General features: G+C 39.3%; 1 protein-coding gene across 1 annotated transcript; it reads right to left on the reverse strand.

Moving 5' to 3' along the window:
- Positions 1-3,035: 3,035 nt before the first annotated feature.
- FAM199X (family with sequence similarity 199, X-linked) lies at positions 3,036-48,300 on the reverse strand. Its single transcript, XM_045817704.1, has 6 exons — positions 47,726-48,300; positions 24,707-24,926; positions 6,885-7,034; positions 6,476-6,637; positions 4,901-5,167; positions 3,036-3,264 (listed from the first exon to the last, which is right to left on the reverse strand). The coding sequence occupies exons 1-6, from the start codon at positions 47,974-47,976 to the stop codon at positions 3,094-3,096; spliced, it is 1,221 nt and encodes a 406-aa protein (XP_045673660.1). The 5' UTR covers positions 47,977-48,300; the 3' UTR covers positions 3,036-3,093.
- Between the last annotated feature and the right edge of the window lie 23,789 nt (positions 48,301-72,089).

Consider the following 72,089-nt stretch of genomic DNA (forward strand, 5'->3'; position numbering starts at 1 on the left):
AGGACCTTATCATACTCTCCATTAACAAAGCTTATTTTAAAGCAGGAAAATTGACATTGGAGTAAATAAATCTCACATTTTTACTAATTGGTTAGATAGGGCTTATATTTAGAAAGAAAAAAAACAACTCAGTTGTGTTTGTTTTAAATTGAACTCAAAGATATACCAGGATGAATAAGTTATTATTTACTCCAAAAAAGAAATAATTCAAATTTGAATTATCTACATGACAAAGACAAGAGAACTTTTTGTCTTTTTCTAATAGGTTTTTTTTTTAGGGGGATGGTACAGAAAAACTTTGTGATCTCCCTTTTCAATCATAAGCAATCCCACCCTGGCTGGCGTACCTCAGTGGATTGAGCACGGGCTCCAAACCAAAGTGTCGCAGGTTCAATTCCCAGTCAGGGTACATGCCTGGGTTGCAGGCCATGACCCCCAGCAACCGCACATTGATGTTTCTCTCTCTCTCTCTCTCTCTCTCTTTCCTTTCCCTCTCTAAAAATAAATAAAATCTTTTTTAAAAAAAGCAATCCCAAATTGTTTTACTTTTCTTCTTCTAATCAAAGGAAGCATTGCAATCTCTTCCAAACCAACTTTATGGGCTATTTCTAGTTTATAGAACCATAAAGACAGTTCATCCAGATTTACATAAAATATCGTGTCATACTTTACTATGAACTCTCAAAACTTCATGTACTTTTAAAATTGGCTTTGTGGTACTTTGGTAAACTTATTTAATAGTGACTTAAGTTAAATCTAAGGTAATACGACTATGTGATTGTTGGCAGAGAAGAATTAGTCTTATTACAAGACAACCCTGTTTAGGATTTCCTCTTACTGGTCACTGTCAAGTAAACCGTTTCCAACTATTAACAGATAAATTCTGCTCTATGGTCTCCAAAAGGGGACTGTTTTCCTTGAAGAGTAAGTAAAGAGAACAATCATTCACAGAAATTTTGCTTTTGACAAGAGCAGACAGAGAATTCAGCTATATTTGCTCTTCTTTCCATTTACTCTCCCTATACTTGAAAGGAAAAACACAATGAGGATGAGCCTCCCCCTCTCCCTCAAGAGTATTCTAGGGTCTATCCCCAAGATCTCTTTGGGGCCTCTAAGCTGGTTAGGAGCACCAAAGAGACAGTACAGGGAAAGTCAGAAGGACTACTCCAACTAATAACCACATACACATATAACCTTTTATTTTAGTAAAATTTAAGTATGAATTTAATGGTCTTCAATATGTTACAGACCTCAGCAAAGCTACAACACAGCAATTTTTATCCTCGGTTTCAATTCTTTAACCTTCAAGGATCCACAATGAAACCAAATTTTCAAAACACATGATGGTAAGCAAATGTTATACCTTTATATTTAGATAAAGAATTTTAAATTAAGAATTTAAGTCATTACTCTTTATCTTTACAAATTCCTTGATATGAATAAAAAGTTTTTTAAAAAGTAGACATTCCCATCAACCTGACTCTAGTTTTAAAAGTACTAACTACAACTCCTATAGTATCATTATTACCTTCCAAGTTATCTACAATAAAATGAAAATTATGAAAGTCAGAAAGTGGCTTGATTGTCACTAGTATCAGTTTCCTTCTTCTTTTAGCCCATGTGTATGATTAAATATGTGTGGTAGAAGAAAAGGAATCACACTACTTTTGAATGTTCATAATAAATTCTCCTTGAGAGCACTTAAAGAAACTCCATGATTTCACATTTAAAATTAGTTCTACTTTAACAGCTAACAAGCGAAGGTTTTTTTTTTCTATTATCTCACTGCTCTATGTACTTCTAATGATTTATACAGAAGCTTAGGAGAACTGTAAGGGTTTTCTTTAGTTAATTTTGAACATTAACCTGTTCATATGCCAGAAACTATTATACCAAATATTTAAAAATAAAGATGTGCTGAAAAAAATGACCTACAAAAAGAACTTAAGATATTTTTTTTGCCTTAAAGACATTTTCACAGCCTAAAACTTCAGAAAGCAGTGAAAAAGTACAATGGGTTGTCTTGTTTAATTGCTTTCACATTTGAATATTAATCAACATAGCATCAAGTCTAAAATTCAATTAGTAACATTATTTCCTCAGTAGTCATTACTTACAGAAAGGATTCTAAATGTACATAAAGTGAAAAGCAAAAACAAACCTAAGAAGAAAGATAGTAGGGCCTGTTTTTATATCTTTGAGTTAATAATAATGAATGAAAACAGATAGTACTAAACATAATGAAGGCACTACTGTAAACAGCAATCCATACTCCATCTTCACAACCTCAAAAAAAGATCTCCACTAGGAAATGAAAATTATACTATGTCCCTTTACAAAAAGTAAACTAAAAAAATCACAACATTAAGGAAACTGAATTATGATCTCTACACATGTAAATATATATATACTAACATAATAAACTATTTGTCAGCAATACCTTGAAATCTTAACTGTAAAAGTACTAGTATTTTAAAAAGCCCATTTAACCACATTAAAGTTTAAACAGTCAAAACATTTACTTAATTGGTGGTTCTTAAAACTAGTGTGCACAGTCCTAACAGGTGTGTCTCAGTTGGTTAGAGCTTCATCCTGTGGACCAAAAGGCTGTGAGTCGATTCCTGGTCAGGGCACATACCCAGGTTGTGAGTTTGATCCCCAACTGGGGTATTTCAAGAGGCAATCAGTCCATGTTTCTATCTCACATCAATGTATCAATGTTGCTCGCTTGCTCTCTCTTTCTCACTCTCTCTCTCTGTCTCTCTGCCATGAAATGTCCTTGGGTGAAGATTAAAAAAAAAAAAAAAAGCAGAAATTGGTGCTTGTTAAAACATAATGCTGCGTCTTCCCCTACACCACCCGCCGAGGTTTCTGATTCACTCACTACATATGAAGTGGGGGCCTATTGTATGCATTTCTAACAAATTCTCAAGTGATGAAGATGCTGGTCCAGGGACCACCTGCTGAGAACCACTGGCCTAAATTATTAATATATCAGTATAGCCCTAACCAAAAGTTTAGTCAAGAGGCACATAAACAAGTAAGAATAGAATGCTTTAATGCTTAGGAAGAATGCTGATAACACCACCCTTATTACATCAAAACATCTACATCTGCTTCATGGTCTTCCTCAGTCACTTTCAAGGACAGCACTTCTTCGTTAAGGAAGAGCCCACTGAGCCGCTCCTTCCGAGCCTGCCTCTGCTCTTTCAGCTGCCTCTTGCGTAAGGCCTTCTGCTGCAACTTCCGCTGCTTGGATCGCTTCTGTCAAAATAAAAATTTCTAAATCAGTAAGGGTAAGTTCTAGCATGTCCACCCCTAAGTATTTTATGGAACAAATTCTATATTTTCAGAATTTTTAGAGATGTTCAAATTCCTCTGTAGTATGAGCCTGATTCCAGTAGGTGAGCCACTGGCTTAGACTAGAAAATTATTCTTCAAAATTCTATTTTTATGGTACTTGACCAATCTCCTGATAAGGGTTAAAACTTGATCATTTTACTAGTTATGGATAACCAATCGTTTCAAAGATTTAAATATCAAATTAAGGTACATTGGTATCTGCAGAGTGAACACATACTGAATAATACTGAATACGAATGTAGAGAATATTTCCAAAATCTCTAATGCTTATGCTTTTAAGATGCCTTTTATCCAAAAGCATGAGTACTTTTACTCTGACTGGAAAAGAATCACATATTTTCCATATTAGGCAAATACTATCTTAAAAGACTATTAGAAACCCAGTGGGCAGTCTATTCCTTGTCACTATTGAACTGATACCAAAAAGGAATGACCACATATCCAGAGGAATCCCATGGCAACCAACAAAGCTGGCTATGTTCTGTTATTTTGGTAAAAGCCAGAAAAGGAAACACTGTGTATCTTTTAGCCACCACTGGTTTCCAAAGAGTTATAAAGATACCCTTATCATCCTTAAGTTGGCTCCACACTGTTACCACTGCAAGAATTGAACTCCCCTGCTAGGCATCACAAAATCATACATGTACTTATATTAGTATCTCCCATTTTATATGCCCAATAATATTATACAGAACTTTTTCAACTGTGAAAACAGTAGACAGAAATTAGAAAGTGCATTATTACATTTTTAAAAGGGTTAAGAAGAAACATTTAAGACTACAACATTAAGAAAACATTCAGCACACACAAAAGACAGAGCATTCTTAGGAACTAATGGAGAACATCAGCAATATAGTTAGATCTGCTCAGTAGTAAGTTGCAGTCAGTATCACATTCCTGAGACAAATTCATTGTTTCCATCAATTATCTTACTTAAAAGAGACACAAAAATAAGATAAAGCTGAATGCTATGGCTGCAGGTCACAGCAGCATTTCAAAGTACTCAGCCTAGAGGGCTTTGTTCAATTGCCATGAAGTTCATTGTCAGAGAAGTTCCTCACAATAAAATAAAAGAGCTATGCCATATACACAATTTGCTGTTCATATTGTGGCTCTAATACAAGCAAAATACACAATTTAATTGTTCTGAATCCTGTGGTTTCTTTCAGCCCATTTTTATCACCTTAACCCAGTTTATTATGATGAACTGTGTGTATGGCCTCAAAACTGAAATCAGTAACAAAGTGTCAAGTTTTGCTAGTCCATGAAGTGCACAAAGATCTATTTTACCTGAATCTATTTTGGGGAATATTACCAATAGAATGTCTTGGCCTGATTATTTGATATAACCAAATATTATACATAAAACAGATCTGCATATGTATAATAAATAGAAGAATGGAAGACAAAAAAAATTAAAATCAAAACCCATAGGCATCTAGATAGCAGGGTACGGTCAACTCTTCAAAAAAGTTATATGAGGAAGTACTAATGTTAATATTGAAAGGTAAAGTTTTTTATCGATTAGACATTTTACTTTTGAATCTCGAATCCGCTCTGCTGCACTTGTAGATAAGTTGCTGTCACTGTGTGCTCGACTCATGTTGGCACTGGAGTTTGAAGCAGAGTTTCCAACACTGGACCCACTGCTGCTTGCAGAACTGACCATGCTGGCACTGCTGCTGCTGGCACTGGCACTGGCACCACTCACTCCACTGGTGCTTGCACAACTAAAGCTGCTTCTCTTCCAGGCCTCTCTTACAGGCCGCTGGCGAGGGCTATGCTCCTTGATATAGTTTCTCACCTTGGAACATGCAGACAAAAACCGGTTAGTGTTGTTAGTTGACATTTTACCCTCAAAACACTGGAGAAGAAAAGATGTTGTACTTGAAATACTATCAAAAGTATTACAGATATACATAGGAAGAAATAAGGACAAAAATCTCTTGACAGTATTTAAAATTCTAGAATACATGTTATGGAGACACATTTTAAAAGCACATAAAATATAATCAGTAAATGGAAGGCTACTGACCTCCAGAATTTAGGAATATAGGATAACAACACTCAGAGAGAATGACTAACAATAAAATAAAATAGATGAGACACTTAAAAAGGTCTCCACTAAAGACAATTTAAGTAAATTGCTAATTATAACTAAAATTAGGGCATTCCATAAATCTTAGCTAGAGGCCCATTGTACCTGCCTTCAAATGCAAGTCATCAATTTACCATACTAATGAAAATTGGGCTGGAATATGGAAAATTATAGTATGTCTCAAGAGAAATACTGAAATGAGAAAAATGTTTTGTAAATGATGATAAATGCAAAACATTTTTAAAAAGTAGAACCTATGCCCTGGCTGGCATAGCTCAGTGGATTGAGCGCGGGCTGGGAACCAAAGTGTCACAGGTTCGATTCCCAGAAAGGGCACATGCCTGGGTTGCAGGCCATGACCCCCAGCAACCGCACATTGATGTTTCTCTCTCTGTTTCTCTCTGTTTCTCTCTCTCTCTCTCCCTCCCTCCCTCCCTCCCTCCCTCCCTAAAAATAAAATAAATAAAATCTTAAAAAAAAAAAAAGTAGAACCTAAGTACCAGCAAAAAAACACTGCAGCAAAGAAAGACTGTATTTAGAATATACTGGAAATGTCTATTTCAGAATAGCAGAAGGAAATGAATTACATTTTATCCTAGCCAAGCTCAGTTATTCCATAAGACCACTCAAATACTGATTCACTTCAGATGGTCAAGTATATCTCTCAATAATCGGCATTTTCATTCTGTCAATCAGTCTTTTGTAAGCTGAGTTAGAATAAATCTATACTTTAGTGTAACCATCCCTAATGTGGTGAACTTAAGTTTTAAAGCACATACAATTAAAAAGCAAGTTCTAGACCCACATAATCCCAAAAAGGTCCTACCAGGCGAGATGTACATAAAACCTCTTAAAACCATGTATTTTTAAATATTACCACAGTTTTTCTAATTTAACATTTCACAGTATTGATTTTGACTTTGATTATATATGTACTTACATACGATTATTTAAGTATACATGTTATAAAACAATGTTATTTTCACTAGCTGAACAATCTGTATGTTCTCGTACCTGCTTCAGTTTTTCATCTGTGAGACAGTTAAGTTCAATAATAAACTCACTGTCTGTAGGAGAGATTTGAGCAGAAGGATCAATTATTTTAATAATATCTAGTTGCTCCCGAAGACCCATCTCAGTACTGACTTTACGACTCAGATACTCAATATATTCCACCTGTGTGATGAAAAATTATAATAAACAAGATCAATGCCAAAACCTCTGATTGTTTAGTGTCTCATTTATAATGTTTTAAACATCAAAGCACTTAATATTATATTTGATCCCCATAAAACAATTAGTTATAGCTCAAATTCAGATTTACTAAGCAATCCACATTAACCCTGTGACTTTAAAACAGGCAAATTGAGCTTCACATATTCTCCACATATATGTTTTTAATTAAGAATGCTGAGATCTCTACCTGCTCATCATTTGTCATTGCACTCCAAGGAAGTTCATCTAAATTCCGGTGCTTGTTTTTCTTTTTAGGAAGCAGGCAAGGTGAACTTGTAATGCTGGGTATGACATCAGAAAGCACATCACTCCCACTGGCAATGTCACTGCCTGGTAACTTTATAAAAATAAGGAGAAAGGTGTAGGGAAAGCAAAATTTTTAAAAAATGCATTTTAAATACCACAACATATATATATTTTTATTTTTATTTTAATCATTGTTCATACATATTTTATATTTATTAAAAATTTCTGTATTTCAATAAAAGACTAATGACAAATACAGAATCAGAAGACATTAATTCTGATTCAGTCCCATTTTAGACAGTGCAGCAGCATCAATATATTCTTTGTATAAAGTCACTTATTCAATGATAGTTTCCAAAAGCTTAAAATCATAATCAAGACCTGTTAAAGTGCTAACTTGAGAGTAAATCGTCATTAAAATTTTTAATTCATAATGCAACTGTAAGCTAGGACTCACACAGTATAATGAAAAAGGAGCACTGGTCTCCATCTCAGGAGACCTGAGTGATCTGCCATTACCTGGTTCTTTACCAGACACTGTGCTAGACATACTGCAAATAAAAGGACAAATAAATCATGGTCCTGGTCCTCCAGTCCTTAGTATTAACAACCTCAAGACAATTAAAATAATTTAAAATATGCCCTTAATATAAAGCAAAAGCACTTTAAAGTCCAGAAGTATTATAAAAGATAAATTAGGAAAAAAGGTAAGAGACAATGTGTAGGCAAAGGAGAAATACAAGAAAATCAAATCGGTTTAAAGTGAGATGAACAGCAAAAGTATGTGCTATAATTTTGTATTACCTATTAAAAGCCAGTGAGAATGAATTTTTAAGTTTTACTGATTTATAACCAATATACCAAGAACTATAACATATTTAATATATACAACTCAATGAGTTTGGACACATGCATACACCTTGAAACCATCACCACAATCAAGGTAACAGACACATGTCCATCACCTTCAAAACTCAGAATGGATTTTAAATAAATGTGTTTAAATCATTCATCAAAAAAAGAAAACATTTTCTTATACAAGAAGTACCTAACAGTTTTCAAAGATAATGCTTTTGCTTTTACAAGATAAAAAACAAAACCTTGTAGTTGTTGTTATTTGGTCCTATAGACTTTTCAATTATAACAACTCTGGATGAATATGAGGGCTTTTGAAGTTACCAAAAGAAAAAAGCTATTTTTGCCAAGAAGATTATCATAATCACATGTATTTGGGTTCCTATTGTACTCACAGCACTATAATGGGTACAGGAGAGTCAAAGGAGTGTAAGTCATGATCCTCACACAAAAAAAACTTTATATTTGGGAACATAATACAATGACATAAACATATAATTATACAATATAGCAAGCTATGACTGTTAGGATTGAGATGACAGGTCACCAGTGGAAAAATGTAGCAGCGAGTTGAAGGTGCAGGATTAAAGCTTAGGAGAGCTACAACAGGGCAGACATTGGGGAGTCAATCACATTCAAAACAGGAATGAAACCAGAAAAATAGGGTTGATCACTATGCACAGTGACCATGGTGTTCAGAAGGAAACTGTTCAAGTTAGCTACTACTCTTCAAAACTACATTTTCACTTTGATAGTCATTGATGAATCCAAGTGCATAAGTAACTTCCAACAATTTGTATGACTTCCTTTAAAATCTCATTATCAAAACTGCTTGAATTCTCACCCTTAGCCCTTATGTTATCTAGTCACTGTCATGAAAGGATGATTACTGAACAAACACACATGAGAATGTCATCTCTTTTTCAGCTTTTAATGTCAAGAAAGAAAATGCTTTACTAGTTTCTCTTCGAAAAACTTTAAATCACATTACTCTATTAAAGATCTCCCTAGGGTTCCTAAAAGAAAATGAGACATTCATCAGATGAAAGGCCTCCTCTACTTCAAGCCCTTTTGATAAATTAGGTAGAGAAAGGAACTCTCAAAATATCTATACTCCCCAAATTTAAGAAAAAATTCCATCTAAATCTTCAGCAAATATATGTTATGTGCCAGATTATGTTAAACACTTAAATCTCTGTCTTTAATTAAGTTTAGGTGTTTGCTGCAGGGGAGGGGGTGTAACGAAGACAATGATTCTTTGTCCACTTTGTTAGGGAGAAGCAAAAAGATCCCAAATGGAGTTCAAACCCCAGCTCCACTGCCTACTAGCTGTTTGATCTTGTGGAGGTTAATTCATTTCTCTGAGCCTCAAAATCTTCACTGTGTGTTATGGTTAATGCCATTCACCTCAAAGGATTGTTGAAAGGTTTAAATTAGATCACATGTCTGGCACATAGGTGACACTCAATAAACAGGCATATTTTGCCTTTTATATCTCTTGCCGTGGTGTTACAGGGTGCAGCCAAGAGGGGGGACCCCAAATAGGCATTTGAAATGGGGTCCAGAACTCAAGGTGTCCAGGAGATTTTAAGGTGTCTTCACCCCTTCCCCCACAGGTGTGAGTTGGGGGAAGGGGCACACAGAGCAAGAACATGCAGGGCAGCTTTGCAGCTAATCCATGGCATGGTCATTTAGCATACCTATAGCCTTTGGCTGGTCACTTAGATATGTTAAATAGCTATGGCCATGCTCAAGGCCAGGGGGATGGAAAGGGATCTCCCCCCAAGATGGGACTGGGGGGCAGGTCCCCTGAGTTACAGTGCCTGCATGGGAGCTGGGAGAAGATTGGCTCCATGACATGGGGTGACACCTGCCCAGACCCACGATGGCGACCAGAAAAGCTGGAGAAGACAGCAGATTGAGGGCAAGTGTGCCCAAGTGGAGGAGGAGTCGGAAATGGGGCTGCAGAAGAAGATTGGCGTGGGGGATTTAAACCCAGACACGGCAGCCATTGAGGGGGAACCACACGGCTTTGGACAGAGTGGGGACTCTCCCTTCCCGCAGCCCTGAGGAGGGAGAACCACGTGGCTTTGGCAGAGTGGAGACTCCCGTGGCCCTGGGAGAGAGGACCACGTGCCTGGACAGAGCAGGGACCCCCACAGCTTTAGAAGGGGGAACCACCACCTGGTTTTAGCAGAGATCCTGGCGACTCAGCCAAGGGTGCCAGGAACCCAGGGAGGTCTCCCAGTCGAGATGGAGGACTAACTAAGAACCAGAGGACTGCCTGAGCCATGGACTTCTATTTCCTTTCCTGAGATACGGTACTCTGGACTGGGCAAAGGGAGAAGGAAGGAAAGACTGTGTGTTTGTGGGTGTTTTTAGGGACTTTAGGATTTTTGATAAAGACATTAGGTCACTACTTTAAGTTAGTATAGCATTAAATAAACATTTCCTTTCCTTTTCACGAATATCTGGCATTGAGAGACGTCTTTCCTCTGGCGGCGGACATAATGGACCCGGGGCCTTCTTTCAATAATAGTATATCGTCCCAGGCACCCCCCTTGTTGTGTTCTGTAACAATGGTTTTGGATCCTTAAAAAAGTAGCACAAACCCTCAAGAGAATGTCATGTTACTAAAGTGGCTGGGTTAAATTTCACAAGGTAGTATCTCAGAATGGCAGAAGGGGGAAAGGAAAAGGCACACAGGTAAGGAGAATAATTTAGTAAGACGGATGGGAAAACATAGAATTAAGTTAAAGAAAACAATATGATTAAAACAGAAAATCATGCTATGGATTTGAAAGCTAACAGAAGAAAGAAAAACTTACATGACATGTGGAAGTAAGCCAAGTACACTTCCTAAGCTAGAAGTAACTTGAGGGAAGATGAGTTAAAAAGCAGTATGAGGTCACAATAGAGTGAGGAAAGAGTGAAAATAGAGTTCTAGTTTGATCTAGGCCTGGACTAAGGTAAGCAAAAATGGAAAGACAAATGAGAACAGAGAAAATTTTGAATAAAAACTATTTACAAGGCTGTTTATAACTGAATGGATAAGGGTAATACATGACCAACGTGAGACCAGAAGAAAGCTGGCAACATTACAGTCACACCACCCATCTAGGGTAATGCACTTAAACAAATCAGTTTTTAGATAAAAAAACCTGAAGCAATGTTATAGATCTTCCCATCTAACACACCCATTTTAAAAATAAGGAAAAGTGATACCCAGAGAGGGTCACACAGTTACTGGAAATATCCAAAGTAGGACACAAGTCTGGTGCTTTCAACTATGCAAGGATATCTTGCCTTGCAAGTTTTTGGAAGGAGAGAATAATACAATTTGAGATATGGAGAGTTCCCAGTAATAATGAAAGGGGCAAGTACAAGTGTCCTTTGAAATTATAATACTCATTTTGCACTACACTCTAATATATGTCACAAAGCAGAGTCTATTTTTTTCCCATAGAAACACTACTGGAAGTTTCATTACAGATCAACACTCAACATCAAATTATAGGTTAGCATTAAACAATAAGGTCATTCAAGTGGAAATGTCAAGTAGTTAATTGGAGATATGGGATGAGAGCAGCAGATGTACATGACAATTAATTGTATGGGCTCCTATATATTTATTAGACAAAGCAATTTTCCATTTTATAACTAGTACTATATTGAGTATTTCAGGATAAAATGCTTAATAATTCTGATCCCATATTTTCCACAGGCAACAGTATCCAGTATATTTATATTATAATCAGTAATTGTGACAGAATTAAATCAAACTGAGGCAGGAGATAGTCAGGAAGGAAGCTCCAGAGGCCCCGCAGGGCTGAGGTAGAAAGCATCTATACATGACAAAGACCCCCTAAGACGGGTTGTTCCTGTTTTCTGGGATAACTCTGAATCATAGAATGTGCCTGCGCGCTACCCCTGATTCATTATAATATCATTATAATGAAATAACATTGTGGGACTCCCTTCTCCAGTAGCCAATCAAGAAAGTCATGGGAAACCACACATGCGCAGTGGCTTTGAAATCCAACTTCTTGTACCTGCGCAGGAAAAGCCCGCCAAAGACTAGCAAGGGGGCTTCTGCCCCTGTAAGAATAGAATCCCCCAGCCCACGTGTCCTTTTTTTTTTCCTCTGCTCAGAGCTGGCCCACTCCCGTGTCCTGTGGTGTGTACTATCACTTAATAAACCTCCCCTCTTTCTTTATGCTATAAACTTTGTGTGTTCGGTTCAATTCTTTGTCCTCGATCACTAAGAACCTGGTTACCTGTGTACACCTGTGCACACCTGTGACAAAACCTCTTCTGTATTTTCTGCAGCATGCAGCAAAATTTTATGAGTAAGTTCATTTCTGTGACAGCTGATACGTAATTTCAAATTGCATCTCTAGGTTTCAAATATGACAGCTGAATTACTCGCTCTTTAAATTTTCTATGCTTTCCTGCTCAACAATAAAATAATTTCTCAAGTTCTAAGGCTACTACATATATCAAAGAAAACGATCAACAAAGCAAAATGCTTTGAAGCTATTTCTAATACTAAGATGATACTTCATTCTAAGGTTAAAATCCTGCCTTATTAAGTAGTTAATATTACCTTCCCAGAATCTACAAATCATTTATATTTACTTTAGTAGTAACTGAAATATCTGCTTAAAAGAAAGATTTAAACAAATGCATTTTTTAATCACAACAGCAGTAACACGAATTTTTAAACTACAGTCAACAATTTTTAGTCTATATTAATACTAATGTAACAGGGTGTAGCCAAGAGGGGGGCCCTAAATAGGGATTTGGAATGGGGTCCAGAATTCAAGGTGTCCAGGAGATTTCAGGATGTCCTCGCCCCCACCCCCCAGGTGTGGGTTGGGGGAAGGGACAAATGGAGCAGGGCCATTGAGAGCTGTTTTGCATAGCAACAGCTTTGCAGCTAACCTCTGGTGTGGTCATTTAACATATCTAAAACCTTTGACTGGTTACATAGATATGTTAAATAGCTGTGGCCAAGCTCTGAGCCAGGGGAATGGAAGTAACTTCCCCACCAAGACATGACTGGGGGGCAGGTCCCCCAAGTTCCAGCGCCTGCGTGGGAACTCAGAGAAGATTGGCTCCATAACATGGGGCCACACCTGTCCAGACCCATGATGGCGACCAGAAAAGCTGGAAAGGACAGCAGATTGAGGTCAAGTGTGGCCGAGTATGGGAGGAGTTGGAAATGGGGCTGCAGAGGAAGACTGGCGTGGAGATTTAAACCCAGACATGGCAGCCATTGGGAGAGAGAACCACGTGGCTTTGGCAGAGTGGAGACTCCTGCAGCCCTGTGAGAGAGGATCAACATGTGGCTTTAGCAGAGAATCGCCACTTGGCTTTGGAAGGGTGGAGACCCCCCTCCCCGCAGCTTTGTGGAGGGAAGCATGCGGTTTTGGCTGAGTGGGGACTCCCGTGGCCCTGGGAGAGAGGACCACGCGGCTAGAAGGTGGAGAGAGGACCACATGCCTTTGCCAGAGTGGGGACCCCCGCAGCTTTAGAAGAGGGAACCACCACCAGGCTTTAGCAGAGATCCCGGCGACACAGCTGAGGGTGCCAGGAACCCAGGGAGGCCTACCAGCCTAGCACAGAGTACTGGGAAGAACCAGGAACTGCCTGAGCCATGGACTTCTATTTCTTTTCCTAAGACATGGTACCCCAGACTGGGCAAAGGGGGAAGGAAGGACTGTGTCTGTCTGTGGGTGTTTTAAGGGATTTTAGGATTTTGATGAAGACATTAGGTCACTACTTTAAGTCTATATAGCATTAAATAAACATTTCCTTTCCTTTTCATGAATCTCTGGCATTGAGAGACATCTTTCCTATAGACGGCGGACGTAACGGACCTGGGGGTTTCTTTCGGTAATAGTATATCGTCCCAGGCCCCCTCCCCTTGTGCTCTGTAACACTAACACATAATTTGTAATTAACTTCTTGGATAATTTACTGCTCATCATTAGGAGGTACTACAAAATCAGGAGAGCATTTTAAACCTTTCATCATCTTTAACTAGCAAATATTCATGGCAACAGAGTACCCGTCCTCCAATTTTGTAAGTGGAAAAACACATTACCAAGGCAGGCCTGATTTTTGTTCCAATGTTCTAGTCAGTCATGCACATTGACAGTGAATTACTGAGGTCAGTTCCCCACTATAACTCCTCATGAAATGACTGAAAATGTCAGCAATTAAAAAATATTTGTCACTTTGCAACATTATAAGAACTCTAAATAAATCACATGAAATAAGCAGGAAAATGTTTCTCTGAATTACCCCAATTACATTTTGTAGGAAACTGTTCTGCGTGGTGTAGGCCCAGCTCCCACTTGGAGATGCACAGGACCCACACCCACTGATAGGTTCTCCCATGGGGAATCAGGCCTGCAATGTGCCTAGGCCGCTATGAGTCTTGCTTTTTGCTAAAACTCCCTCACCCTGGATTGAGGGCATTTACTGCAAAGTAAATTCCTAAAATCATGCTAAACCTTCCAAGAACAAGTGTAACCGGTACAACTACTTTTGCCTTTTCATTTGCAAATATCCCTCTTATGTGATGTGATTAGCATTGGCTCCTTGTTTTCTGTAAAGGTAACCACCTAAATGGAACCTGCACATAGTAAACGAGGACCATCGTGTAATGTGCCCAGAAACCCAATAAAGGCCAGTCATAGCAAGGGCCAAGGCTTTTGCTCCCCTTGAGAGAAAAGCCATGCCGTCTTTTTTCCTCCACCGGACTCAGTAGTCTGTGTGAATGTCTCATATCATCCATAATGATGCGGACACTGCAGGCCGGTGTCTGCATCAACATTTTATTAAGAATCCTTGTAGTCTGATTGTAAAGTACAAGTGTGAGCTTAAAAAATGAGGCACTGGGCTTCCAGGAAAGATAGCAATGTAGGCATACATGGCTCGTCTCTTCGCACAACCACCACAAAATTACAACGAAAATATAGAACAACTATCACTCAGAAACATCAGAAATCAGGTTGAATAGATCTGACAATTACGGAATTTAAAAAAATATATCCATTTACACTGGTAGGAGGGATGCAGATGTGGAAGAGGCTGGCCACGTGGATAAAATTCAAGAGGGATATCTCAGGACGGAGAAGTCCATGATCCACACCAGGCCCCCAGCCAGCAATTCCAGAGCCAGGAAGGTAAGTCCCCACAACTTCTGGCTGTGAAAACCAGTGGGGATTGAGTCAGTGGAAGAGGCTGCTGGAACCGAAAACAGTTCCTCTTGGGGAACCCACATATGGACTCACCTACTCAGAGTGTCACTCCCTCTGAGCTCCAGCACTAGGGATGGCAGCTTGAAGGGTACAAGTAATATACGGGAGAAACTGAAGTGTCTGGCACCAGGGCGAGCACAGGTCGTTGTCCCTTTGCTGAACCCTACACTCACAGAGCTGGTAGGCTGGTGTCATATCCAAGACTCCATCAACATGGCTAACACTGTGTGCCCCATCTTGGAGATCCCCAGGGAGTCCACCCCACCCAACTTATGGGCCCACCCATGCTGTTTTTCCATATAAATGACTCCTCTTGGCTCATAAATCCTATCAAACAAGCAACAGATGGCTTCAGTGAGCCCTAACAGCAGTTAGGTAACACTCACAATTGGCTTTGCTTGGGAATCTCTAAGCCCAGCACAAGTAGCAGCCCTCCCTGACTGCTTTACAGCTCAAGCAGGGTGGCCCAGGGAAAACACAGGTGTGGGCTAACCTTGGCCTGCACCACCAGGGAAACTCCAGGACCAGCACACCCAGTGGACAGCTACAGACTACACTGGAGCCCCACCACCCTGTCCCTGCACAGCTGATCCTCTATGGAGGGCAGAGGTGGGTGGTCAGTGATCACAGCCAATCCTGGCAGCTGACTGGTCTGGATAAATCTCTCCCACTGATCTGACAACAGCAACCAAGGCTCAACTATAAGAGGAGAGTGTACTCAGCCCACACAAAAGGCACATCTTGAGTACCCACCTTGGGTGATAGGGGAGGCTGTGCCACTGGACCCTACAGGACACTTACTACATTAGGCCACACCACAAAGACACGGCATCAAAACAGCTCTACCAAATACATAGAAACAAACATAGGTAGGCTGCCAAAATGAGGGGACAAAGAAACATAGCCCAAATGAAAGAACAGATCAAAACTCCAAAAAAGAACTAAATGAAAGGGAGATAAGCAATCTCTCAGATGCAGAGTCAAAACACTGGTGATCAGGATGCTCAAGAAACTTAGTGAAGACCTCAGCAGCATAAATTGGAAAGGAAAAACCAAAGCTGTCATTGTTTGCAGATGACATGATACTGTTCATAGAAAATACTATGGACTCCACTAGAAAACTACTCGACCTAATAAATGAATTTGGCAAAACAGCAGGATACAAAGTCAATATTCAGAAACCAAAGGCATTTTTATATACCAACAATGAAATATAAGAAACAAATCAGGAAAAAAATCCCATCTGATATAACAACAAACAAATAAAGTACCTAGGAATAAACCTAACCAAGGAGGTAAAAGACCTGTACTCAGAAAACTACAGAACGCTGAAAAAAGAAATTAAGGAAGACACAAACAAATGGAAGCATGTACCATGCTCATGGATTGGAAGAATTAACATTATTACAATGTCTATATTATCCAAAACAATTTATAGATTTGACACAATCCCTATTAAAATACCAGTGACATATTTCACAGATATTGAACAAACATTTCAAAAATTTATATGGTATCACAAATGGCCCTGAATAGCTGCAGCAATTTTGAGAAAAAAGAACAAAGTGAGAGGGATCACAACATCTGATATCAAACTGTATTACAAGGCCATTGTAATCAAAACAGCCTGGAACTGGCATAAAAACAGACACAAAGACAAATGAGACAGAATGGAGAGCCAAGAAATAAACCCAAGTCTCTATAGTAAATTAATATTGGACAAAGGGGGCAGAAGCATAAAATGGAGTAAAAATAGCCTCTTCAACAAATGGTGTTGGGACATTTGGACAGCTACATGCAAAAAAAAAAAAATGAAACTTGAGCACCAACTTACACCACACACAAAAAAAATTCAAAGTGGATAAAAGACTTAAATATAAGCCGTAACACCATAAATGTCCTAGAGGAAAGCATGGGCAAGAAAATCTCAGACATTCCATGCAGCAATATTTTCACCAATACGTCGCCTAGAGCAAGGGACATAAAGTAAAGAATTAAAAAATGGGACCTTATCAAAATAAAAAGCTTCTGCATGGCTAAAGAAAACAGCATTACAATGAAGAGAGAACCATCTATATGGGAAAACATATTTGCCAATAATACCTCAAACAATAGTCTGATCTCCGAAATATATAAAGAACACACAACTCTACTTCAGGAAGACAAAAAACCCAATTAAAAAGTAGGCATAGGACCTGAACAGACACTTCTCCAAGGAGGACATAAAGAGGGTCCAAAGACATATGAAAAGATGCTCAGCATCACTATCCATCAGAGAGATGCAAATTAAAACCACAATGAAATACCACTTCACACCGGTCAGAAAGGCCATCATAAACAAATTAACAAACAAGTGTTAGAGAGGATGTGGAGAAAAGGGGACCCTAATGCACTGTTGGTGGGAATGCAGACTGGTGCACCCACTGTGGAAAACAGTATGGAATTTCCTCAGAAAACTAAAAATGGAACTGCCTTTTGACCCAGCAATTCCACTGCTGGAATTATATCCTAAGAACCCTGAAACACCAATCCAAAAGAACCTATGCACACCAATGTTCACAGCAACACAATTTACAGTAGGCAAGTGCTGGAAGCATCTAGGTGCCCATCAGTAAATGAATGGATCAAAAAATGATGGTACACTTACACAATGGAATACCATGCAAAAGAAAGAAAGAAGGAGCTCCTACCCTTTGAGTCAGCACAAATGGAACTGGGGAGCATTACGTTAAATGAAATAAGCCAGGCAGTGAGTGACAAATACCATATGATCTCACCTTTAAGTGGAACCTAACCAACAAAACAAACAGGGAAATAAAATATAACCAGAGTCATTGAAATTAAGAACAATCTGACAGTAATCAGAGGGGAGGTGGGAGGGAAGAAAGGGGAGGCAGGAGGGAAGGGTTTTCAGGAACAACTATAAAGAACACATGGACAAAACCAAGAGAGGGTGGAAGCAAGGGAGGGAAGTGGGGATGGCTGGGGAAGTGGGGAATGATGGGGCTTAAATGCAGACAACTGTACTTGTACAACAATAAAATAATATTTTAAGAAAAGACGCAGTCAGAAACGAAGGATACACTAATTGAAATAAAGAACAATTGCCCTGGCTGGTGTGGCTCAGTAGATTGAAAACCAGCCTGCGAACCAAAGGATTGCCAGTTAGATTCCCAGTCAGGGCACATGCCTTGGTTGCAGGCAAGATTCCCAGCTGGAGGCATGCAAGAGGCAATCACACTTTGATGTCTCTCTCCCTTTCTTTCTCCCTCCCTTCCCCTTTCTCTAAAAATAAAGAAATAAAAACTTAAAAAAAAAGAACAAACTGTGACTTGCAGGGAAACCACAGTAGAATGGATAAAGCCAAGAGTCAAATCAATGATTCGTAACATAAGAAAGCAAAAAACAATCATGCAGAAGAAGAAAAAAAAAGGGTCCAAAAATTGAGGATAGTATAAACAGCCTCTTGGACAACTTTAAGAGGTCCAATATTTGCCTCATAGGGGTGCCAGAAGGAGAAGAGAAAGAGCAAGTAATTGGAAATTTATCTGAAAAAACAGTGAAAGAAAACTTCCCTAATTTGGTGAAGGAAATAGACATCCAAGTCCAGGGAGCACAGTGTCCCAATTATAATGGATGCAAAGAGGCCTACTCCAAGAGAAATCATTATTAAAAGGCCAAAGGTTAAAGATAAAAAAAGGACTCTTAAAAGCAAGAGAAAAGTAGTTAGTTACCAGAAGGTTGCCAGATGGGAGGGGGGAGGAGGTGAATGGGTGAAGAGGAGAAGGGATTAAGAAGGACGAATAGGTAGTTACAGAATAGGCATGGGGATATAAAGTGAAGGATAGGAAATGGAGTAGCCAGAGAACTTATACACATAACCCATGGACATGGACAGTGGTGAGGAGATAGAGGGAGCAGGGAAAGCTGGGTGGAGGGGGGCAAAGAGGGGAAAAATCAGATCAGGACATCTATAATAGCATAATCAATAAAATGTAATTTTTAAAAATGAGGCACTGAAGAATAAAAAGCTACCCACATGTAGATGCTCACTTCTGTGTTAACTTTAATAGAAAAATAATTAAACACATGTACAGAGGAGAATGGTTTCACAAGTTCTGGCACATGTAGTACCAGGAATATTATGTAGTTATTAAAAGAGCCATTATGAAGATCATGGAAAAATGTATATGTTAAATGAGAAAATCTTATTAGGGACACTTCATAACTCATTTTATGAGGCTAAAGCCATACAGTCACAAGAAAACTTCAGTGGAAGTTTTCTTGTGATTGTATGTGGCTCAGTGGACTGGACTGGCTGGTGTGGCTCAGTGGACTGAGCACTGGACTGTGAAACCAAAAGGTCACTGGTTCAACTCCCAATCAGGGCACATGCCTGGGTTGTAGGCCAGGTCCCCAGCTAGGGGGCATGTGAGAGTCAACGGATCAATGTATCTCTCACACATTGGTGTTTCCCTCCCTCTCTTTCTCCCTTCCTTCCCCTCTAATAATAAATAAATAAAATCTTTTAAAAAAGAAGAAAACTACAGACCAATATCCCTTATGAATACAGATGTAAAAATCCTCAATGAAATATTCTAAAAACAACACCCAGAAGCATATTAAAGGTTTATATACCATGATCAATTAGGATTAATTCCAGGAATGCAAGGTGAGTCATATAAAAATCACTCAATATTATACATTATATTAACAAAACGAAAGAGATAAACTACATAATCATCTCTATAGATGCAAAATACCATTAGAAAAAATCTAATAACCTTTCAGACAAAAACAATGAACTAGGAACAAAAGGGAAATCTCCCAATATGTTAAAGGGCATTTATGAAAAATCTACAGCTAACACTGTACTCAATGGTGAAAAAAATGACTGAAAGCTTTTCCCCTAAGACTAGAGAACAAAAAGGATACCTGCTCCTGGTTGGTGTAGCTCAGTGGATTGAGCTCAGGCTGCGAACCAAAGTGTCGCAGGTTCGTTTCCCAGTCAGGGCACATGCCTGGGTTGAAGGCCACGACCCCCAGCAACCGCACATTTTCTCTCTCTCTCTTTCTCCCTCCCTTCCCTTTCTCAAAAATAAATAAATAAAATCTTTTAAAAAAAAAAAAGGATACCTGCTTTTGCCACTTGCATTCAACAATGTACTGGAGATCTAGCCAGGGCAATCAAGCAAGAAAAAAAAACAACTATCCAGATTTGAAAGAAAGAAGAAAAACTATCTCTATCCACAGATGACATGATGTTAAATACAGAAAATCCTAAAGAATCCACAGAGAAAAAAATAAACTATTAAAGCTAACAAGTAAATTCAGCAAAGTTGCAGTATTTACAACTGCAGTAAACTAATGAAATATTTAGGAATAAACTGAGCCAAGGAAGTACAAGACTTGGACACTGAAAACTAACATCAACGAAGGAGAGAAACTAAAGAGGACCTAAATAAATAAATAAGCCCCATCCCATGTCCACAGAATAGAATACTTAACACTGTTAAGATGGAAATACTCCCCAAATCAATCTATAGATTCAATGCAATTCCTATCAAAATTCAGACTGCCTTTTTTTGCAGAAATGGACAATTTAATCCTAATATTCATAAGAAGTTGCAAAAAAGACCCCAAGTAGTTAAAACAATCTTGCTGAAGAACAACAAAGTGGGGAAACTCACACTTCCTGATTTCAAACCTTACTACAAAGCCAGGGAAATTAAAAACAGTGTAGTACTGGCATCAGGATATATAGAAGTATATCTCAACTGAATAGAACTGAGAGTCCAGAACTAAACCTATACATCTATGACCAATTCATTTTCCACAAAGGTACCAAAACAATTTGACAAGGAAAGAATATACCCTTTTCAACAAATGGTGCTGGGACAACTGGATATCTACATGCAAAAGAATGAATTTGGACCCCTATGTTACACCATATACAAAAAGTAACTAAAAATGGATCCGAGACCTAAATATAAGAACTAAAACTCTGAGAAAAAGATAGGTGAAAATTGGCATAGCCATTTTTCCCTAATTTTACAATATAAGCACAGCATACAAAGAAAAAATAGATAAACTAGACTTCATTAAAATTAAAAACTTTTGGGAGTGGAGGGTAGAAGAGGGCAAAGGGGAGACTAAATAGTGGCAGAAACTTTACTTTGAGTGGTGAACACAGAACACAGTATGCAAATGATGTGTTATTGAGTTGTACACTTGGAATCTGCATGGTTTTATTAATCAATGTCACCCCAATAAATTCAATAAAAAAGTTTAAAACTTTTTTGTGTGTCAAGGGACACTTACCCAGTGAACAGACACTATCAGGTGAAAAGACAACACACAGAATGGGAAACATTTTTGCAAATCCTATATACAATAAGGGTCTAGTAGCCGTAAGATATAAATAACTCTTACAATTCAACAATAAAAAATTAATAATACAACTTAAAAATAGGCAAATGGTTGAACAGATATTTTTTCCAAATATGTACAAATGGCCAATAAACATATAAAAGGATGCTCAACATCATTAGTCATTAAGGAAATGCAAATCAAAGGCTCAATGAGATACCACTTTACAAACAGTAGGATGGCTATACCAAAAGAGACAGTACCAAGTGGTGTCTCCAAGGATGTGGAGAAATTGTAACTTTCATACAGTCATGCACTGCATTACTTTCAGTCAATAACAGATCACATATATGAAGGTGGTCCCATGAGATTCCAATGGAATTCAAAAATTCCTTTTGCCTAGTGATGTCTTAGCAGTTATAACATCAAAGCACAACACATTATTCATGTGTTTATTGTGATGCTAATGGCAACAAACCTATTGCACTTCTACTGATATAAAAGTATAACATGTAGAATTATGTATGGTATATAATACTTGATAATAAATGACTATGTTACTGTTTTATGTACTTACTATACCGTACTTTTATTACTTTATCATTATTGTATGGTGTACTTTATGCTCATTAAAAAAAAAGTTTGCTGTAGCCTTGGCCAGGTGGGTCAGTTGATTAGAGCATTATCTCATACACCAAAACGATGCATGTTTGATTCCCCATCAGGGCACATACCTAGGTGGTAGGTTCAATCCTTTGGGGAGTATACAGGAGGCAACCAATCAGTGTTTCTCCCCCTCCACTCTACCACTCTAAAATCAATAAACCTATCCTCATGTGAGGATTTAAAAAAAAGTTTTCTGTAAAAGAGTGTGTCATGTTACTCTGCCAGCAGCCTCATACATCTTGTTTATCACACCTTTTGATTATATCATGTTCTCTGTACTGGATTTAATCTGTGTTTTTATAAAGTAACACACTGTACAGGCTTGTAGCCTAGGAGGAAAGTGCCATACCATACAGCCTGGGTATATGGTAGGCTATACCATCTAGGTTTATGTAAGTGCACTCCATGATGTCCACACAACAAATCACCTAAAAATGCATTTCTCAAAACTTATCCCTGTCAAGTGGGGTATGACTGTATCACTTGCGGATATGTAAAATTGTATACAGCTACTTTGGAAAACATTTTGTCAGTTCCTCAAAAAGTTAAACATATAATTATCACATGACCCAGCAATTCCACTCCTCAGTGTATATCTAAGAGAATTAAAAATATACAACCAGATAATAAATTATATCTGAATGTTCATAGCAGCCTCAAAGTGGAAACAACTCAAATGTCCATCAGTTGACAAATGAATAAACAAAATGTGGTGTATCCATACAATCAATGGAATATTCAGCCTTGGAAGAAAATTGCTATTGACTGAGTGTGTGCCTCCCCCTCAAAAACTGTATCTTGAAGCCGTAGACCCCAATGTGATGATATTTGAAGGTGGGGTTTGGAAGGTAACTAGGTTTATATAATTCTTGAGGGTAGAGCCCCATGATGGGACTGGTGGCTTTATAAGGGGATAAAGAAACCACAGGTCTCCCCACAACCCCCACTATGAAGATACAGCAAAAGACAGCCATCTGCAAACCAGAAGAGGGCCCTCACTAAAACCTGACCATGCTGGCATTCTCATCTCAGACTTCTAGCCTCCAGTACTATAGAAATGAATGTTTGTTGTTTAAGCCACCCAGACTATGGTATTTGTTATAGTAACTTGAGCTAAGACAGGAATGCAGTACTGTTACCTGCTACAACAGGGACGAACCTTGAAAACACACAGTAAAATAATTAAAAAACAAAAGGCTACGTATGAGTCCATTTACATGAAATTTCCAGAAAGGCAAATCCACAGAGAAAATAGATCAGTGATTGCTAGACAATGGGGTGTGGGGGATATTGGGACTGTCTCTTAACAGGTATGAATTTCTTTTTGGGGTGATAAAAATGTCCTGGAATTAGTAGTTATAGATGCATAGTAGCATTGTGAATATATTAAAAAGTGCTGAATAACACACTATAAAATTATTTAAATGTTGAATTTTATCTCAATGTTTTAAAGTTTAAAAAATATAATTTTATCCAAATATTTACACAAAAAGGGAAACCTTTGAATGTATAACATAAAAACATAGATAATAAACTCTTCATATATGTTTAACATAAAATGGATTATTTCTTTCCTCTTTAAAACCTCTTAAATTTCAGTGTAGCATTGTTTACAATAAGAAAAAAACTGAAACCAATCTAAATAACTATTATTAGAGAACTTATGATGTGGCTATCAGAACAAACGAGATATATTAGTTGAAAGAAACACAGGGCCAAACAGTGGCTGAAGTATGACTGAATGCTATGCAAACATACTTATATCTGCAAGAGTGCTAACCACAGCAGAGTGGGGCTTGGAAACTTAGTTTTCATTCTGTGTCATCCTAGATTATTTTAACTAAAAATTGTTTGAAATAAGGTAATATTTAGTTCCTCTTTGGAATATAACTAAGTATTTTGATGGCTCTCAAAAACATCAAGCATTCACGTATCTGTTGAATATAATGTTTGCTAAATATAGGAAAGCTTCTTTAAATGTTACTTTTACAATCAGAAAATGGATTTGCAATAACACGATCTATGTTTTCTGATAGACTGCATTCATTATCAGGCAGCATTTCCACACAATTTGCCACAAAGCCATTTTATATGATATACATGTCACAAGAAAAAAAAACACTATCAGCAGAAAAACATATCTACACACAAAGAGAATACAAAATGAGAAATTATATTTCGGATCTCAAGACTCAAAATTATGTATTTATAGTAGTGGGTTGTGATGTTAAACATATAAAATGACCCTGACATAAGGACACTGTGTCTATAAGGACATGAAAGCTATTTATCATAATGTAGAAAGAGTAAATTTCCTTAGATTCACACATAGGAAGGTACTGATGATACATAATAATTAGAACATTTTACAAGCATTAGGTTACTTGAAAATCTACAAAAGAATATTAGTAGCATCAGAAGCCTAAAAGATACATTAGCAGAAATAAAGGCTACACATTCCATCTAATTCTTAATGTCAGAGTATCTGAAGCAATGGATAAATACCAGAGAAGTTTGCTTTGAGGCAGAGATGAAAATACCAAAATAGAAATTCACACTACTTAGAAAGTAACGATGACAATATAAGGAAAACAAAATCTACCTGCCATTCAAACTCGCTGTCCGACCAATCCCAGTATGTGCTAATAGAGGAAGAGACGTCACTGCACACACTCCCCTCAGGGAATAAGTCAAAAGAAGTGAAGTCTTGATCATCTAATAAGGAATAGCAATCATCTTGGTCTCCAACAGAAACTGATGAAAACAGCTCCTCACTGCATTCTGAGCTGGCAACACTTGTTCCACAAGAAGTTAAGTTCCACCTTAAAAACAGAAAACAAAAGAAATCACAACAGGAATTACAGAATTCACCCAATTTAAAGATATTAATAACATATTTATAACATTTATGAGAAATGGCAGTATATTTTAGTATTTTAGGTATGATAATGATATTGTGATTGTTTTAAAAAAAAACCCTTATATTTTAAAGATTTTATTTCTTTATTTTTAGGGAGAGGGGAAGGGAGGGAGATAGGAAGGGAGAGAAAAACTGATGTGCAAGAGACACATCAATGGATGAGCTGCCTATCGCATACTCCCCACTAAGGACCTGGCCCGCAAACCAGGTTTGTGCCCTGACCAGGAATCAAACTGGGGGCCTATTGCTTTGCGGGGCGATGCCCAACTCACTGAACCATGCTGCAAGCCCTTACCTTTTACATCTATATAGTATTGTAAAATATTTATGAATGCAATATGTCTGGGATTTGTCTCAACATAAGGTTGATAAATCACTGTGGATATTGATAAAACACATTACCATATGTGAATAACTGCTGAACCTGGGCAATGGGTATGTCTGTTTCATTACACTATTCTCCCTACTGTGTCTGAGAAATTTTGTTATACAGTATTCGAAAAAAAGTATTTAGATAAAGGATAAAGTAAAAGCTTTATCCACAAACAAAACATATACAAGGTCTATCCAGAACAAGTCCAGCCATTGTTAATATAACAAGAACTGTTTGTGCGACATGAAATAACATGGCAGCCAAGGAGAGTGGACTGGAATGCACATGTGTGAACAATGATGACTTCACTGTACTAGTCAGTGGAGGCGGTAGACACTGTTGAGTGAGCATGTGTACTGCGTGGCTGTGCATTCAAAATGACTCAGCAAGTAGGGCAAGGAATCTGCATCAAATTTTGCCTTAAGCTTGAACATTCCTCTGCGGAAACTATTTGAATTATTCAGAAGGCCACAGCTATAGGCAACCGCTGAGTGGCAGCTTCATCACACAACATGCCTATTCACGCATCATGTCTTCTGCAGAGATGGCAAAACATCAAATCACCCAGGTGATTGAACCCTGCTTACAGCCCAGATATGGTGCCCTGTAACTTCTGCCTTTTTCCAAAACTAAAGTCACCTTTGAAAGGGAAAAGATCTCAGATCACTGATGAGATTAAGGAAAATACAACAGGGTGGCTTATGGCAACTGGGAGAAGTGTGTGAGGTCCCAAAGTGCCTACTTTTAAGGGGACTGAGATGTCACTGTCCTGTGTACAATGTTTCTTGTATCTTGTAACTTCTTCAATAATAGTGTCTCTATTTTTACAGTACATGGCTGTGTATCCAAAGCAGCATAGGAGTGCTCATTTCACCACAACCTTAACAAATCCAGTGCCTCCCATACTCACCCCAACTAGGAATCAAACCCACAAATTAAGTAGGCATGTGCCTTAACCAGAAATTAAACCCACAAACTTTTCGTGTACAGAATGATGATCCAACTAATTGAGCCACCTGGCCAAGGGTGGAATTTTCTTTTCTCTCTCTTTTAAAAGATTTTACTTTCATTTATTTTTTTTTGACATCCCAGGGCAAGTAGAAGGAAGGAAATAACCAAATCAGAGCAGAATTAAACAACATAGAGACTAAAGAAACAATTCTAAGGATCAAAAAACCAGAAGCTGATTCTTTGAAGAGATAAACAAAACTGACAAGCCTTTAAGTGCACTCATCAAGAAAAAAAGAGAGAGGACCCAAATAAACACAATCAGAAATGAAAGAGGAGAAATTACAACCAACACCACAGAAATACAAAGGATTGTAAGACATTACTGTGAAGAACTATATGCCAAGAAATCTGAAAAGCTAGGTGAAATGGACAAGTTTCTAAAAATATATAATCTTCCAAACTGAAAGAAGAAGCAGAAAGCCTGAACAGACCAATAACAGCCAATGAAATTGAAGCAGTAATCAAAAAACTCCCAGCACAAAAAAGCCCTGGACTGGACAGTTTCACAGGAGAATTTTACAAAACATTTAAGGAAGAGCTAACCCCTATCCTTCACAGATTTTTCAAAAAAACCCAAGAAGATAGAAGACTCCCAAACTCTTTTTATGAAGCCAGCTTCATCCTAATCCCAAAACAAGATAAAGATACAAAAAAAGAAAGAAAATTATGGACCAATATCACTGATGAACATAGATGCTAAAATCCTCAAAAAAATATTGACAAACTGCATTCAGCAATACATTAAAAAGATCATACACCATGATCAAGTGGGATTCATCCCAAGGATGAAAAGATGGTACAATATTCACAAATCAATAAACGTAATACATCACATAAACAAAAGGAAACATAAAAACCACATAATCATATCAATAGATGCAGAAAAAGCATTTGAGAATGTACAGCACCCATTTATGATAAAAACACTCACCAAAGTAGGAATACAGGGAGCATTCCTCATCACAACAAAGGCTATATATGAGAGACCTACAGCCAATATCATACTCAATGGGCAAAAACTAAAAGTTTTCCCACTAATATCAGGAACAAAACAAGGATGTCTGCTTTTGCCACTTCTATTCAACATAATATTGGAAGTTCTAGCTACAGTAATCAGACAAGAAAAAGAAATAAAAGGCATTCAATTTGGAAAGGAGGAAGTAAAACTGTCATTGTTTGCAGATGACATGGTAGTGTATATAGAAAACTCTACAGACTCCAGCAAAAAACTACTTGATCTAGTAAGTGAATTTGGAAAAACAGTGGGATCCAAAGTCAATATTCAGAAATCGAAGGCATTTTTGTGTACCACAAATGAAATATAAGAAACAGAAATCAGGAAAAAAATCCCTCTTGCTATAACAACAAGAAAAATAAAATATCTTGGAAGAAACCTCACAAAGGAGGTGAAAGACCTATACTCAGAAAACTCCAGAATGCTGAAAAAAGAAATTAAGGAAGACACAAATAAATTTAAGCATATATCATGCTCATGGATTGGAAGATTTAACATCATCAAAATGTCTATACTACCCAAGCAATTTATAGATTTAACATAATCCCTATGAAAATACAAATGACATATTTCACAGACACAGAACACATACCTCAAAAATTTATACAGAACCATAAATGACCCTGAATAGCTGCAGAAATTTTGAAAAGAAGAACAATGTAGGAGGGATCACCATACCTGACATCAAACTATATTACAAGGCCATGGTAATCAAAAGAGTCTGGTTCTGACATAAGAACAGACAAAAAGATCAATAGAAAAGAATAGAGAGCCCAAAAATAAACCCAAGTCCCTGTTGTCATTTAATATTCAACAAAGTGGGCAGGAACATAAAATGGAATCAAAATAGCCTCTTCAAAAAATGGTGTTGGGAGAACTGGACAGCTACATGCAAAAAACTCGACCACCAACTTAGACCATGCACAAAAATAAACTCAAGATGAATAAAATACTTAAATATAAGTCATGATATCATAAAAATCCTAGAGGAGATATAGGCAGGAAAATCTCAGATATTTCACGCAGCAATATTTTCACTGATATGCTCCCTAGACCAAGGGAAGAATAAACAAATTAGACTTCATTAAAATAAAAAGCTTCAGCACAGCTAAAGAAAACATTAGCAAAATGAAAAGGGAACAACTCTATGGGAAAATTTATTTGCCAATGATACCTTGGATATCCAAGGGTTTGACATCAAAATGGTTTGATATCCAAACTATATAAAGAACTCACACAACTCCACCCGAATAGACCCTTCTCCAAGGAGGGCATACAGAGGGCCCAGAGACATATGAAAGGATGCTCAGCATCACTAGCCATCAGAGAGATGCAAATTAAAACCACAATGAGATGCCACTTCACACCAGTCAGAATGGCCATCATAAACAATTCAACAAGCAACAAGTATTGGAGAGGATGTGGAGAAAAGGGAACCCTAGTGCACTGTTGGTGGGAATGCAGACTGGTGCAGCTACTGGGAGAACAGTATGAAATTTCCTGAGAAAACTAAAAATGGAGCTGCCTTTTCACCCAGCCATTCCACTGCTAGGATTATATCCTAAGAACCCTGAAACACCAATCCAAAAGAACCTATGCACCCCAATGCTCATAGTAGCACAATTTCCAATAGCCAAGTACTGGAAGCAAACTAAGGGCCCATCAGTAAATTAATGGATAAAAAACCTATGGTACATTTGCAAAATGGAATACTATGCAGCGGAAGAAAGAAGGACTCCTCACCTTTGCAAAAGCATGGATGGAACTGGAGAGCATTATGGTAAGTGAAATAACCCAGGTGGCAAAAGAAAAATATCATATGATGTCACTAATAATTGGAACCTTATCGACAAAACAAGCAAGCAAGTAAAATATAACCAGAGACACTGAAATTAAGAACAAACTAACAGTAACCAGAGAGGAAGTGTGAGGTGATAATGGGGTGAGGGGAAGGGTTGTCATGAACATGTAAAAGACACATGGACAAAGTCCTTCTTCTAAGAAGCCTTTTTTCTTTTTTTTTTTAATTTAATCTTCATTGTATTTTTCCCATTACCATTTAGTGCCCTTATACCCTCCCACCCCAGTAAACACCACATTGTTGTCCATGTCCATGAGTTCTTTTTCCTTTTTGCTCAATCTAACCTTTTGAACACCCTCTTTCCTTTTTGAACACCCTCTAACCTCCCCTGCCACTAGCTGTCAGTCTGCTCTCCATCTATCAGTCTGTCTCTGTTTTGCTTGTTAGATCAGTTTGTCCATTAGATTCCACATAAGTGAAATCATATGGTATTGGTCTTTAACCAACAAGCTTATTTCACTTAGCACAATGTTCTCCAGGTCTATCCATACTGTTGCAAAGGGAAAAAATTTCTTCATTAAAAAAAAAATAACAATGGCGTGAAACCTGGCTCATACTTGAAACAATCATTCAAAATAGAAAAAGAGTATATTTTACGATTAGAGATGTTTTAATTCTATTGCCTTTTAATTTGCAAATAATATTTTTATTATCAAAGGCATTGTGGATAAAAAAAATGTAGGAAATACTTTAATCCACTACTTGGTGTGGTATTCAATTGGCATAATTTTTTTTTGAAAAGCAGTTGGTAATTGTGTGTGTGTGTGTGTGTGTGTGTGTGTGTGTGTATAAATAAATAAATCAAGAGCTTTGCCCTGGCTGGTGTAGCTCAGTGGATTCAGTACTGGCCTGTGAACCAAAGGGTCACTGGTTCAATTCCCAGTCAGGACACAAGCCTGGGTTGCAAGCCAGATCCCCATTGAGGGCACATTAGAGGCAACAACACATTGATGTTTCTTTCCCTCTCTCTCCCTCCCTTTCCCTCTAAAAATAAATAAAATCTTTTTAAAAAGAGCTTTAAAAATGTTCATTCCATTTAACTCAGTAATCTAGGAATCTACCCCATTTCTCAAATAGAAACTTGGAAAAAAGATGTATGTACAAATATGTCTAAACAATATTATTATAGCAAAAAAGGGGAAAATAAATATAACAAGGGTTTAATCTATAAAATATGCAAAAAAACTAACAGAACTCAACACCTGGAATACAAACAACTCAGTTAAGAAATGGACAAAAGGGCAGAGGGAAGATGGTGGCGTGGTAGGAGGGAGCAGATTCCACTTCCTCCTAACATACAGGATAAAAACCTAGCCAATCAATGGAGGAACAGAACAAACAGCCAACAGTACCACAGCATATATGAAAATAGGAGATCAAAAATTGTAGCGGACACTGAAAAACTAGATGGTAGGGAGAGTGCTTCAGGACAATAAGGGCCCAGGGATCAGCAAAGGGATCAGAGGCACTGCAGCCCCCGACCCAGTGCTGGGTCTCCCACAGAGCTCCTGGGAGGGAGCTGGGTCAACCGCTTCCTCCCTGGCCAAACAAGGTTTGAGCAGCACTGGGGGAAGCCTGGTTGCTTGAAGTAACAGAGAAGGGAGTGAGGACTGAGCCGCCTGGCCCCGGACCCACACCCACAACCTGGGAGGAGTGTGTTTTGTGAAAGACCCAGAGCCTACAGCCGTGAACCCGAGGAAGGCGAGTGTGCTCCTCAGGAGGCCCCGAGCCCACAACAGTAAACCCGTGGAGAGCGTGCTCAGGAGGCCCCGGATCCCACACCCAGTGCACTGCGGAGAGGTGCCAGGCTGGCTCTGGGGAGAGTGCACACGCACAAGGCTGACTGAGTGCTGAACAGGAAGGGAGTAAAGCTATACCAATCGCCCCTCAGCCTGCTGCAGCCAGCAAGACCAGAAAAACTGGTCTGGCCAGTTTGAAAGCAACAATAGGTTTTTTTGTTTCATTGTTTGATTTTTTAAGTAACTTTTTATTTTTTAATTCTTATTATTTTTATATCGCTCAATTCCTTTTGCTTCTCTTTCTTCCTTTCTAGTGTTATTCCTTCTTCCTTTCTTTCCAATTTTATCTGTTCTTCTTTCCATCTCCTACTTTATTTCTTCTTTTTTCTTGTTTTTTTCTTTCCTTTTTCTTTCTTTTTAAATACACGAAAGTGAGAAAAAAAAACAACACAAGAATTGTGAAAGATCAGAGTTGGACCCAAAGAGGGGCATCCCAACAGCTGAGACAGTGAGACAAATTTCATTGTGCTATAACAGAGAACCTGCAAGTTATTGCATGTTTGTATTATTATTTTTCATTATCCTCACATCTTTTATTTTAATATTATTTTTGTAATTCTTTCTGTATGATCTTCTTTGCTTGGCTGGTTATATTGTGTTATTTCACAGGTTTCCCCTGTTATCTCATTCATACTGTATTGCTAATTTACTGACCTTCACTTCATTTGTGTTCCATTAGTACACTACTTAAGGTTCTGTACTCCTTATTCCTGTTATCTAGATCTCATAGATTCTGTCATGTGATTGTGGCTCTAATATCACTGTAAATAATAGCTATTCCATACAATTGTAAATACTACACAACATCCCTCCCAGATCTTAGCCCACTTCATGGTTTCCTGAACTCTATTACTGTAGTGGTTAACTCTGTTCTCTCACACATTATACCTATTTACTATCCTTTACTCTCAACTTACCTCAGAATCTGACCTCCCACAACCTCCCTGCTTTATAGATCCAACTCACAATCCTTCCTTCCCAACAAGAGTCTTATCTTCTTTCCATCCTTTCTAAAAGTCAGCTACCTGGGTGGAAGATCATGGTTAACAATATACATAGTCAAAGGATCTCCTATCTCTTTTCTACTTGCTGCTACTGTAAATATCATAGAATACTCTGTTGCTCTCTTATACCATTTTGCCTTACCCCTCCAACTGACCACAAAAAAGAGTAGGGGGAGACTGTGAACACCAGGATGCTCAAGGAGACTGCACCACTGAATCTCACAGGTATTCTACCACAGAAGTTCATACCATAAACCCAGGGAGCAAGAACAGATCAATTTAAGAAGCAGAGGCTAACAAGAAGGCTCTCACAAACAATGGGAAGACAAGGAAACAATCCCCAAATGAAAGGAAAGGAGGGAGCCTCAGAAAGAAGGCTAAATGAAATAGAGGCAACTCAACTATCAGATATCGAATACAAAGCAATGATTATCAAGAAGCTCAACAAGCTCACAATGAGCTACCAGAAACTACAGGGGAACTACAATGAAATCACTGCAAACTATATCAACATGAAAAAGGAAACAGAAACTATCAACAAGAATCAAGAGGAAATGAAGAATACAATTTCTGAACTGAAGAACACAGTAGAAGGAATCAAAAGCCGGATCAATGAAGCAGAAGATCGGATCAGCGAGCTAGAGGACAAAGTAGAAAAAACACCCAGAAAAAAGGCAAGAAAAGGAAAAAAAGCCTTAGAAAGAATGAAGAGGGATTAAGACAAATGCAGGACAATATGAAACATAATAATATCCGTGTAATAGGGATATCAGAAGGAGAAGAAGAACAGCAAGGGATAGAAACCCTATTTGAAAAAGTAATGATGGAATACTTCCCTAATTTGATGAGAAAAAGTCCCACAAATTCAGGAAACACAGAGTCCCAATCAAGAGGAACCCAAAGAGGCCCACCTCAAGACACATCATAATTAAAATGGCAAAATTTCAAGACAAAGAGAGAATCTTAAAGGCAGCAAGGGAGAAACAGGAAGTAACATACAAGAGAACCCCAATAAGTCTAGCAGCTGACTTCTCAATGGAAACACTCCAAGTCAGAAGAGAATGGCAAGAAATATTCCAAGTAATGAGAACCAGAGGCCTGCAACCAAGGCAACTTTAACCAGCAAGGCTCTCAATCAAGCTAGAAGGACAAATAAGGAGCTTCCAAGACAAAATAAGTCTAATAGAATAAACCTCAACCAAACCAGCTGTCCAAATCATGCTAAAGGAACTGCTTAAGAAAAGAAAGGAAAAGAGAGAGGGAGAGGGACAGAGGAACACAAGAATGAAAATGGCAATGAATAAGTACCTATCAATAATAACCTTAAGTATAAATGGACTAAATGCTCCAATCAAAAGACACAGAATAGCTGAATGGATTACAAATCATGACCCACACATATGCTGCCTACAAGAGACCCACCTCAGGACAAAGGACCTACACAGACTTAAAGTGAAGGGCTGGGAACAAAATTTCTAAGCAAATGGACAAGAAAAAAAAAGCCAGAGTAGCAATACTCATATCAGACAAAACAGACTTACAAAAAAGGGACATAAAGAGAGACCCACAAAGTCACTTCATAATACTCCGGAAAAATCCACCAAGAAGACATAAACTTTGTAAATATATATGCACCCAATATAGAAGCACCTAAATACATAAAGAAAATCTTAGAGGACTTAAGGAAAGATATTGACAGCAACACAATTATAGTAAGGGATTTTAACAACCCACGGTCAAAAATGGACAGATCTTCCAACAAAGATATTGTGGCATTCAACAATGACCTAGATGAAATGGACTTAACTGATATATAGAGAGACCTCCATACCAAAGAAGCAAAATATACATTCTTTTCAAATGCACATGGAACAATTTCAATGATAGACCACATGAAAGGACACAAAACAAGCCTCAACAAACTCAAGAAAATTGAAATCATACCAAGCATGTTCTCCGACCACAAGGGACTGAAACTAGAAAACTCCAAGAAAAAAAAAGCAACACATTCAAAATCATGGAGATTGAATAGCATACTATTAAACAATGAATGGATGAAGAATGAAATTAGGGAAGAAATAAAAACGTTTCTAGAAACAAATGAAAATGAACTTACAACAACCCAGAACTTATGGGACACAGCGAAGGCGTCCTGAGAGGGAAGTTCATAGCAATACCAGCCTACCAAAAAAAAATAGAAACATTTCAAACAATAAAACCTAACCCTATGCCTACAAGAACTGGAAAAACAACAACAAAGACAGCCCAGAGCAAGTAGAAGGAAGGAAATAACCAAGATCAGAGCAGAATTAAATGACATAGAGACTAAAAGCAGAATTCTAAGGATCAATGAATCCAGGAGCAGGTTCCTTGAAAACATAAACAAATGGACAAGCCTTTAAGCAGGCTCATGATGAATAAAACAGAGAGGACCAAAGAAACATAATCAGAAATGAAAGAGGAGAGATTACAACTGATACCACAGAAATACACAGGATTGTAAATTACTACAAAGAACTGTAGGAAAAGAAATCTGAAAACCTAGGTGAAATGGACAAATTTCTAGAAAAACAGATCTTCCAAAACTCAATGAAGAAGAAGCAGAAAGCCTTAACAGACCAATAAAAGCAAAAGAAATTGAAGCAGTAATCAAAAAACTCCCAACACACAAAAGTCCTGCACTGGATTGTTTCATAGGAGAATTCTATAAAGCATTTAGAGAAGAGCTAACCCCTATCCTTCACAAACTATTCCAAAAAATCCAAAATGATGGAAGACTCCCAAACTCTTTTTATGAGGCCAGCATCATCCTAATCTGAAAACCAGATAAAGACATAACAAAGAAAGAATTCAGACCAATATCACTGATGAACATAGATGCTAAATTCCTCAACAAAATATCGGCAAACCACATTCAACACTACATTGAAAATGTCGATCATACAACATGACCAAGTGGGATTCATCCCAGTGATACAAGGATGGTACAATATTCGCAAATCAGTAAATGTAATACATCACATAAACAAAAGCAAAGACAAAAATCACATGATTATATCATTAGATGCAGAAAAAGCATTTGATAAGGTACAGCACCCACTTATGATAAAAACACTCAGCAAAGTGGGAATAGAGGGAGCATTCCTCAACATAATAAAGGCCATATAGGAGAGACCTACAGCCAACATCATATTCAATGGGCAAAAACTAAAATCTTTTTCCCTAAGATCAGGTACAAGACAAGGCTGCCCACTTTCACCACTTCTATTCAATATAGTACTGGAAGTTTTAGCCAGAGAGATCAGACAAGGCAAGGAAATAAAAGGCATCCAAATTGGAAAGGAGGAAACAAAACTGTCACTGTTTGCAAATGACATGACAGTGTACATAGAAAATCCTATAGACTCCACCAAAAAGCTGCTTGACCTAATAAATGAATTTGGCCAAACAGTGGGATACAAAGTCAATATCCAGAAATCAAAGGCACTTCTGTACACCAACAATGAAACAGCAGAAGCAGAAATCAAGAAAAAAATCCCATTTGAAACAGCAAAAAGAAAAATAAAATACCTAGGAATAACTCTAACCAAAGAGGTAAAAGACCTGTATTTAGAAAACTACGTAACACTGAGGAAAGAAATCAAGAGATCAACAAATGGAAACATATACCATGATCATAGATTAGAAGAATTAACATCATCAAAGTGTCCATACTACCCAAAGCAATTTACACATTTGATGCAATAACTGTTAAAGTACCAATGACATATTTCACAAACATAGAACAAACACTTCAAGAATTTATATGGAACCATAAACAACCCCGAATAGCTGCTGCAATTTTGAGAAAGAAGAGTAAAGTAGGAGGGATCACAATACCTGATATTAAACTGTATTACAAGGCCACTGTAATAGAAATAGCCTGGTACTGGCATAAAAACAGCCGCATGTAGCAATGGAACAGAACAGAGAGCCCAGAAATAAACCCAAGTCTCTATGGTCAATTAATATTTGACAGAGGGGGCAGCAACATAAAATGGAGTACAAATAACCTCTTCAACAAATGGTGTTGCGAGAACTGGACAGCCACGTGCAAAAAAATGAAACTCGAGCACCAACTTACACCATGCACAAACATTAATTCAAGGTGGATGAAAGATTTAAATATAAGCCGTGACACCATTAAAGTCCTAGAGAAGAATATAGGCAGGAAAATCTTAGATATTTCTCGCAGCAACATTTTTACTGATATGTCCTCTACAGCAAGGGACATAAAGGAAAGAATAAACAAATGAGATCTCATCAAAATAAAAAGTTTCTGCACGGCTAAAGAAAACAGTATTAAAATAAAAAGAGAACCAACTGTACGGGAAAACATATTTGCCAATGATACCTCAGACAAAGGTTTAATCTCCAAAATATATAAAGAACTCACATGACTCAACTCTAGGAAGACAAGCAACCCAATTAATTAAATGGGCAAAAGACTTGAACAGACACTTCTCCAAGGAGGACACACAGAGGATCCAGAAACACATGAAAAGATGCTCAATATCACTAGCTATAAGATAGATGCAAATTAAAACCACAATGAGATACCACTTCACACCAGTCAGAATGGCCATCATAAACAAAGCAACAAACAACAAGTGTTGGAGAGGTTGTGGAGAAAAGGGGACCCTAGTGCACTGTTGGTGGGACTGCAGTCTGGTATAGCCACTATGGTAAACAGTATGGAATTTCCTCAGAAAACTAAAAATGGATCTATGTATCCATAGTATCCATCCAATGTATAATTCCACTGCTCAGACTATATCCTAAGAATCCTAAAATCCAAAAGAACGTATCCACCCCAATGTTCATAGCAGCACAATTTTCAATAGCCAAGTGCTGGAAACAACCTAGATGCCCATCAGTAAATGAATGGATCAAAAAAAAAATTTACACAATGGAATTCTATGCAGCAGAAAGAAAGAAGGAGCTCCTACCCTTTGCAACAGCATGGATGCAACTGGAAACCATTATGCTAAGCGAAATAAGCCAAGCAGTGAAAGAAAAATACCATATGATCTCACCTTTAACAGGAACCTAAACAACAAAACAAACAAACAAGCAAAATATAGCCAAAGACACTGAAAAAGAGAACAGGCTGACAGTGATCAGAGGGGAGAGGTGAGGAAATTTCATGATAATTTCAGGGGAGAATGGAAAGGGTTTACAGGATCAAATATAAAGGACACATGGACAAAAACTAGGCGGGTTGGAAATGGGAAGGAGGTAGGGAGGGATGAGTGGGTGGGCTGGAATGGGAGTAAAAGACAGAAAACTGTACTTGAACAACAATTAAAATAAAATTTTTTAAAAAAAGAAAGAAATGGACAAAAGACCTGAATAGACACTTCTCCAAGAAGGACATACAGAGGACCCAGAGACATGAAAAAATGCTTAACATCACTAATCATCTCTCTAATCATCAGGGAAATACAAATTAAAACCACAATGAGATATCACCTCACACTGCTCAGAATGGCCATCGTAAACAAATTAACAAACAAAAAATACTGGCAAGGTTGTGGAGCAAAGAGAACTCTAGTGTGTTATTAGTGGGAATGCAGACTGCTGCAGTCACTGTGGAAAAGTGTGTAAACTAAAAATCAAACTGCCTTTTGACCCGGCTATTCCGCTGCTAGGATTGTACCCTAAGAATCCTGAAACACCAATTCAAAAGAACCTGTGCACCCCAATATTCACAGCAGTGTTATTTATAATAGCCTAGATCTGGAAACAGCCCAACTGTCCATCAGTACATGAATGGGAAAAAAAGCTGTGGTACATTTACACAATGGAATACTATGCAGCAGTTAAAAAAGGTACTCCTACCTTTTGCAACAGCATGGATTGACCTGGAGATGATTATGCTAAGTGAAATAAGTGAGTCAATGGAAGACAAATACCACATGATTTCTTTTCACTTATATGTGGACTCTAATGAACACAATAAAAGAAGGAACAAAATAGTAACAGAAGATACATAAAACAGACTGACAGCTGCTGGAAAGGTGAGGGGAATGAAAGATGGTGAAGGGATCAATGATGGTGAAGGGATTAACAAACAACATGTATGCACAACCCATGGACAAGGACAACAATATGGGCATGGGCTTAGGGACGGAAGAGAGTGGGGCTGGGTGGAGGTGGGAAAAGGGAGAAAATGAGGGAACAATTGAAACAGCATAAGCAAGAAAAACAAAATGTTTTAAAAACAACATCAAAATGTTAACAGGTATCTTTAGTGAAAGGGACTATGAGTGGTCATTACAGTTTTGTATATGCCCACAATTTTCTATAATGAGTTTTCATAATAAAACTTTGCATGATTCTTTCAGACTGTTCTATCAGTTCCAAATGTGTAACAAACAATCACTGTGTACATGTGCTCAGCACTGAACTATTCAAATTTACAAAGCCTTTATATCTTATTCCACTAAGAGAAAGCTACCTAAGACAAACATCCTAGCTATAACCATAATATTATTCACAAAGGAGACTTTCTCCATACTGTAAAAAGAAAAATGTAGAAAAGAATTCCAATGAAATGGGTTTTAACTCAACCACTAGGCTTGCTGCCCAAAATTTATTTACAAAAAAGAAAGGTAGTCAAGAATATTTATCCACAAGGTTTTTCACTAATAATAAATAGACAAAGGACTTTCAATGGTATTTTGGTAAAATTAGGAAAAGCATGTGCTACTATTTCAGCAATACATAAATAAGGTACCTAGGAATATATTTAACAAAGGAGGTAAAAGACCTGTACTTGGAAAACTATAGGGCATTGAAGAAACTATTAAGTGGAAGCATATACTGTGTTCATGGATTGGAAGAATTAACCTCATTGAAATGTCTATACTACCCAAAGCATCCATAGATTCAATGCAATTCCTATTAAAATACCAATGGCATATTCCACAGAACTAGAACAAATATTTGAAAAAAGACACCGAATAGCTTCAGCAATCTTAAGAAAGAAGAACAAAGTTGGAGGTATCATACTACCTGATATCAACCTATACTACAAGGCCATTGTAATCAAAACAGCCTGGTTCTGGCCTGACTGGTATGCCTCAGTAGGTTGGGCATCATCCCTCACTCCCAAGGGTCCTGGTTCGATGCCTGATAAGGGCACATGCCTTGGTTGTTGGACAGGCCCCAAGTGGGGGCCTGTGAAAGGCAACCAATTGATGTTTCTCTTGCACATAAATGTTCTCTTCCTCTTTCTCTCTCCCTCCCCTTCTTTCTAAAAATAAATAAATAAAATTAAAAAAAGAAAAAAACAAAGAAAAGCCCTGGCTGGTATGGCTCAGTGGATTGAGTGCAGGCCTGAGAACCAAAAGGTCACCAGTCTGACTCCCAGTCAGGGCACATGCCTGGGTTGTGGGCTAGGTCCCCACTTGGGAGCATGCAAGAGGCAACTGATCCATGTTTCTCTCAACTAATAATGTTCCTCTCTCTCTCTTTCTCCCTCCTTTCCCCTCTCTCTAAAAATAAATAAATAAAAAGAAAAAAAAAAGGAAAAAAGCCTGGTACTGGCTTAAGAACAGGAATATAGATTAATGGAATCGAACAGAGAGCCCAGAAATAAACCCACACCTTTATGGTCAATTAATATTTGACAAAGGAGGCAGGAGCATGCAACAAAGACAGTCTCTTCAATAAATGGTGTTGGGAGAAATGGACTAGTATATGCAAGAAAAATGAAACTAGACCACCAGCTTACACCATACACCAGAATTATTTCAAAGTGGATAAAAGACTTAAACAAAAGTCATGAAACCATAAAACTCCTAGAAGAAAACATAGGCAGTAAAATCTCAGACACCTCTTATAGCAATAGTTTTGCCAATGTATCTCCTAGGGCACAGGAAACAAAGGAAAAAAAATAGACAAATGGGACTATGTCAAACTAAAGAGTTCTGAACAGCAAAAGAAACCATCAACAAAATGAAAGGGAACCCACTGTATGGGAGAACATGCTTGCCAATGATACACTGGATAAGGGGTTAATATCCAAGGGGTTCTTAATATATAAAGAACTTATACAACTCAACACCACGAAGACAAACAATGCAATTAAAGAATGGGGAAAGGTCAATAGCTATATGAAAAAATATTAAGCATCACTAATCCTCAGAGAGATGCAAATTAAAACCACAACAAGGTATCATCTCATACCTGCCAGAATGGCTACAATCAATAAGTTAACACACAAGTGCTGGCAAGGATGAGGAGAAAAGGGAACCCTAGTGCACTATTGGTGGGAACCCAGACTGGTACAGCCACTGTGGGAAACAGTATGGAATTTCCTCAAAAAATTAAAAATGGAACTGCCTTTTGACCCAGTAATCCCACTTCTGGGAATATATCCTAAGAATTCCAAAACACCAATTAGAAAGAGTATATGCACCCCTATATTTCATTGCAGTGGTATATACAATTGCCAAGATACGGAAGCAACCTAAGTTCCCATTAGTAAATGAGGATAAAAAGGCTGTGGTACATTTACACAATGGAATACTACATGGCTGTAGAAAAGATGGAATTCATACCTTTTGTGACAGCATGGATGAACCTGGAGATTATTATGCTAAGTGAAATAAGCCTGTCAGTGAAAGATAAATACCATATGATTTCACTTATATGTGGAATCTAATCAATAAAATACAATCATGAACAAAATGAAATAGAAGCATAGATACATGGAACAGACTGACAGCTGTCAGAGGGGAGGGAGGAAAGGGGAATGGATGAAAGGTGAAGGGATTAGGCGAAGAACATATATGCATAACCCACAGACACAGACAACAGTGTGTTGATGGGCAGAGGGAAGGGGGCAAGTAGGATGGGTGGGGGTGGGCAAAGGGACGGGGGATGAGGACATCTGTACACTGTCAACAATAAAAAAAATTTTAAAGGAAAAGCATGTGCACCATATACATTATTTTGCAGCCCTTTTTCTCTCAGGTAGACCTAACCATTATCTCTCAGGATGAGAATCCAGCCAATGAGACCTGTGGAATAAAGTCCTATTATAAGGCTGATGAAAATCGTTCCAAATCTATACCATTCATTCTCAGGGAACATTCCCCTAACATGAGGATTCATCACTGACTCCCTGTCAGACTCCCCATAAAGCCCTGACTTGGGCTACTCCTCTGGAGCCCCAAGGTCCCAAGTTAGAGCAGATGACATGAGCCCCCTCACTCTACTCACTCTAATTCCAAACTCTTCACCCAGTGACCTCAATTGTCTGGGAATCATTACACATTCCTCATACCCCATCTACAGTCTTGAAAATAAAAACATTCCAGGTCATTTTTAAAGCCATTTCTTGCATTTGGGTTTCTAACTTCATCCCATCCATCTCCTGTCATACCATCTTCTCTTGTGTTTTCAATTTCCGCCTTTCCTATGTGCTGCTTCTAAGAAGCTAAAATCTCTATTCCTGGAAAAGAAAAACTAAACGCGGCAGAAAACAAATAAATATTTTTTGAAATATTACTACATCTCCTCTTCTCCCTTCACTGCAAAATTTATTGAAAAGTTTCATCTACTGTCTCAACTGTTTTAACCACAGTTCCAGTACTTTGACACTGAACAATTGTGAAAAGTGTGTGGGAGGATAGCGCCTCACTTTTGTACACCCTATTGGCATGATACAAAATGAACTGTTGTACAAAGCAGTTACTCATTTGAGTGATGTTAGAGCCCTGTGTTTTTTATATCACCCACCCCAGAGTTAGAGGGCTTGTGTCATCTGCTCTAACTTGAGACCTTGGGGCACCAGAGGAGTAGCCCAAGTTAGGGCTCTATGGGGAGTCTGACAGGGAGTCAGTAATGAATACTCATGTTAGGGGAATGTTCCCTGAGAATGAATGGTACAGATTTGGGCTCTGTTACGCTACTGGAATTTCTGTTCTGATTACTCCCAAATCTACATGTAACCTGGATAGTTCTCCAAAGCCTGATCCCCATTCTTAACTTGTCTCAACAAGTCCCCAAACCAAATTCCTCCTGCTTCTTTACCCTATCTCACTTCATGGAACGTGGTTCTCTCACCTGCAACTCACAGCTCTTCTATACCTCTATTTCTATAATGATATAGGAAAAATGTGGGTGATACAAAAAACACAGTAGTCTTAGGTTTTTCTGGTTAGTGGTGATTGAAAACAGGACTCTAACATCACTCAAATGAGTAACTGCTTTATACAACAGTTCATTTTGTATCCTGCCAATAGGATGTACAAAAGTGAGGCACTATCCTCCCACATACTTTTCAAAATTGTTCAGTATCAAAGTACTAATGAACTCCAGAAAGATGAATAACACATCAAGAAGTTCATATTAACCCCCTTCATCTCACAATTTAATTACAGTACCTACCAATAGCATTATAATTATTTTAAATTTGCTAAACATCCTTTTTTTATGATGGTGGAGGTTTCAGTGAACAATTGCTAAGAGAAAACCCACAACTACATCAGAAAAATCTTGTCACCAAAACAAACAAACAAAAAAAAGTCTTTATCACTATATACATTCCACATCAACATTTCAATTTGAAAAAGTATTTAGCCCTGGCTGATGTGGCTCACTGGATTGAGTGCCAGCCTGCAAATCAAAGGGTCACTGGTTCGATTCCTGGTCAGGACACATGCCTGGGTTGCAGGCTGGGTTGCCAGTGGTGGGGGGGGGGGGCACGTGAAAGGCAACCACTCATTGATGTTTCTCTCCTTCTCTTTCTCTCTCCCTTTCCCTCTAAAAATAAATAAATAAAATCTTTAAAAAAATTTAGACTTCTGGCCAAGATGGAGGTATAGTAGATATGTTTTGCCCCCTCGCACACCAAAAGAAAGACAACAACAAATTTAAAAACAAAAAATAACCAGAACTTCCAGAAAATCAAACTGTATGGAAGTCCAACAACCGAGGAATTAAAGAAACATTCGCCCACACCGGTAGGAGGGGTGGAGATGGGCAGATGGGATGGAGAGGACACATGACAAGTCGGTAGCTGGCAGACCAGGTGGTCCCACATTCGCATGCAGTTAAACTGGGAGAAATAACTGTGGAGCAAGACACACCATGAAACCCAGGGTTCCAGTGCAGGGAAATAAAACCTCAAAACCTTTGACTGTAAAAACCTCTGCAGGTTGCAGTGGCAAGGGGAGAAACTCCCAGCGTCATAGGAGTTCATTGGGAAGACCCACAGGGTCCTAGAATGTACACAAACTCACCCACTTGGGAATCAGCACCAGAAGGGCCCAATCTGCTTGCAAGTAGCAGGGGAAGTGACTGAAAGCCAACCAAGAGCCAAGCAAGTAGACTTGTTCCCTCTGGAACTCCTACCCCACATACAGTGCCACAAAACAGCAACATGTGCTGCCCCACCCTGGCGAATACCTATGGCTCTACCACTTCCTATGAGTAACAGGCATGCCAAGCCAAAAAAACATAGCCCAAATGAAAGAACATATCAAAGCTCCAAAAACAGAATTAAGCAATGAAGAGATAGCCAACCTATCAAATGCACAGTTCGAAACATTGGTAATCAGGATGTTCACAGAAATGGTCGAGTATGGTTGCAAAATGAAGGACGGAGTGAAGACCATGCCAAGTGAAATAAAGGAAAATGTACAGGGAACCAACAGTGAAGAGAAGGAAACCAGGACTCAAATCAACGATTTGGACCAGAAGAAAGAAATAAACATTCAACCATAATAGAATGAAGAAACAAGAATTCAAAAAAATGAGGAGAGGCTTAGGGGCCTCTGGAAAAACTTTATACATTCCAACATCTGAACCATAGGGATGCCAGAAGGAGAAGAGGCAGAACATGAAATTTAAAATTTATTTGAACAAATAATGAAGGAAAACTTCCCCAATCTGGCAAAGGAAATAGACATGCAAGTCCAGGATGCTCAGAGAGTCCCAAAGAAGATAGGTCTAAGAAGAAACACACCAAGACACATTTAATTAAGTTACCCAAATTAAAGACAAGGAGAGAATCTTTAAAGCAGGAAGAGAAAAGGAGACAGTTACTTACAAAGGAGTTCCCATAAGACTATTGGCTTATTTCTCAAAAGAAACCCTGCATGCAAGAAGAGGCTGGAAAAAAGTATTCAAAGTCATGAAATGCAAGGACCTACATCCAAGATTACTCTACACAGCAAAGCTATCATTTAGAATGGAAAGGCAGATAAAGTGCTTCCCAGATACAGGCAAGTTAAAGGAGCTCATCATCACCAAGCCCTTATTATATGAAATGTTAAAGGGACTTATCTAAGAAAAAGAAGATGATCAAAAATATGAACAGTAAAATGACAACAAACTCACAACTATGAACTACTGAACCTAAAAACAAACTAACTAAGCAAACAACTAGAACAAGAACAGAATCACAGAAATGGAGACCACATGGAGGGTTATCAGCAGGGAATGGGAGGGGAGAGAATGGAGGGGAAAATATAGGGAACAAGAAGCATAATTGGTAGGTACAAAATATACAGGGGAAGGTTAAGAATAGTATGGGAGCCCTGGCTGGTGTGGCTCAGTGGATTGAGCACCAGACTATGAAGCAGAGGGTCACTGATTTGATTCCCAGTCAGGGCATGTGACTAGGTTGTGGGCCAGGTCCCCTTTGTGGGCCCACCAGAGGCAACCACACATTGATGTTTCTCTCCCTCTTTCTCCCTCCCTTCCCCTCTCTCCAATAATAAATAAATAAAATCTTTTTTAAAAAGAATAGTATGTGAAATGGAGAAGCCAAAGAACTTACATGTATGACCCATGGACATGAACTAAGGAAGGGGAATGCTGATGGGGACAGTACAGGGCAGAGGGGAATAAAGGCAAGGAAAAAAAAAGGGGGACAACTGTAATAGCATAATCAATAAAATATATTAAAAAATAAAATAAAATATTTAAGTTGTTTTCCTTATTGAAATTCATTCATTCTCCCAAAATTCCAGACAATGCTTATTTGGTCATAAAATCCTAAAAGATACTACTAGGAAAGTGAATTACACAAAACTGGTTGTGTTCATATAATTTACTTTCCACTGAACCTAGACCAGTGACACACCAACCTAAGTCACAGGTGACTCTAACCTGAATACCACAAACATTCAACCTAAGGGATTATTAATGATAACACCTCACTCTCCTGGTTAATGAAGGCTGAAAACATAGCCCAAAGTCCAATAAATGAACAGGTACAGAATTGTCATCATCCTAAGGCCCTTATCAACAGCATTATTTAAACAATCTCCACAGTTTTCTTATCAGGCCACAATGAAGAAGCAAAATAAAGGTCAATCAAGTGTTTATCAGCTGACAAGCTTTGTCCCTTCAATGAAATTTGTTTTATAATGACTAAACCCAAAGTAGAATATCAGTACTCAACTATACAGATATGATTTTTGGATTCTTGCTTGAATTGGTGAATGATGTGATGTGAAGAAAAAAAAGTGACACATAAAACTCTAAAATAAAAGTACTCCCGAATCCTTACCCATATATGTGATTTAGCTGTCTGCTTCTCCTTGAAAAGTAATAACTAGAGCATATGGTACTCTCGAACACTATCATGAGAAGGGGTAAGAAGACAGAAAGAACATTCCAGAAAGAGTAAGGATTTAAAAGGCAAGGTAGCCCAAGGCAGTAACATCATCTGCTCTAAATATTGCTAATTCTGCTTCCCCTAATCTCTGCTGAAAAAGATACAAAGCAAGATACCTTAGACCTCCTACAGTCATTCCAAGCCTTATGAAAAGTAGGGTAGGTGAGGAAGGTTTTTTAAAAGCAAGCAGTAACTAGGAAAAATAATGCTTGGCTTGGAAAAATTGAGGCTGAACAGAAACTTCCTCCTCTATCTTCACTGCCCCATTGCAAAACAACCTTGATTTTACCATGGTCTCTGAGAAAAGTGGTAGGAAAACACAAATGAAACTGGGGGGGAGAAAGCTGTAAGAAATGTGTTCTTCTCCTTGCTTCACTTCCCATCACCCCAACCTATTTTGGCAGTGCTTACCCTGAGCCTCTGTCCCCATACTCCCTTGCCCTCATCATCAGAGCAAGCTAATTATGAAATCATTTTACTTTCCTGTGTATTTAACTTGATCTAATGCTGCAAAATGTAAATGTCAAATATATGCAAAAGTATTCAATTTATGCTCTTTTCCAATGCAAAAAAATCTAAAGACAATTGATTTCATGAGTATGTGATATTCATATTATAGTTGCCTCACGGAATAAACAGACTTCTGTAAGTTAGTCTCAAAAACTATAACAATCATTGGAGCCATTAGCTCTGTCCCCAAGTTTCAGCATTGGCTCCCAAGGAGTAATCCTGGTTTTGCCTAATTCAATTTTATGACCTTGAACTCAGTCTTTTTTTCTCTGGGCTTCAGTTTACTACCACTTTCTTTCCAAACATGTCATACTGATGTTCTGGATGATTGCTTAACTATCGCACCTTACTTCTATATTAACTGTCTTTTAGGTAAGAATCATGTTTTATACATTCCTTGTATCTGGCATAAATTCAGTTAATCTGTAGACTGATTTAGGAGATGGCAAGGAACATACAAAAGGCATTAAAATATGGAAGGATTTGTTTATGCTAATATTATAAACTGGATCAGAAATCAGAACTAAATTCCTTAATTCATCTGCAGTATTTTCCATACCTGAACCCCTCTCCTCCATTTTTCTCCACACACCCTCCCAGGCCTTTGCATATGTATCTTGAACATATTAAAGGTTGGGGATACCTATAAAACATCTTCAAATCCCCCATATTTGGTGTAACACTTAAATGCTTGCATCAAAGAATTCTCCAGAATACACCCTTCTAATAAAACCACTTAGGGGATGCACCTTCTGAATAAATTTGTATTAAGCAAGCCTATTCTAAGCCTCGCTCCATCCTTCCACCCAGGAACAAATCAAAGGATGTACTACATGAAAGAATCAAGAATCTTCCAGATTTAAGCTTATACATTTTGGGAGGGTCTACAGCACGAAGGCAAAGAGTTCATAAATAAGAAAGAAAAGAGAGAATTGTCCGGTTTCCTACAGCTTCACTAAAAATGGGGGAGAGTTGGAAATAGAGTTGTGAGACAGGTTAGAAATTGGAAGAAATTAAGATTATAGCTTTAAAAGTGCCACCTTTCAAAAAATCCATGGATTGATTTTGAGCCATCAGAAATGGAAGGGATTAAACTTTTACGGGTAGTAGGAAACAGGAACAGTTAAAAGTCAAAAATGGGGTTTGGAATTCGCAGGGGACGGACAGGGGTGCGGGGAGAGGGAAGGGAGGCATCACTACGGTCAGAAAATGAATGGGAAAAGAGAGTAAAATGCCGGCCGAATGGAAGATCTGGAGGGCAGGGGTGAAAAGAGGGAGGGTAAAAGGGAAGGAGCCCGAGAATGAGTGCTAGTAGAAGAGGAAGGTGGGGGATGGGGCATAAGGAAGTGCAGACTCAGGGTGAAGCGCCAGACTAGGAGGCGATCCACCGGCCCCAGACCTGTGGCAGGGGTGTGGGCAATCTGCCCTTATCCCCAGCGGCGGTACATACCTGTTGGTGTGGAAGCGGTGGAGTGGGTCGGTGCGATGGCAGGAGGACAGCTGGCAGCCGAAGTCGCTGATGTCCAGGCAGCCAGGCTCCTCGCTCGGGCATGTGCCCACCCCGCGAGGGGGTCCCAGTAGCGGGAAGGGCTCCTCTGGGGTCAGAAACTTCTCGTAGGAAGTGGTCGCCGATGCTTCGTCGGACATGGCTAGAGATGGCCGGGCTCGGGTTACCTCTCTGGGCCTAGGCTGCTCCCACATCCGCCCCCGTTCCCACTCTAACCTGCCCACTGTCGCCGCCGCGCCTGGGCGTGCCAGCCACAGTTCACCAGCAGGCTGAGCGCAGCGGCCTGCCACAGCTCCTGGGAGTGCGGCGCTGCGAGAGGAGACTGCTCCAGGCCGCAGCAACCCGCTGCCAACGACTCAGTCTCCAGTAGCCCCCGCAGTCGTCTCAGCCTGCCACAACCACTGCTGCCACCCAGCCCAACGCCGTCCGGCGCGGCGCGGCGCGGCCCAGCGCAGCTGCAGCCGCCACCACTGCCGCCGCCGCCGCCAGGCCCGGCCCGGCCCGGCCCGCCCCGCCCCCTGCACTTGCGGCCGCAACTGCTGCGGTCCGCAGGGCCTCTGCCAGGGGCGGTGGGGGGGGGGGGGGGGGGGGGGGGGGGGGGGGGGGGGGGGGGGGGGGGGGGGGGGGGGGTGGGGTGGGGGGGGGGGGGGGGGGGGGGGGGGGGGGGGGGGGGGGGGGGGGGGGGGGGGGGGGGGGGGGGGGGGGGGGGGGGGGGGGGGGGGGGGGGGGGGGGGGGGGGGGGGGGGGGGGGGGGGGGGGGGGGGGGGGGGGGGGGGGGGGGGGGGGGGTGGGGGGGGGGGAGCGGGAAGCTGCTCCCCGCGCCCCCTGCTGGAGTGGAGGAGGAACTGAGCCGCCGCTTGCCTCAGGCGCCGCTGCAATGCCCACCTGGCCCTCCAAGTGGCCAGTTAGGGATTCCAGGAGCTAAAATGCCAGGCACTTCAGGTCAAGCCCCTCCTCCTCTTCACCCGCGATTGATTACTAAACAGCAAACCGCAGGCCTTCGAAAAGGGACTTGGCTCACTGTGGTTGCGTGAGAAAGAATCCAGATGCTCTGGCTCCCAACACATTCGATCACCCTGTTCCAATTCAACAAGTATTTATTGAGCTCCTGCAGATGTGTGCCCAGCACTGTGCAAAAAACTTCAGGGAAAATGAGCCAAGTAGATAAAAGTAGTCCCTACCTCACCTCTGGTCACCAAACCCTGAGAATTACAGACGGTGGCCACCAGGCTACTCAGAGCTGATGAACACATAGAGTTGTTTTGTGCTCTCTGCTGTGGCTTGCATCTTGCATTCTCCTCAAAATGTCCTGCGGTTTCTCCCTTGCTAATCCTTAAAGCCCCAGCTCAAATGTTACCTTCTCTGTGAAGACTTCCCTGACTCTCGAAGGAGACGTGGGCATTACTGCCAATGCTCCTGTAGAAAGAGTGCTTAACTTGTTCAATTTAAATCAATTTACTAGAGATCACATACTGTTCTTCCTCTCTTTTTTCTGTATTTCAGATAAGTGGTTCCAGATCTTAGGGGTACACATTTTTTTAAATATTTGGAGGAAAACACAAAATTGCCAACTTCTTATTTTGCCAACTGAACGCAAAATTTTAAAAACTATCTGCTACTGTTTGGTAAAAGGAAGCACATGTCATATAAAATATGAAACCTGAGGATTAAGCGGGCTGGCTCCTGGTGGCTAACTGGGCTCAAACAAACATGAAAAAAAAAAAAAAAAGCAGAGCCTCGCAGCTATTTTTGCACAGGGACCTCTCACTGCAAACCGAACTTCGGAGAGAAGTTTCTCGGTAAGACTGCCTACCTATGAGCCACTACATTTTCTGTCTTCACTGTTTGTACTATTTGAGATAGCCCTTATTTAAAAAGTTCCTGGAGTCCTAATTCAACCAATTAGGTTTACCTAACTGGTAAGGCTTACCTGAGGCTTACCCCATCCAATCGGAGTTGTGTATCTCTGACCAATCAGAGTGGCTGCTTTCTGGCCAATCAGGGATGGGGGCGGGGACTTCTGTCTATTACGTTAGCTCCCCTCACTTCTGGAGGCACTTTCCTTTGAAGATTGCCTTTGGCCCAGGCACATCATTGTGGGAGGAAGCGGAGCAGGCCATCACAGGTCTGCCTAGTGAAAAGGGCCCTGGCCTCCGGGCCTTGCTGTTTTCTCTGCAGCTTCCCATAGCACTGGAAGAGCTGTTCACAGCAGTGCTGTTTCACACTCTTGACCTATTACTGTTAAGCTGTTTGCAATCAAGTCCGGGATTCCTCTTGGCATTTGAATTGACGCCAAGAACCATGGTTGACAACAACGGTATAATCTCTCAATAAATCATTAAATATTGGGTTGGCCAAAACTTCCCTTGTTGGGCTTTTTTTTTCCCCATAAGGTGGCTCTGGTAGTGCTTAGTTGCCTTTAACTTCATTCAAAACAATTTTGTTAGATTGTATTGTGACCCCTGTCATATCAGCATGCATTAAAAAATCTTAATCAAAATTGAATTTTTGTGTAGCTATTTTAATATTGCAGATGGAAGAAAACCTGCAACACTTTTTCCCATATTATGATTTGTTATTTCCAGAAAGGTAAAAATGCAACTGAAACACAAGAATAGATTTGTGCAGTGTATGGAGAAGGTGCTGTGACTGATCAAATTTATTAAAAGTAGTTTGCAAAGTTTTGTGCTGGAGATTTCTCAATTGTCGGGTAGACCTGTTGAGGTAGATAGCAACCAAACTGAGACGTTAGTTGAGAATAATCAACATTATACCACAGGGAAGATAGCTGATATACTCAAAATATCCAAATCAATAAAGCTATTGATGAAAATGAAAAATGTGCCGTTTATTTTACATAACAAACTAAACAGACTTTTTGGTCAACCCAATATATTTAATCTCAGGAAGGCCTAGCATCTCCTGATTGGACAGATCTTCCCATGCAACTCACCAACACTAACATTGAACGAACATAATATTTTCTAGTACCTCTCTTTTTATAAGGTAAAATAAAAATGTATGATCATCCAGGGGCCATCTAGAAAATCTCAAAAATAGCTTTAGTCGCTAAAGATATCCAGAAAATTATTTTATTTCATTTTACATTTAGGATTCAATATTAGGAAATTTGTCAGGACATTTGAAATTTAAAATAGAACAATTGGTGATACAAAACAGTACATAATAATTCCAGAAAATAAAATTATCTTCTGGAGAGTGGGGCCCTAGTAGTACAGCCTTCCCCCACTAGGTGAGTGTTCTAGGAACCCATCAGTATCAGTGTACCAGTTGGAGTTGTTGTGAGAGGTTGCATTTAGCTTCAGGGAATTTTTTTTTGAAGACTCTTCCAACAGCCTTTGCCCACTTCATGATGGGTAATTTACAAGCATACCTGCCCACACTGTGCTAAGTTTTCAGCAGTTTTTGACCAAAAACAGCATGACCCCCATAACTTATCCTCCCTATTCACCCCATCTCCTGCTGAGTGACTTTTTTTTGTTTCCCCAGTTGAAAAAAGTTCTTAAAGGGAAACGTTTTAACAATGTGGAAGAGGTGAAAAAAATCGGCAGAAGCACTAAAAGGCATCAAAATTGTTGACTTTAAAAACTGTTTTGAGCAGTGGAAAAATATCTCAATAGGTATATTGCATCAGATAGAGAGTACTTTGAAAGTGACTGAAGTTTAAACATGTAATAATAAATACACAAGTTTTTATCAATAAATTCTAGTTTATTGGGGTTCCCCCCAGTATCTGACTATTCATAGAGAGTAACAAAACTTTCAAAAATAAAAATATAAGGTAACATGATGATCAAGAACCTTAGCTCTTTCATAAGTGAGAAAGGTTTGCTTTCTTAATTAAGGATTTTAATAGTGAACATGAAGCACAGAAAATTATTGTAATAAAACATGGAATCATTTTTTACCTAGGCAGATTACACAAACTAACCCTTTGTATTGAAGGTGAAGAAAATGAACAGTCAATCACTGAGTTTCTTGTACTAGTCTAGGCCCCCAAAATACAAAATGAATGTGACATACACTAAACCTTCCAGGAATTAATCTAAGTAAAAAAACAGGTATGACAAAAAGGGATGGGAGGCAGAGATTGCTAGTTGACTATCACATACCTTCTCTCCCATTTATTAAGTAATAAAGTCTGATTTTTGGGAGGAGTAGCTGTGTACCCAGGTGAAAAAATTTTATTTCCCCTCCTTCCTTTCAGAGAGGGGGATCCATGTGACTAAGGACAATGATATGTGTGTGGAAATTGTTGGGTGGAGCTTCTTAGAAAGCTTCATAGTTTTATGTGCATGTGCATATGCACCTGCACTCTCTGCACATGCATGCACCGGTGTGGGGGAGTAAGAGTAATGGTGCTTATGAGGCTGCTAAATTCAGGGGCTGTTTTAGTTTTTATTCATTTACTCAGGAGCCCTTTTACTTGTTCTTGCCCAGCTATCGATGTGATGGCTGGAACTACAGCAAACATAATGTTACATTGCTGGGAACTGCCCTGCCTGGTATCAGAAGCTGTAACCCCAACCAAGGCTAAGGCTGAGGGAATGACCTTGGATCGTAAGCCAGCAAGGAGATAAAAGCTTATCTCCCTGGCAGGAGTGCCGCTTCTGCTACTTTTACTTCACCCTGCCTGGCGCCCATTGCTTGGTCGGTTAGCCAATGACGGGTAAGATTCCCCAAGGGGGGAACGATCTAAGACAGGCACGATCATGTGGGAGGCCGCCAAGGAAGGACATTGGGGGCTACAGCAAAAGTGGGTAATGGACCCCCACCCCTCAGCTTTGACATAACCTGAGTCCTCATTGACTGTGAGAAAACCTCCTAATCTCTTGTCTGCCTTTCTTCCCTTGTTCAACCTAAGCCTGAAACAATGACAGAGTGTGGTACAGCCCTGTGTTGGAAAGGGTGGATTCCCCGGGTGATCAAGCCTAAGAAAGAATATGTAAAATCCTGTGAAACCTGCTTTGTTTAGAGTGCTCTCAATGAAATGATAAGGGTCCAAGCAAGAAGTAAGTTTGTTCCTCAAAGCTTTACAGCTCTTTAGCTATCTGACCCTGACTCAAAATAGGCCCTTAGACTTCTTTGTTATCTATTGTTTGATCCTTACTTCCTGGCAATGATTAATGAGCTTTACCTGAATTCTTGTGCAAACGAACCCAATAAAAGCCTGCTCAGGTGGAGGAATGGGGCACTCTCCACTAGAGAGAGTGGCCATTTCATCCCTATTTCTCCACAGGACTCAGTTGTCCGTGTGTATGTTTTTCTCGTGTTTCGACAGGCCATCTGCAGCATTCCGCGGTCACTCTTAGTTGGTGGCCATGACATTACATGGAGAAAAACTTGAGCTGGGAAGCCAGAGCTTGATCTTGGAAAACAGCAGAAAGATAAAAGGAGTGACCATAACCATGTTGAATTTCCTACCTTTAAATTTCTTTTATATGATGGAAAAAATAATGGGTTCTTAATGAGCCAACACAATTGCTAAACAATACAGAATATAATTGTAATGCAGTGAGATAAAAGATCTAAAAAGATATGTATGAAGATCTATGAGTGCACATTTAAGGAAACAACGCATTCTGGCAGGGAGAAGTGAAATTGGGAGGGGGGATTCATGAAGGGAGTGACATTTGACCTGAGATTTTAGAATATGAGCAGCTGCCTACTAGGCTAGGAGGGACCTATATTTTAAATGAAGCACTGTGGTACTGAAACTCCTTATAATTTTTGTGGTAAAACTGGGGCAATTTGAAAGAAAAAATGATGGACTTAGAAAACATTTTGATTAGCAATAGATGATGTAACATTAATCATGAGCAATTGTGGAAATGCTTAAAAGTTGATGGCCATTAAATTTTGGGAAATACCAACAAAGGGACTATTATACTAAAATTTACATATTTCTCCTCATATAATTTTCTTATTTCTGAAGAGAGAATAACATATATTGTTTCCCTGTGTAATTCTATCCATCCCAATGTTTAGATACTTTAAAATTTTAAATGAATAGGTAATTCACCCCTCTTCAATCACCCTTACCAAACTTTTATTTAACCATTGTTATAAATACGTTAAGAAAGTCATATCCTCTTCAGTATACATACAAGGTCTATCCTGGAAAAGTCCAGCCATTGATAATATAAGAATGGTTTTCATGACACTGATGTAACCTGGAAGCCTAGGAGAGTTGACTGGAATGTACATACGTGAACAATGATGACTTCACTGTACTAGTCAGTGGGGGGCAGTATATGCCGTTGAGTGAGCATGTTTACAGTGTGGCCTTGCCTTCAAAATGACTGAGTGAGTACAGCAATGAATCTGCATCAAATTTTGTGTTAAGCTTGAACACTCCTTCATGGAAAGTATTAAGTGATTCAGAAGGCTTTCACAAATGATGACATGAATGCAGCACAAATAAAAACATGGTACAAATGCTTCAAAGATGGTTGAGAATCTGTTGATAATGATCCACATTCTGGAAGGCCTGCAACAAACAGAACACCTGAGAATGTTTAACGTGTATGGGCTGCAATCAACAAAGATCAGTGGCTGACAGGGCAAAAACTGTAAACTAGTCTGAGGATTCCAAAAATGACTGTGTCCCAGATTTTGACAAAGGATATTAGCATGAACTGTATTGTGGCAAAATTCATTCTGTGGCTTCTGAAGCCAGAGCAGAATGAACATCATGCTGCAGTAGCTGATGACTTGATTCAAACTGCTACCAACAAACCAGATTTCCTTAAGAAGGTCATAACCGGAGATGAATCATGGGTCTACAGCTATGATCTGGAAACAAATGTCCAGTCGTCAAAATGGAAGTTGCCTGATTCTCCATGCCTGAAGAAGGTACAGCAAAGTTGCAGTAAGATCAAACCATGTAAACTGTATTTTTTCATTGGGAGGGTGTTATCCACCACAAATATGCCCCTCCAAGTCAAACAATTAATAAGGAATAGGTTTACAGTTGTGAGTTCACAAAACACAGAGTTTATTCTTAAATTATTATTTATTAATTATTGTATTATTTTCCATATGAACAACTGTAAGCCTACTCTTGCCCCACCTTGTATTCCTTTGTATGGATATGAGGTCTGTCCAGAAGATATCCAGCCATGTAATATGAAAAATAGAGACATCTACTGAAGAAGATACACTTCTCAGTCCCCTTCAAAGCAAGCACCTTGGGACCTTACACAGTTTTCCTAATCACCATCAGCTGCCCTGTCATATTTTCCTGAATCTCATTGATGGTCTGAAATCTCTCTTTCAAAGGTCCTTTAAGTTTTGGAAAAAGCCAGAAGTCACAGGACATCAAAACTGGGCTGTAAGCAGGGCTGAGTCACCTGGGTGATTTGATGTTTTGCCAAAACACTGCACAGGATGTGATGCATGAGCGGGCATGTTGTGATGAAGCTGCCAATCACCAGTTGCCCATAGCTGTGGCCTTCTGAATCATCCAAATTGTTTCCACAGAGGAATGTTCAAGCTTAATGCAAAATCTGATGCAGATTCATTGCTCTACTTGCTCAGTCATTTTGAATGCAAGGCCACACAGTACATGTGTTCACTCAATGGCATATACTGCCCCCACTGACTGGTACAGTGAAGTCATCATTGTTCAAACATGCACATTCCAGCCCATCCTCCTTGGCTGCCAGGTTACATTGATGTCATGAAAACCATTCTTGTTATATGAACAATGGCTGAACTTTTTCCAGACAGACCTCATATAGTATTCTTTCCTATGCTATATTGACAGTCTTGTACACAACTAAACTACCACATAAGACCTATATATATTGTGATTTATTTGAGTAATGTAAAAAGAGCTTTTCAGAAACAACCAACATTTCTCACATAGGTAGAAAAATTTGATTATATTGTTTTTTTATGAAATAGAGAATGTTGCAATTACATTGTAAAAATCAAAAGCAACCAATTAAAAAGTTTTCTATAATCTGATTTTTATGGAGGGAGGATATGAACAATATATTCTTCTAAATTACACATTTTTAAAGGAATTAAAATAATTATAACAGCTAAATAATTATTTGTAATTAAATAAAAATAATAAATAATTAAGGGGACCAATTACGAGAAGTCATAACCAAAGGAATGTATTCAAATATGCTCAGAAATTAGTTTTTAGATATGTTTGTGTCTTATGTTTGAAGAATGAGGGAAGCAAGATAGGGTGGGGAAAACACACTAAGCCAGTTGGAAACCAGATTTGGCCTGACCCCACAAGGAGCACAGGAGTAGGATTTTCATGACAGAATTGGTCTACCTTGAGGCAAGGTGGCTGGCATTATGTACCCTCATCATCAGTCAGTCATTGACTACAGGTTGCAGGGCTGTGTGGGCAGTAGGGATGTTGTAGAGTAATGAAACTCTTATTCTGCAGAGTGCAATACTCCAGAGAAAAGACCAGCTGTAATTAGCAGCTAGCACCCACAACTGCTGATTTGTGGGTCTGTCTGCCTTGTAGATGGGGTCTAAACTGGTCACCAGCAATGTATGCACACTACAGTATAGAAGCATTGTCAAGGGTGCTAGGACCCTGATCAGCCCTTAAAAAACATATAAACAAAACATTCAACAGAAAGCACTGCAGAACTTGAACACTTAAAATTATGTGTGATATAAAAAAATAAAAATAAATAAACTATGTGTGATGTGTTTTCTAAAAATTTGTTATAAAAACAACTGGGGATGTTGGGAACACATGTCCCTTTCTAACATTGGGTTTAGGAATATCGTCTTCCCTCACCTACTCCTTTTGCTATAAACATTAGCAGTTGGTGGTGGCATCCATGAGTTTTGCCTATCAGTGAAAGAGCTGGATTGTTTAGGAGAATTTAAGACAGATGAAGTCTCTGGAATGGGGTATGGGGTTTAGAGTGAAAAGAGCTGTAAAGGCAGGGTCTCTTGTTTGGGTCTGAGATCTGAACCCAACACCCCCCCGCCAGCCTTTGTTTATTTGCACTGTCCCTAAAGGCACCCATGTCTGCTGTTTTTTCCTCTGTCAACATTTTTGCTTTACACAAGGATTTTTCTTTTTCCTGGCCTCTGGAACTGGAATTCTTGCAGCTTTGCCACTATGTTGACATTTAAAAATAATTTTGCAGCTAGAAATATGGGGAAATAAAGTAAAAATTCCCCTCATGTTTTCTCTCTCCTTTTTCCTTTTTGGCTTATCCACTAAAGTAAGAGCAAGTACAGACATGTGTGCTATTGTTGGGTGTTGGGGAAAGAGAAAGACAAGATGTTGATTCTTCTGTAATTCAAGCACAGAGGTGTGCAGGGTAATGGATTCTGAAGTTCCAAGAGGGAGTGAAGAAGGTCAGGGAGCTACAAAATTGGTATAGGGGTGGGAACAAAGCAGTGATTGGGCAAATTTGGATTTTAGTTTCTCCTCTTTCCCCAGCCCCTTTACCATCACCAGCCTTTCTCCTGAAAACACCATTGGGAAATGGTTGATGATAAGTTGGGAAACGGCAGTAGGTAGTTGTGCAGCAAGAATAACAAGACTCTGGGTAATGTAGATTCTGGAGGAAAGGAGGTGTAGGGTAAGTGGAGGCAGTCTGGTTTCCTCATCCAGGTGTTTGGACAAATAAAGGGAAGCAGTGTTCCCATAACCTTAAATGGGCCTGATAAGTAGTGTTTTCATAGCCTTGAGACTGGGTTCCATAAACTGTTCCCATAACATGAAGTGGGCTTGCATGCACAGAATTATGCTATGTTATATAATTTTCTGGCTTTTTGTCAGCTTTGTTTGATCTAGTATTTAAGAAGGGCCAGGGGCTCCCTGCTGGGTGCCATGCTGGGGAGCAAGGACCATGGCATGCGCCATGCAGAAACATGCAGGGAGACATACAGCTTGCAGTGCGTGTGGTTCGCCCACCTGTGAATAAAGGCATGTCAGACATCCCAATGACTCCGTGAATATTTTTCCATCTGTCCAAATACTGTGAACCTGTCAGGCCTTGAACAGTCACAACAAAGGAGGGGATTCTTTTTGTTGTTTTTTTAATCTATGCAAGAGGATATTTCCCTGTGTTCTTGGGCTGAGGTAGAAATACCTGATTCTATGGACTGCTAATGTGGAAATTACTGTCACTTTGGCTGGAGTCAAGATATTATATTAAAGAATTTCTAGGTGTTGTTCTAAAACAAGCAAAATTGTTGAAAATATACAAGCTTTACAAAATGTTTGGATGAGACAGGGATCCTGCATCTTTATCTCTGGTGGCCTTGGACAGTATAGGCTGTAATGGGACCTGTGTGGCATATAGTGGGGCACACAATAAATAATCTGGTTATTATGATTGCTATTTTAGTCATCTCTATTGCTGCCAGCCTTCAAGGGAAAGAGACCCTTGCTTTACTGCCTGCTGCTTTTACGGCTCTGAAGAGAACCTGGCTTTCCTGCATGGATAATGAGGCAGCTCTTAGTGGAAAAGAACACTAGAAAGGATTTTATGGCTGTTTTTTCACTGATATCTGAGAAGGGCCAAGACATATATGAGTTTAAATCTTGGCTTTATTTGCTACTAGCTCTGTGGCCATGGGCAAGTTATTGAGTTATCTGCTATCTCACTGATCTGAATTTTCTTAGCTGCTTCAGGAAAACATAGAGAGGTGAGAAGGGGAAGGAAGGATAATATTTGTAACTACTACCTCTGATTCTGACAATTAAACAACAACAAAAAAATGGGTTTAGAGCACTTAACATAGTACTTGGTCCATAGATGCTCAAATGTTAACCATTATTATCATTTATTATTCATTATGTAGAAGGTCTTCACTGGAAAGACAGCTCTATCAAAGTGAATGATTATAACTTCTGTTTCGATATGCCATTTAACTCTGTGTCATACAAAGTCCTAGGTGCTGCTCACATATAAACTTTTAAAAGCACACTGCATTTCAGAGAATAGCCAAAGACTGGGCTGCCATCCTCCTGCACTGTGTATATGTTGGCTGAGCTGACACTTATAAAGGAGTTCCTGGAATAGTACTTTGGTCAATAGGACTGAGACCTGTCCTGTCTAACCAAATCTGTGTAACCATATCATCAGTTGCCACCAATCATAGTGGCTCCATAGCAACCAACCAGAATGTGCAAAGTCAATCAAACAGGAAAGTGCTATTTGGACCAATCAGATTGTGCAAACCTTGATTCTTCATTTGCATAAGAATGGACTGCTGAGGGGGACTGGAAGATGGTGGTGAAGTAAATGGGAGCTAAACCCACTTGCTCGTCCACCCAACTGGGACACACACCTAGCCAATCTTCTGAAGAACAGAGTGAATAGCCAACAGAATCCCAGCTTATATGAAGCTTGGAAGACAAAGACTGCAGAGGACATTGAAAAACAGACAGTAAGGAGATTGCATAGGGACGGTAAGATCCCTGGCACCTGCACAGGGACAATGACTACTGTGGTCCCTGGCATGGCGCCTGGTGCTAGGGACTGCAGCTGCCAGAGGAACTTTGGATGAGAGCTGGGTCAGCAATTGTAACTCCACAGCTCCCTCCCCTACCAGAGCAAGGAAGGCAGTCTCATACCAAGAGAGACCTGGGTGCTTGAAGTCAGTAGGGGGAATAAAGACTCAGTGGGAGACACACAGAGGTGTTTCCCCACTGAGACTGTGGTTGCAGGCTGGGACAGTACCAGAGAAACTGGGGAGCCAGGTGACACCTGGTGATTGGAGAAGAGTTGGGCAGCCATGGACCCTGACCCAGATAGTCTCGGGACTGGTCAGAGACTTGGGTTGCGTGAAAAGCCAGGCACTTGTTAAGAATGGCTGGCACAAAAAAAGGGGAACTTACCAAAAAAAAAGGCTCTCAGCCACTATTTAAGGACCTCTTGCACTCCAAGGCTGGGCCAGCGAAGAGGGAAGAGGAGGGGCGTGATTTGCTCCAAATCAGGGTGCCTCATTGACTGATCAAAATGGGACAGCAGGGGCTCAGAGAGGTAGCAGTCCCCAGAGAGATTTAATTTAATAGGGAAACTAAACTGCCCTGAAGGGATTTTGGGAGTGTACAGTGCCCAGACCAGCAAAGAGGAAGGCGGTGTGTGAATTGCTCCCACTTAGTGAACCTCACTGACTAATCAAAGGGAGGCACAATGAGGTGGATTAAAGGCATCAGCCTGGTGCATATGGACACTGGGGCAGTGCAGCACTCTGAGGGCTTGGGCTGGAGGTTGGACACATAAATATTGCAGCCCAGACTTAGCCCCCAATGCAGAACCACAAGAAAGGGGAAAAAAAAAAAAACCCAGAGCCCAGCCTCCTCTACCCGCAACATCCAGGAGGACCAGCAGAAACCATGTGGTGGGTTCAAAGTCAGCAGTAGGAGTTGTTGGCTTTTTCTTTTGTTTTCTTTTTCTTGTTTCTTCCAAGTATAAGACAATAAGACCTGGAGCTGTGAAAGTATCAAAGACAGATCCTGAGAGAGATCAGAAGGCTAATACCAACAGCTGAGACAAAATTCACTTTCCTATCCCACAGAACTTGCATTTTATTTTTTACTTTTTATTTTTTGTTATTATATTTATTAGTATTTTATTTATTTTTTTATTTCTCTTCCTTCCATGTAGTGTTATTTGTTTTGTTTGTTTGAGTTCATTGTCTGACAGGTTTTCTTTGTTCTCCCTTTCATATTGCATTTTAATTTCTCTTCCTTCACTTCACTTGTATTCCTATAACACATTGTTCTTGGTCTTTTACTGTTTATTCTTTTTATTCAGATCATATATTTCTTTTCATATTATAGTTGTCCCCATTTCCACACAGCACCCTTCACTGGTCTTGGTCCATTTTACTATCTCCCTGAGCTTTATTACTGTTGTGGTTAACTTTATTCTCTCTCACACTACGCCAAGTTTCTATCCCTTTAACTCTCCCTGTATCTCACCATCTAACCTAGCAGAAGCACTCTGCTTTTTGCAGTCAGCTCACATTCTTTTTTCCTCTAACAACATTCTTACCACTTTTTCATCTTTTAAAAAAGTGGCTAGTTGGATGAAATATCATGATTATTGCTGTAATTCATCAAAGGATCTCCTATCTGTTCTCTACATGTTGGTACTTTAAGTCCCATAGAATACTCTCCCACTGTCTTAATCCACTCCACCTTCTCCCTTCTCCAGATCACATACAAGATAATGTGGGAATTATGAATACCAGTAAACCTGCCTGAGGACAGAATCCACCAACAAAGGAGACAACAATGGGTAAAGCCCAAGTACAACAAGGGAGTTCACTCAAATGGAAAAAAAGGGCAACCCTAGAAAATCTAGACAAGGATATCAAAGAGACCACACCACTGAGTCCCACAGAACTCCTACCACAGAAAAACAGCTAGCAAATCAGAGCATCAGGAATTGCAGGGGGGAAAAAACAGTCGCTTAACATAGGAAGACAAAGAAAGAACCTGCAATTGAAAAAAATGAAAGACTCCCCACTAAAACAACTAAATGAAATGGAGGCATGCAAACTATCAAATATAGAATTCAAAAGGATGGTAATAAGGATGCTCAAGGAACTCACAGACAACTACAAAGAATTCAGTGAGAACTACAAGAGTATGAAAAAAGAAATACAAACTATAAGAAAGAACCAGGAAGAAATGAAGAATACAATTACTGAAATAAAAAACACACTAGAAGGAATTACAAGCAGGTTGGATGAGGCAGAGGACTTAATTAGTAAGCTGGAAGACAAAATTGACAGAAATAACAGGGAGAGCAGGTGCACGAAGAAAGATTCAAAATATGAAGATAGCTTAAGGGAACTGCAAGATAACAGGAAACACAAAAACATTCGAATCATAGGAATACCAGAAGGAGAAGAAAAAGATTAAGGGATACAAACCCTGTTTGAAAAAATGACATAAAACTTCCTAAACCTAGAGAGGGGGAAAGCCACTCAGGATGAGGAAGCACAGAAGGTCCCAATGAAGATGAACCCAAAGAGACCTACTCCAAGACACATCATAATTAAAATATCAAGTTTTTAAAATATATATATGATTTTATTTATTTATTTTTAGAGAGAGGGGAAGTGAGAAAGAGAGGGAAAGAAACATCAGTGTATGGTTGCCCCTCATGTGCCTCCTACTGGGGTTACAAGACCCGCAACCCAGGCATGTGCCCTGACTGGGAATCGAACCAGGGGCTATTTGGTTCACAGGCCCGTGCTCAGTCCACTGAGCTACACCAGCAAGGGTAAAAATGTCAAGTTTTAAAGACAAAGACAAAATCTTAAAAGCAGCAAGGGACAAACAAGACAACAAGAAGTAACATACAGGGGAGCTCCAATAAGGTTAGCAGCTGATTTCTCAACAGAAACACTGCAAGCTAAGAGATAATGGCAAGAAATATTCCAAGTAATGAAAAGCAAAAGCCTGCAACCAAGGTTTCTCTATTCAGCAAGGCTCTCAATTAAACTAGGAGGTGAAATAAGGAGTTTCCCAGTCAAAAGAATGTGGAAAGAATACACCTCCACCAACCATCAGAGCAAGATACGCTAAAGGGACTGCTATAAGAAGAGGAAGGAAAAGAGTGAAAGAGAGAGAAGAGCACAGGTACAAAAGGGGAAATATGAATAAGTACCTATCAATAATAGCCTTAAATATTAATAGATTAAATCAAAAGGCATAGGGTACCTGAATGGATGAGAAAACATGAACCACAAATATGCTGCTGACAAGAGACCCACGTTAGAAAAAGAGACCTACACAGACTGAAAGTGAAGGGTTGGAAAAAAAATATTCCAAGCAAATGGACAAGAAAAAAAAAAGCTGAGGTAGCAATACTTATATCAGACAAAATAGAACTCAAAACAAAAGCCATAAAAACAGACACTGAAGGACACTTCATAATACTCAAGGAAGGAATTCATCAAGAAGACATAAACATTGTAAACATGTATGTACCCAACATAGGAGCACCTAACTATATATACAGAATCTTGGAGGACTCAAGAAAAATATAGACAGCAACAAACTTATACTAGGGGATTTTAACACCCCACCACTAAAATGGGTAGATCTTCCAAACAAAATATCAACAAGGATATTATGGCATTGAACAAGACCCTAGATCAAATGGACTTAACTTACATGTATAGAAGCTTCCATCCCAAAGAGACAAAATACACATTCTATTCAAATGCACATGGAATCTTTTCAAAGATAGATCACATAATAGAACACAAAACAAGCCTCAAAAGAACTCAAGAAAATTGAAATCATATCAAGCATTTTCTCTGACCACAAGTGACTGAAACTAGAAACCAACCAAAAGGGAAAAACTCAAAAAACACTAAAATTTGTAGAGATTGAAAAGTATACTATTAAACAATGAATGGGTTAAAAATGAGATCAAGGAAGAAGTAAAAAGGTTTCTAAAAACAAAGAAAAATGAACATGCAACAGTCCAGAATTTATGGAACACAGCCAAGTCAGTCCTGAGAGGGAAGTTCATTGCAATACAGGACTACCTAAAAACTATAGAAACATTTCAAATAACCAACCTAACCCTACATCTACAAGAACTAGAGAAACAACAACAAACAAAGCCCAGAGTGAGTAGAAGGAAGGAAATAACCATAATCAGAGGAGAGTTAAATGACATAGACACTAAAAGAACAATTCTAAGGACCAATAAATCCAGGAGCTAGTTCCTTGAAAAGATAATCAAAATTGACAAACCTTTAAGCAGACTCATCAAGAAAAAGAGAGAGAGGACCCAAATAAACACAATCAGAAATGAAAGCGGAGAGATTACAACTGACATCACAGTAATACAAAGGATTGTAAGAAATTACTATGAAGAACTATATGCCAAGAAATTTGAAAAGCTAGGTGAAATGGACAAATTTCTAGAAAAATATAATCTTCCAAAATTCAGTGAGGAAGAAGCAGAAAGCCTGAACAGACCAACAACAGCTAATGAAATCAAAGTAGTAATAAAAAAACTACCAGCACACAAAAGTCCTGAACCAGATAGTTTCACAGGAGAATTTCACAAAACATTTAAGAAAGAGCTAACCCCTATTCTTCTCAGACTATCCAAAAATTTCATGAAGAGAGAAGATTCCCAAACTCTTTTTAGGAAGTCATCATCATCCTAACTCCAAAACCAGATAAACACACAACAAAGAAAGACAACTACAGGCCAATATCACTGATGAATATAGATGCTAAAATACTCAACAAAATATTGGCAAACTGCATCCAGCAATATATTGAAAAGATCAAACACCATAATCAAGTGGGAATCATCCCAGGACTGCAATCCATAAGCAAATGGAACCTCATCAAAATAAAAAGCTTCTGTACAGCTAAAGAAAACAGCAGTAAAATGAAAAGGAACCAACGATATGGGAAAATATATTTGCCAATGATATCTTGGACAAGGGTTTGATCTACACAATATATCAATAACTCACACAACTGTAGTCCAGGAAGACAAAGAATCCAATTAAAAAATGGGTCAAGGACCTGAACAGACACTTCTCCAAAGAGGACATACAGAGGGCCCAGAGACATGTGAAAGGATGCTCAGCATCACTAGCCATTGGAGAGATGCAATTTAAAACCACAATGAGATACCACTTTACACCATCACAATGGCCATCATGAACAAATCAACAAACAATAAGTGCTGGTGGGGTTGTACAGAAAAGGGAACCTTAGTGCACTGTTGGTGGGAATGCAGACTGGTGCAGCCACTGTGGAAAGCAGTATGGAATTTCCTTAAGAAACTAAAAATGGAATTGCCTTTTGACCCAGCAATTCCACTGCTGGGTTTATACCCTAAGAATCCTGAAACATTAATTCGAAAGAACCTATGCACCCCAATGTTCATAGCAACACAATTTACAATAGCAAAGTGCTGGAAGCAGCCTAGGTGCCCATCAGTAAATAAGTGGATCAAAAAACTATGGTACATTTACACGATGGAATACTATGCAGCAGTAAGAAAGAAGGAGCTCCTATCTTGTGCGACAACATGGATAGAACTGGAAAGTATTATGCTAAGTGAAGTAAGCCAGGTGGTGAAAGATAAATACCATATGATCTCACCTAATTAACAAAACAAACTGGCAAGCAAAATATAGCCAAGACATTGAAATCGACAAAAAACAGACAGTAACCAGAAGGGAGAGGAGAGGGAAATAATGTGGGAAAGAAGGGAAAAGGATGTAAATGAACATGTATGAGGGACCTATGGATAGAGCCAAGGGCAGGTGGGATTGAGGGTGGGAGGTGGGCCTGGGTAGGGCAAGGGAAAGTGGTGGTGAGAAAATGGAGACAACTGTATTTGAACATCAATAAAAATTTTTTTTAATTTATTTATTTTTAGAAAGTGGAGAATGGAGGGAGAAAGAAAGGGAGAGAAACATCAATGTGTGGTTGCCTCTCACACACGCCCTACTGGGGACCTGGCCTGCAATCCAGGCATTTTCCCTGACTGGGTATTCAACTGGCGACCCTCTGGTTCACAGGCCCACACTTGATACACTGAGCCACACCAGCCAGGACTGTAATTTTTATTTTTTAAATTTTGCCTGAGATACCTCTTCACACTGGTCAGAATGATGCTCATAAACAAACCAACAAACAACAAGTTCTGGCGAGGTTGTGGACAAAAGAGAACCCTAGCACACTGTTGGTGTACATTCATAAATCAATAAATGTAATACATCACATAAACAAAAGGAAAGACAAAAATCACATGATCATATCAATAGATGTGGAAATGGCATTTGATAAGGTACACTGCCGATTTATGATAAAAACTCTCAGTAAAGAGGGAGCAGAGAGAGCATACTTCAACATAATAAAGGCCATATATGAGAAACCTACAGGCAGCATCATACTCAACGGACAAAAACTAAAATCTTTCCCACTAAGATTAGGAACAAGACAAGGATGTCCACTTTCACTACTTCTATTCAACAGAGAATTGGAAGTCCTAGCCACAGCAATCAGACAAGAAAAAGGAATAAAAGGTATCCAAATTGAAAAGGAGGAAGAAACAAAACTACCACTGTTTGCAGATGACATGATAATGTTCATAGAAAATCCTATAGACTCCACCAAAATCTACTTGACCTAATAAGTGAATTTGGCAGTACAATGGGATACAAAGTCAATATTTAGAAATTGAAGGCATTTTTTGTACACCAACAATGAAATATCAGAAACACAAACCAGGAAAAAGATCTCATTTGATACAGCAACAAGAAAAATAAAGTACCTAGGAATAAACCTAACTAGGGAGGTAAAAGACCTGTACTTGGAAAACTACACAACACTAAAGACAGAAATTAAGAAAGACACAAGGAAATGGAAGCAGATACCATGCTCATGGATTGGAAGAATTAACATTATCTAAATGTCCAAACTACCCAAAGCAACTTACAGATTCAATGCAATCCCCGTAAAAATACCAATGACATTTTTCACAGATATAGAAGACACATTTCAAAAATTTATATGGAATCATAAACAACCCAACTAGCCACAGCAATTTTGAGAAAGAGGAAGAAAATAGAAGGGATCACAACACCTGACATCAAAGTGTATTACAAGGCCACAGTAATCAAAACAGCCTGGTACTGGCATAAGAACAAACACATAGATCAATGGAACAGAATAGAGAGCCCAGAAAGAAACCCAAGTCTCTGTGGTCAATTAATATTCAACAAAGGGGACAGAAACATGAAACAAAGTGAAAATAGCCTTTTCAAAAAATGGTGCTGGAACTTCCGGCCAAGATGGAGGCATAGGTAGACAAACTGTGCCTCCTCTCACAACCAAAATAAGGACAACAACAATTTAGAAACAAAATAACAACCAGAACTGACAGAAAATTGAACTGTATGGAAGTTGGCCAACCAAGGAGTTAAAATAGACACATTCATACAGACCGGTAGGAAGGGTGTAGTCAGGCAGCCAGGCAGAGAGGAGCCGTGGCACAAAAAGCCATGGCACCAGGCATGTAAGGCATCCCTGGTGCACAAAACTGCAGTGGGCAGACCCCGGGCGCAGGGTGACAACAACAGACCTAGCGAGGTGGCGATTGTGAAGTGAGGCACTGTGAGCAAGGCAGCTGGCTGACTGTGCAGTCCCACATTTGTGCACAGATAAACCAGGTGAAATTGGGGAGCAAGACAGACGGTGCAACCCAGAGTCCCAGCTCTGGGAAATAGAGTCTCAGGGCACTGATTAAAAACACCTGTGGGGGTTGAGGTGCTGGAAGAGACTGCCAGCCTCACAGGAAAGTTTGTTGGAGAGACCCACAGGGTCCTAGAATGTACACAAGCCCACCCACACGGGAATTAGCACCAGAAAGGCCCAGTTTGCTTGGGGAAAGCAGCAGAAGGGACTGAAATCTAACAGAGAGTGAAGCAAGTGCCATTGTTCCCTCTTGGACCCTGCCCCCACATACAGCATCACAACCCAGTGACACAGGTTGTCCCACCCTGGTGAACACCTAAGGCTCCGCCCCTCATATGTAACAGGTATGACAAGACAAAAAAAAAGGCACAAATGGAAGAACAGATCAAAGCGCCACAGCAAATACAACTAAGCAACCAAGAGATAGCCAACCTAACAGATGCACAGTTCAAAGCACTGGTGATCAGGATGCTCACAGAATTGGTTGAATTTGGTTGCAAATTAGGTGAAAACATGAAGGCTATGCTAAGTGAAATGAAGGAAAATGCACAGGGAATCAATAGTGATGAGAAGGAAACTGGGACTCAAATCAATGGAGTGGACCAGAAGAAAGAAAGAAACAACCAAACAGAAAAGAATGAAGAAACAAGAATTCAAAATAATGAGGAGAGGCTTAGGAACCTCCGGGACATCTTTAAATGTTCCAACATCTGAATTATAGGGGTACCAGAAGGGGAAGAAGAAGAGCAACAAGTGGAAAAGTTATTTGAACAAATAATAAAGGAGAACTTCCCCCATCTGGCAAAGGAGATAGACTTCCAGGAAGTCCAGGAAGCTCAGAGAGTCCCAAAGAAGTTGGACCCAAGGAAGAACACACCAAGGCACATCATAATTACATTAGCCAAGATAAAAGTGAAAGAGAGAATCCTAGAAGCAGCAAGAGACAAGGAAACAGTAACCTACAAAGGGGTTCCCATCAGACTGTCAGCTGATTTCTGAAAAGAGACCTTGCAGGCAAGAAGGGGCTGGAAAGAAGTATTCTAAGTCATGAAAGACAACAACCTACATCCAAGATGGCTCTATCCAGCAAAGCTTTCATTTGATTGGAAGGGCAGATAAAGCGCTTTTCAGATAAGGTCAAGTTAAAGGAGTTCATCATCACCAAGCCCTTATTTTATGAAATGTTAAAGGGACTTATCTAAGAAAAAGAAGAAAAAAGAACATGTACAGTAAAATGACAGCAAACTCACAATTTTTAACAACCACACCTAAAACAAAACTGAAAACAAACTAAGTAAACAACTAGAACAGGAACAGAACCACAGAAATGGAGATCACATGGAGGGTTAGCAACAGGGGAGTGGGAGGAGGAGAGAGGGGGAAAAGGTACAGAGAATAAATAGCATAGATGGTAGGTTGAAAATAGGGGGAGGTCAAGAATAGTATGGGAAATGCAGAAGCTAAAAAACTTATGACACATGAACATGAACTAAAAGGGAGAATGTGGGTGGGAGAGGATGTGCAGGGTGGAGGGGAGTAAAGGGAGGAAAATGGGACAACTGTAATGGCATAATCAATAAGATATATTTTCAAGAAACATACAAATTGGTAGTTACAGAATAATCACAGAGATATGAATTATAGCATAGGGAATATAGTCAATAATAGTGTAATAACTATGTGTGGTGCCAGGTGGGTTCTTGAAATATCGAGGGGACTGCTCTATCTACATGATTATTTATCAGCCATGCTATATATACATCTGAAACTAACACAGAATAATATTTAATGTAAGCTGTAATTAAAAAATTAAAAAATAATTAAAAAAAAAGATATAGTTGGGCAGTTCTGATTCAGTGGGATATGTCTTGAGACATTGGTTGAAAGCTGATTCCAGGAACTCCTTTATAAAAGTCTGCTCAGTTGTCAGGGACACTGTACTGGAGGTTTGGCATCTGAGTCTACAGGTTTTCTTTGAAATGCAGTGTGGATGAAAGGCCTCTGGAGGCAATGGCTGCTAGACTCCAGTTATGAATTTGTGCCCAGTTAACCAAAAGGAGTCCTTCTTGGCAGATATTTTTCAAGGCCTACTCCTCCTGTAAGGAAATTGTACTACCTGAGCTTTTCTCTCCTAGGGTTTCAGAGATCCCAGATTTTATATTTCTTCAGTCATAAAGCAGATTTCTGGTCAGGTACAGTAGTATTTTTTTAAATATACATAGACTCTACACTCATGCTGGACTTGAATCTGTGCTCTAGCATTTCCTAGTTCTGTGACCTTGGACAATTTACCTAACCTCTCTGTGCCTCTGTTGTTTCATCTGTAACATAAGGATAATAGTACAACCTATCTTATAGAATTGTTGTAAGAGTTAAATAAGTTAATACATGTATATACAAAGGATTTAGAAAATTTCCTGGTGTATATTAAGTTTTCAGAAAATGTTAAAAATTATAATAACTATTTCTTATATAGTAGGTGGGAAAGTGGCTATTTTAATTTTCTGTTTACATGCTTAATTCTCTGTTTTTTAAATATTTTATTTATTTATTTTTAGAGAAGGAAAGGGAGGAAGAGAGGAAGAGAAGCATCAGTGTGTGGTTGCCTGTCATGTGCCCCCTCCTGGGGACCTGGCCGGCAACCCAGGCATGTGCCCTAACTGGGAATCAAACCAGAGAGCCTTTGGTTCGTAGGCCGGCACTCAATCCACTGAATCCACACCAGCCACGGCTAATTCTCTCTTTATATGCTCAGCTAGTTTTGCTCACTGTTGTGTTTCCCATGCCTAATTCAGTGTCTGTCCTACTAGATACACACTTAATTTATAGCTTGTTGGGTGAAGGAATGAATGTTCACAGTTATACAATCCTAATGCAGTGAGAGGTGCTATAACAGAGCTTGACTTAACAGAATATGAGGGATATGATATGATATGCTCAACTTTGAACAGTTCAGGGAATATTTCGTTGAAAGGGGCTGTTGCCTTCCAGAATTTTCACAGTGCAGTCAGAACTGAGATCACACTTCATCAGGAAACAAGGAAAAGGGATGCTAGAGAGCCACCAAGTGGCAGTATTGTAAAGGCATTTAAGCAACAGAGAAAGAGACCAGCTGTTTCCAGCCAAAACTTCTATTTATGTCCGAGGCAGGTTTTTCTCTGCTTTTCACAAAAGTTTAAGCCATGATTTCTTTCCCTTTTAACTGCTGGTCTTGGAGCACTGCCATTCATACCCAAGGCTGCTTGGAAGTCATATGACAATCTAGCTACTCTCTTTTTACCATGCCAAGGAGAGAAATGATGCTGAATGTATTTCCAGTTCATGAGATGTTGGGCTTCTAGTTCCCATAACACTGACCTGCTGTTTCTCCCCCTGTGTCCCCATGGATGGAGTTAAAGGGTGAAGGGAGAAGCAAAACTAACATTTTCTGAGATAGCAGGTGCTATATCAGAAATTTTATACAATCATGCCATTGAATTCCCCAAACCTTGAGAAATTAATTTTGTCAATTATTTTCTCCATCACCCGGCTTTGACAATTATTAACATAGGTGTAACTAATCTTGTTTCAATTATACTGCCACCCGACATCACTGGATTATTTTCACGCAAATGAATCATTTAATTTTTACACATTTTCTTACATACCTATAAAAGATAAAGCATTTTTAAACACACCACAGTACCATTATAACACTAAAAATACTCTACCAATAATACTTTAATATCATCAAATACCTAACCAGTGTTCGAATTTATCTGATTGTCTCATTTTTAAAAATTGCATTTGGTTTATTCAAATAAGGCATAGATTGCATTCCTTTGATATGTGAGCTATAAGCTATTTTACATAGAGAGAAACTGAAGATCAGAGATCATCAGTTCAGTTTTCAAAAACAATTCTGCGTTGAATCAGACCTGGTACTAGATGTTGGGGAATACAAAGATTAGGAAGATACAGATCTCTGAGCTCAAGGAACTGCCTTGTGCTCCTGTAATGCTCTGTGAGTGTATCTATCATAGAACTTACCACGTTATATCATTAGTATGTGGTTCTTCTGTAGTATCCGTCTTCCCAGATAGATGGCAAATTTCTTCTTAAAAGGCAAGGGCTATTTCCTGATCACCATTGTATTCTAATACCTAGTATAGTCCTTGATATATGGGAGGTATTTAACAACTATAGGGAAAGGAGTAATTTTGTCTAACTGGGCAATGAGAACCAGTGAAGCGTTTCAAGCAGTGCAGTGGTATGTACAAGTTTGCACTACAGGTATGCAACTCAAGTTGTCAGTTGGGTTGGAGGCGTGACAGACTAGAGGTAGAGAGGGGATTATTGTAGAGAGAATAATCATGTTAGAGGAGACGATAGAGCCAGACTATGGCCATGGCAGTGCATATGGAGACAAGAAAGATTGGAGAGCTACTGAGGATGTTAATTTGGCAGGATTTGGCAATTACTTAGATGTAGAAAATAGAGAGAATGAAGAGTTATAGGTTTCTGGCTTGGGTGGTGGTGGTGCCAACAACAGATTCAGAGTGAAGAAAATGAAGTTTGGGATGGAGAAGATGAGTTCCATTTTGGACATGATCAGGTGGTGTCTGTGTGACCTTCAGGAGTTACTATCTATCAGGATGTTTGAGACCAGAGCTCAGGTGAGATGTTATCAGTGAAGATCTGGGAGTCACAGCATGTTCTTGGAGCTTGAAAGCCTGCCAGTCAATGCCATCACTTAGGGAAAGGACATGAAGTGAAACAGGTTGTGGAGTAAGGAGGGAACCCTGACACTTACCAAGGGGTGGGAGAATGAGAAGCTCATGAGAAAAATGGAAAAGGAAGAAGAGCTCAGGAGATTGGAAGAAAACCAGGGGAGTGTGGTGCCACAGAAGCCAAGGGAGGAAAAAGTTCAGGAGGGAGGGAGTGGGAACAATTGACATTTTTTGGGCAAGTAAGGAATAGTTCCAGTGCAGCCAGGGTGTGGTTGTTGGTGAAGGAGTGGCAAAAGGTGAATTCAGAAAGGCCTGTTGAACCTTCGTCTAAAAGGGCTTAGGTCACCAGGTTGGGGAGTTAAGTATT

This window comes from Phyllostomus hastatus, unplaced genomic scaffold (assembly GCF_019186645.2).
Source record: "Phyllostomus hastatus isolate PE091 unplaced genomic scaffold, TTU_PhHast_1.1 phas_scaffold_28, whole genome shotgun sequence".
Taxonomy (NCBI): Eukaryota; Metazoa; Chordata; class Mammalia; order Chiroptera; family Phyllostomidae; genus Phyllostomus; species Phyllostomus hastatus.

What these genes read in the sequence shown, in the direction of transcription:
- FAM199X (XM_045817704.1), bottom strand. Translation starts at nt 47,976, where the DNA reads ATGTGGGAGCAGCCTAGGCCCAGAGAGGTAACCCGAGCCCGGCCATCT. An exon ending in CACCGCTTCCACACCAACAG is followed by an intron (nt 24,927 to 47,725) that starts GTATGTACCGCC and finishes TCTGTTTTTAAG; the next exon opens with GTGGAACTTAACTTCTTGTG. An exon ending in CAGATGAAAAACTGAAGCAG is followed by an intron (nt 5,168 to 6,475) that starts GTACGAGAACAT and finishes GCATGTTCCAAG; the next exon opens with GTGAGAAACTATATCAAGGA.